At 41.0% G+C, this 60,948-nt stretch overlaps 3 pseudogenes, besides 2 other annotated features; 2 read left to right on the top strand and 1 right to left on the bottom strand.

Moving 5' to 3' along the window:
* Positions 4,029-5,458, top strand: ATP5F1AP10 (ATP synthase F1 subunit alpha pseudogene 10; annotated as a pseudogene).
* Positions 7,180-7,738, top strand: SDR42E1P4 (short chain dehydrogenase/reductase family 42E, member 1 pseudogene 4; annotated as a pseudogene).
* Positions 27,059-28,667, bottom strand: FKBP4P8 (FKBP prolyl isomerase 4 pseudogene 8; annotated as a pseudogene).
* Positions 54,020-54,567: an enhancer, noted in NCBI's record as "NANOG hESC enhancer chr9:66108832-66109379 (GRCh37/hg19 assembly coordinates)". NCBI's record gives its function as "activates a minimal SCP1, AML or CMV promoter by ChIP-STARR-seq in naive H9 embryonic stem cells {active_cell/tissue: H9 hESC(naive)}" and the evidence as "EXISTENCE:reporter gene assay evidence [ECO:0000049][PMID:30033119]".
* Positions 56,726-57,226: an enhancer, noted in NCBI's record as "H3K4me1 hESC enhancer chr9:66111538-66112038 (GRCh37/hg19 assembly coordinates)". NCBI's record gives its function as "activates a minimal SCP1, AML or CMV promoter by ChIP-STARR-seq in naive H9 embryonic stem cells {active_cell/tissue: H9 hESC(naive)}" and the evidence as "EXISTENCE:reporter gene assay evidence [ECO:0000049][PMID:30033119]".

Raw genomic sequence — 60,948 nt, forward strand, 5'->3', positions numbered from 1 at the left:
TTGAGCCACTGCGCATGGCCTAGATTCTGCATTTGACTATATGTTTACCTTTACCAGAGAGCCTTATACTTTTGTATGCTTTCAAGTTGGTATCTAGCTTTCTTTTATTTCAACTGAAAGGACTACCGTTAGTAATTCTAGCAAGGTAGGTTAATGGTGATGAACTTCTTCAGCTTTTGCTTATCTGGGAAGATCTTTATTTCTCCTTCAGTTTTGAAGGGCAGATTTGCTGTCTATTCTTAGTTGGCAGTTTTCTTTCTCTTTCAGCCCTTTGAATATACTACCCCATTCCCTTTCAGTCTGGAATGTTCCTGCTGATGAGTTTGCTGATAATCTTATGAGAGTTCTCTTGTATATAAGTCACCTTTCTCTTGCTGCTTTCAAGATTGTCTGTCTTGGACTTTTGACTGATTATAATGTGTCATTGTGTTGGATCTTTAGGTTCATCTTAGACAGAGTCCTTCAAGCTGCTGAAATTTGGTTGTCCATTTCGTTTTTCAGATTTGGGAAGTTTTCAGCCATTTCTTCAAATAAGCTCTCTGCCACAGGCTACTCTTCGTTGTGCAATCTGTGGACCCAGTTGTCATCTGCCACCACTGTCTAGTTATCTTTTGACTGCCACAAGTGGACTCCAAAAAATCTCCAAAAGAAATTGTTACCATAACAAGATGGCCAACTAGACACAGCCAGGAAGCACTGCTCCCACTGAGAGACACCAAAATATTGAGTACACCAATGTATTTTGAGCCCATCTTCAGAGAGAAAATGCTGAGAGTCATTACAGAGGTGATGCAGACAACAAGGCTGAAGAGGGAGGAAGCTGGAAACCCTGCACAGGATACTTGCATGACAGGGCTAGTTCCCAGACCTGAATGCCTCCTGGGGAAGGGATAAGTGAAGGGATGGAGGGACAGGCCACTCTCACTGTGGACCTCTGGGATCCTAGGTACATAGAACTTCACATTCTCCATGGACATTTGAGCTGGCAGGGGGATCTTCAAAGAGAGTTGGCAGACAGGGCTTCACCGGCATGGAGCCTAGGAGCTTTTGTGCATGTGGAGCTGTGGCAGAGCATGGCCTAGACACCCATCCCCCAGGGCTCCCCACCTCCCTACAGGCAGCTCTAGCCTCAGCTGATTGCTGGCCCAAGAGAGAGTGTGGCTGGCTTCCCTGTGGGACTGGGAAACTTCCAGGGCCCCTGCCTGGCCACCCTGCAGGAGGTGTGCACAGAGTAGCCTCTGCTGCCAAGCCTGGGTGCTTTGCTTCACCTGAGTACCTTCCTGGTGGCCTGGGAGCACTTTGGATCCCCCAGAACAGCTGGGGCCCAATCTCAAGGGTCTGGAGGATGAAGCTGAAAGCCAGTCCTAGCTCCCCAAAACTACACAAATACATGGAAATTGAACAGCTTGCTCCAGAATAACTCCTTGGTGAACAATAAAATTAAGGAAGAAATAAAAAAATTCTTTGAAATAAATGAAAATAGGGACACAGCTTACCAAAATCTCTGGAACACAGCTAGAACAGTATTAAGAGGAAAGTTTATAGCACTAAGAACCTTCAGCAAGAAATTAGAAAGGTCTCAAATTAACAATGTACCTTTGCAACTAGAGGAACTAGAAAAAAACAAGCCAACCCCAAAGCAAGCAGAAGATAATAAATATCTAAAATTAGAGAAGAACTGAATGAAATTTAGACACAAAAATCCATAGAAAAGATCAATGAAACAAAGTGTTTTTTCTTCAAAAGAATAAACAAGATCAATAAACCACTAGCTATATTAACAAAGAAAAAAAGAGAAGATCTAAATAAGTACAATCAGAAATGACAAAGAAGACATTGCAACTGATCCCACAAAAATACAAAAGATCCTCAGAGACTATTATGAACAGCTCTATGTACACAAATTAAGAAAACCTAGAGAAAATGGATAAATTCCTGGAAACACACAAATTCCCAATATTGAACCAGAAAGAAAATGAAAACTTGAACAGACCAATAAGTTCCAAAATTATATCAGTATTAAAGAAACTGCCAACCCCAAAAGAAAAAAAAGAAAAAGAAAAAGAAAAGCCCTGGACCAGATGGATTCACAGACAAATTCTCTCAGACATAAAAAGAAGAACTGGTACCAATCATATTGAAACTATTCAAAAAAATCGAAAAGGAAGGGTACCTCTCTAACTTATCCTATGAAGCCAGAATCAGTCTGATACCAAAATCTGGCAGAGACACAACAAAAAAAGAAAACTTCAGGCCAATATACCTAACGAACATAGGTGCGAAAATTCTCAACAAAATACTAGCAAACTGAATCCAGCAGCACATCAAAAAGTTAATTTACTACAATAAGGCAGGCTTTACTCCTGGGATTCAAGGCTGGTTGAACATATGCAAATCAATAAATGTGATCCACCACAGTAACAGAATTAAAAGCAAAACCCATATGATCATCTCAGTAGATGCAAAAAAAGCTTTCAATAAAATCCAACATCCCTTCATGATAAAAGCCCTCAACAAACTAGGCATCTAAGGTACATACCTCAAAATAGTAAGAGCCATCTACACCAAACCCACAGCCAACAGCATACTGACTGTGCAAAAGCCAGAAGCATTCCCCCTAAGAACAAAAACAAGACAATGATGCCTACTCTCACTGCTGCTATTCAATGTAGTACTAACAGTCCTAGCCAGAGCAATTAGGCAAGAGGAAGAAATAAAAGACATCCGCGGCTGGGTGTGGTGGCTCACACCTGTAATCCCAGCACTTTGGGAGGCCGAGGCGGGCAGATCACGAGGTCAGGAGATCGAGACCATCCTGGCTAACACAGTGAAACCCTGTCTCTACTAAAAATACAAAAACAAAAACAACAAACAAACAAACAAACAAAGACATCCGCATGGGAAAAAGAAGAGGTCAAATTATCTCTCTTCACTGACAGTGTGATTCTCTCTTTTTTTGAAACTGAGTCTCCCTCTGTTGCCCAGGCTGGAGTGCAGTAGCACCATCTCAGCTCACTGCAGCCTCTGCCTCCTGGGTTCAAGTGATTCACCTGCCTCAGCCTCCAGAGTAGCTAGGATTACAGGTATTCACCACCACGCCCGGCTAATTTTTGTATTTTTTAGTAGAGATGGGGTTTCACCCTGTTGGCCAGGCTGGTCTTGAACTCCTGACCTCAAGTGATCTGCCTGCCTCAGCCTCCCAAAGTGCTGAGATTACAGGTGTAAGCCACCATGCTTGGCCACTGATAATATGATTCTATATCTAGAAAACCCTAAAGACTCTGCCAAAAGGCCCGTCAAACTGCTAAATGACTTCAGTAATGTTTCAGGGTACAAAAATAATGTACAAAAATCAATAGCATTTCTATATATATCTGAGTACCTCAGCCTCGAAATACATTTTTAAACTATTTTTTTCCTTTCCTTCCTAATCTCAGAATGTAGCCTTATAGTGTAAGACTCTTTGTTATGCCCTTTCCCTACAGGCATATCTGTGTACAGTGCTTGCTCATCTAACTATGTGCTTGCTTAGAAATTCCAGGAGCCAATTTTGAAACAAACCAGGCAGAGAGACCAAGCCGCAGATCTTCCCACTCAAGGGGAGTTACGCCCAAGTCCGGATGATGCAAATCAGATCTCTAGATGGGAGATTACTTGAGATAACTATGGGAACAAGACATGCAGATATGCACTCCCTTTTCACTACTCATGTCTATATCCCACACCTTTTTCCTTCTTAAACCCCTTCACTCGGCCCAGAAGGCTGAGATGGCTCTTTTGAGGCTTATGCCCAGACATTCTCCCATCTGCTAGCATTTGACCAATAAAAGTTGCTTTCCTTTCACCACACCTCAGTTCTCATGCTTTGACTTCTGAGAGGAGAGCAGCTGGACTTGAGCTGGTTACATATACACCAATAATGTTCAAGCTGAGAGCCAAATCAAGAACACAATCCCATTTACAATAGCCACACACAAAAATGAAATACCTAGGAATACAGCTAACCAAGAAGGTTAAAGATCTCTACAAACCTGACAATGTTGGTGTTGTCGTGTTTGGAAATGTTTAACTAATTAAGGAAGGAGCTAGAATGAAGAGGACAAGAGCCATTGTGGACATTCCAGTTGGTGAGGAGCTGTTGGGTCATGTGGTTGATGCCCTTCGTAATGCCATTGATGGAAAGGGTCCATTTGGTTCCAAGAACCATAGGTGAGTTGGTCTGAAAGCCCCTGGAATCATTCCTCAAATTTCAGTGCAGGAACCAATGCAGACTGGCATTAAGGCTGTAAATAGCTTGGTGCCAATTGGCCATGGTCAGTGTGAGCTGATTATTGGTAATGGACAGACTGGAAAAATCTCAATTGCTATTGACACAATCATTAACCAGAAATGTTTCAATGATGGATCTGATGAAAAGAAGAAGCTGTACTGTGTCTATGTTGTTATTGGTCAAAAGAGATCCACTGTTGCCCAGTTGGTGAAGAGACTTACGATGCAGATGCCATGAATTACACCATCGTGGTGTCAGCTACGGCCTCAGATGCTGCCCCACTTCAGTAACTGGCTCCTTACACTGGCTGTTCCATGGGAGAGTATTTTAGAGACAATGGCAAACATGCTTTGACCATCTATGACAACTTATCCAAACAGGCTGTTGCTTACCATCAGATGTTTCTGTTGCTCTGCCAACCCCCTGGTTGTGAGGCCTATCCTGGTGTTGTGTTCTACCTATGCTCCCAGTTGCTGGAGAGAGCAGCCCAGATGAACAATGCTTTTGGTGGTGGCTCCTTGACTGCTTTGCCAGTCATAGAAACAGACTGGTGATGTGTCTGCTTACATTCCAATGAATGTCATTTCTATCACGAACGGACAGATCTTCTTGGAAACAGAATTGTTCTACAAAGGTATCCACCCTGCCATTAATGTCGGTCTGTCTGTGTCTCGTGTCAGATCTGCTGCCCAAACCAGGGCTATGAAGCAGGTGGCAGGTACCATGAAGCTGGAAGTGGCTCAGTATCATGAGGTCACCACTTTTGCCCAGTTCAGTTCTGACCTCGATGCTGCCACTCAACAACTTTTGAGTTGTGGTGTGTGTCTAACTGAGTTGCTGAAGCAAAGACAGTATACTCCCATGGCTATTGAAGAACAAGTGGCTGTTATCCATGTGGGTATTAGGGGCTATCTTGATAAACGGGAGCCCAGCAAGATTACAAAGTTTGAGAATGCTTTCTTGTCTCATGTCAGCTGACACCAAGCCCTGTTGGGCACTACCAGGGCTGATGGAAAGATCTCAGAAGAATCAGATGCTGAATTTGAAGCTTAAACGCCTGTGGATTTACATCAAATACCAGTTCAGTTTTGTCATTGTTTATTCTAGTAGATTAGTTTCATTTGTGAAAGGGTTACTCTCATACTCCTTATGTACAGAAATCACATGAAAAGTAAAGGTTCCATAATGTGAAAAAGAAAAAAGATCTCTACAAGGGGAACTGCCAACCACTGCTGGAAGAAATCACAGATGACACAAATAAATAAAAAAAAATTCCATGCTGATGGATTGGAAGAATCAATATTGTTAAAATGACCATGCTGCCCAAAGCAGTTTAAAGATTTAATGCTATAACTACCAATGTCATTTTTCACAGAACTAGAAAAAACTATTCTAAAATTCATATAGAACCAAAAAACAGCCCGAATAGCTAAAGCAATCCTAAGCAAAAAGAACAAAGCTGGAGGCATCACACTACCCAACTTCAAACTATACTATAAGGCTACAGTAAGCAAAACAGCTTGGTCCTGGTACAAAAAAAGACAGATGAATGGAACAGAATAGATAATCCAGAAGCAGTTCTGCACACCTATAGCCATCTGCTCTTTGACAAAGCCCACAAAAAAATGGGAAAAGGGTCCCCTATTCAATAAATAGTGCTGAAATAACTAGCTAGCCATATGCAGAACAATGAAACTGGACCCCTACCTTTTATCGTATACAAAAATTAACTCAAAATGAATTCAAGATTTAAATGTATGACCTCAAACTATAAGAATCCTGGAAGAAAATCTAGGAAAAACAGTATTCTGGACATCAGCCTTGGCAAAGAATTTTTGGCTAAGTCCCCAAAAGCAATTGCAACAAAACCAAAAACTGACATGTGGGACCCAATTAGACTAAAAAGCTCCTGCTCATCGAAAGAAACTGTCAGTAAACAGACAACCTACATAATAGGAGAAAATATTTGCAAAGTATGCATCTAACAAAGGTCTAATATCCAGAACCTATGAGGAGCTCAAACAAATCAAGAAAAAACAAACAAATAACCCCATTAAAAAATGGGCAAAGGACATGGACAGATACTTCTCAAAAGAAGGCATACAAGTGGCCAACAAACATATGAAAAAATGTCCAACATCACTATCATCAGAGCAATGCAAATCAAAACTACAATAAGATACCACCTCACCCCAGTCAGAATGGCTATTATGAAAAGGTCAAAAAACAACAGATGCTGGTGAGGCTGTGTGTGCATAAAAGGGAATGCTTATAAACTGTTGAGGGGAATGTAAACTGGTTCAGCCACTGTGGAAAGCAATTGAAGATTTCTCAAAGAACTTAGAACTACCATTTAACCTACCAATCCCATTATTGGGCATATACCCAAGGGAAAATAAATCATTCTACCAAAAAGACACATACACTTGTATGTTCATAACAGCATTATTCGCAATAGCAAAGACATGGAATTAACCTGGGTGCTTATCAACGGTAGATTGAATTTTAAAAATGTAGTAGTAGTACATATACACCACAGAATACTACACAGCTATAGAAAAGAATGAAATCATGTCCTTTTCAGAAACATGGATGCAACTGGAGGCCATAACCCTAAGTAAATTGTTATAATATAGGAATGGAAAACCAAATACAGCTTGTTCTCACTTGTAAGTGGGAGCTAAACACTGAGTACACATTGACATAAATATGGTAACACTAGGCACTGTGAACTACTGGAAGGGGCAGGAGGGAGGGGAGATGGGTTGAAAAACTGCCTGTTAGGTAATATGCTCACTACCTGGGTGATGGAATCCATATCCTAAACATCAGCATTATTCCACATACCTGTGTAAAAACTTGCAGCTATGTCCCCTGAATATAAAATAAAATCAAAATTATTTTTTTAAAAAGAAATTGTTGTCATTACAGGAAGTGGTAGATATTTTGGGTTCTGCCTAGGCTGTTTCTGAATCAGAAGGGAGTCCATATGATTCTGTTTGACATAAGTATCCCTGCTCAAACCATTCTGGAAGGAATCAACTTTATACATGGAGACATCTGTCATCTCTCTGAGGTAGAGAAAGCCTTCCAGGATATAAATGTTACCTGTGTGTTCCATATTGTCTTTTATGTTATGTCAGGGTGGAAACAATTGAATCAAAAACTGCTTGAAGAAGTCAATGTGGGGGACACAGGCAATGTCCTCCAGGCTTGCAGGAGGATAGGAGTAATAAAATTAGTTTACACTAGTGCTTTTAATGCATATTTGGAAGTGAAATGGTCAGAAATGAAGATGAATCTGTCTTTCTTAGCTCTTCACCTCTAAAGCAATCACTACTCTCAGACAAAATTGACTATGGACAAAAAGATAGTGGAAGTAAATGGTGTTTTTCCTCCCCTACATCCCTAACATCCTGAATCCCTTCCCTTAAGTCTGTGACCACTGGGATACTTGGTCCCAGTAAGATAGCTTTCCTCCACTATGATTCCTCATCTACATGTTCAGTGTCATCAGAAGAATGATGTCCTTTTCCAGATAGCTGAATTACACAGCATTTAAATTTATCTTATTTCATTTTTTATGAGAAGTTATAATATTGGAATAAAAAGCAGAAACAAGGAAAGAGATTTTCTGAAGTATACATTTTATATGAGCCAAGGAATTAGTACCTGGAAAACTAAACTGTAATATTTAAAATTAGTTTATATATGGAGATAATTATGTTTCTTGCTAAAATGCCTATCACCCTACTGATTCTCAATTTGAAATAAGCATTATAACTTTTACATGTCTGAATATGAAATTTTACAAATTGGACAGGAGAGGCCAGAGAATTAGCTTGCTCTTTTTCCACCATGTAGGAATAAAATAAGAAATCAGCAGTCTGCAATCAGCAGTTACTGGAACTCAACCATGCTGATGCCTTGATCTTGGACTTGCCAGCCACCAGAACTATGAGAAATAAATATTTCTTGTTTAAGCCACGCAGTTTATGATAATTTATTATATCAGCCTAAACTGATTAAGACAAAAATGCTAAGAAACAGAAGGACCACATAGTAAAATTCCATAAACTGTTCTGGAATTTTATGTCTACTACTAAGGTCTAGAATCCAGTAGGTCCTCATGGATTGAATATGGCACCAGCAAGGGGGATGTGGACATGAGCCAGATCCTAACACAAAGGATATTTGCCCTCAGACCTCCTTTATGGTTCCTTCCAGGAGTGTGCAGCCCAGAATAAAGGTTTGATGGAGTGACTGGTGCCACAGGTATGAGCAATCGGCTCATAATGGGGGCAACAGTTTGGAATCAGAGAATCATGATTATTCTTGTAAATGATACTTATGGACCAAAGAGGCACATTGGGCTCAGAACATAGCATTTTTTCCCCTAGGTCTGTCAGCCTATATATCTTTTACAGGCCAGGTATGTCAAAAGTCTACATTTGGGAGAGGTCTTAAAATCCATATAATATACATTTTGTACACAATTTCAGAATTTGTAACAGATTATACTCAAGATACTGCATTTTATCTAGTGTGTTTTTACATTATAATTTCACAGGGTAACAGCTTCTCATTTTCAATGCTAGGTTACTTTTATGTGATATTCATGTTTTGTACCAATCTGGTGTTCAGATTTTATATTGCTTGATATGATTTTTTAAGTGCATAATCACTTTCTTAAAGTTTCTGTTTAAAAACTTATGGGAAGCATGACATAATATAAATTATATTAGAGATGGAATACTTAATATCCCCTAAAATACCAAATAACTTAGACCAGTATCCCAGTATTTAAATATATAGTTGATAACTCAAAGTAATTTATCACTGTTTCTCTGTAATCATTTTGATGTCACAGGTTGTTTAAGGCTTAATGATGATTAAGAACATTTAGTGAATTTATGAACACTTTAATGAATTGATTTAACATTTCAGCTGTTTATGTGCAAGGACCCATAAAATTATCAATTTAAATGACTTGAGAATTAAAATATAATAGTTTATTCTTGGAGCATCACTTTTTCTCTCTCCAGTTATTGGTCAGGCTACCAAATGCTTTTTAAAAAATCTAGGTTTTAAATATTTTTATTTATTTATTTATTTTGAGATGGAGTTTCACTCTTGTCACCCAGGCTGGAGTGCAAAGGCATTGTCTCAGCTCACTGCAACCTGCACCTCCCGGGTTCAAATGATTCTCCTGTGTCAGCCTCCTGAGTAGCTGGGATTACAGGTACCCGCCACCATGCCCCACTAATTATTGTATTTTTAGTAGGGGAAGGGTTTCACCATGTTGGCCAGGCCGGTCTCAAACTCCTGACCTCAGGTGATCCGCCCCAGTTGGCCTCCCAAAGTGCTGGGATTACAGGCGTGAACCACCATGCCAGCCTAGATATTTTTACATGAGATTGTGGATGATAATCTCATTTTGGGTAGATTTGTATTCTGGGTAGATTTTTATCAGGGATCCTGATTTAAAAAGAAAAAAATAAATTTTTTTTCTGGTTATGATTAGCATTTTTCATTAATTACCACCTATTTTAGTTAAGGTAGCTCCATTTAATTCATACAACATTTTATTTGTAGTGCATGGTGCAATTAAAACAATAGTTACAATGTCATGAAGGACCTGCGCCAAGAATCACATGACACCACATAGCCATCAGTACCTATGACAATGCTACTTTTAAATTCTCATTTTTTAATGAGAATATTGAGGCTCCAAGATGTTAAGTAACTTTCCCAAGAATACACAGCTAGTAGATTCAGATTTATAAGGCCACAAAGCCTGGGTTCTCAGTTACTACTCTGCTCACTGGAACTTGTGGGAGCAAATTCTGATCAATTTATAAGCTCTTCTTCCCCAAAAGATCTTAGCTTGGAGAAGAAGGAGACCTCTATACTGCAGAGCTAAAGTTTTGAGTAGGTTGTGCTTGACTTCTGAGGCATGTGACATGTGAATAAAACTGGTTTTATGAAGGTAAAATCATCAGCATTTCCATGGAGCATCTTGTGTTTCTCAGGGCATGGGAACCAACCATCTGCAGTAAAAAGTAAATTTTTAACTCATAAGTCAATGGAATTGTTGTGGGTATGGATATCACCATATTATTTGGCAGGTGATTCTTATTGAAATATCATAAAGGGCAAGTATTGTGACAACTTTTCTCCATGATTAATAAAACAAACAGATAATCTTTATAATACTAATCATTGCTGTTTCTTTATAAAATGTTCTTGATTACTTAAAGTACTATTAAATTAAAAATCAGATTTTTGCAACATGTAGAAGGCTCTTTTAAAAAAACTGTAATATTATTCTATATTGTATTTCTCTAGGTATAATATCACATCACCATAATCTGCATGGTCTAATAAAATAGTAAACTGTTTCCCAATAAATAGCTTTCCCACAATATGGAAACATTGGCAATGTTTTGTTTTGTTTTTTTGTTTGTTTTGTTTTGAGATGGAGTCTCGCTCTGTCACCCAGACTGGAGTGCAGTGGCATGATCTCGGCTCACTACTACTTCCGCCTTCTGGGTTCAAGCGATTCTGCTGCCTCCACCTTCTGGGTTCAAGCGATTCTCCTGCCTCAGCCTCCTGATTAGCTGGGACTACAGGCATGTGCCACTACACCAGGCCAATTTTTTTGTATTTTTAGTAGAGATGAGGTTTCACCGTGTTAGCCAGGGTGATCTGGAACTCCTGACCTTGTGATCCGCCTGCCTCAGCCTCCCAAAGTGCTGGGATTACACGCATGAGCCACCACATCCAGCCGGCAATGTTTTTTAACATGTAGTTTAGTCTTCAGACCCTCTCAAATTACTTACTGAATTAAAGTATGCCTTTTATAAGAAACAACATTCAGTAATATAAAAATAAACTCTCATGTCTTCTTTACTTTCCATTTAATTTAAGGTACATTTTGGAGGACATTCTTGTGCTTACTTCATGTAACCTCACTTGCTTTTAGGTGAATTCAAAATTCTGATGTTAATCCCTTGTATTAGGGTTCTCTAGAGGAACAGAAGTAATAGGATATATGTATATACGAAAGGGAATTTATTAAGGAGTATTGACTCAGACGATCACAAGGTAAAATTCCAGGATAGGCTGTCTGCAAGTTGAGGAGCAAGCAAGCCAGTGGTGGTTCCGTCTGAGTCCCCAAACCTCAAAAGTAGGGAAGCTGACAGCGCAGCCTTCAGTCTGTGGCCAAAGGCTCAAGAGCCCCTGGAAAACCACTGGTGTAAGTCCAAGAGTCCAAAAGCTGAAGAACTTGGAGTCTGATGTTCGAGGGCAGGAAGCATCCAGCACAGGAGAAAGATGAAAGCTGGAAGACTCAGTAGTCTGCTCTTCCATCTTCTCCTGCCTCCTCGCTGGCAGCTGATTAGATGGTGCCCACCAGATTGAGGGTGGATCTGCCTCTCCCAGACCACTGACTCAAATGTTAATTTCCTTTGGCAACACCTTCACAGACACACCCAGGAACAATACTTTGCATCCTTCAATCTAATCAAGTTGACACTCAATATTAACCATCTTCTTACTGAGCAGTTAACTCATAATAACACTGCCAAAGAGAACTCTAACAGTTAACAGAAGCATTGTTTGTTGTCCTAAGTCTGTCATAATATTCTGTATAACCTTTGAAGAAACATTTAAATTTTCCTCTTTCAAGTAATGAAATGTGCATTCCTTAAATTGAAAGAACATGAGCCTCCTTGATGCGTTGCATGACATGGTGGGAAAGGTGAGCCCCTGAGTCAGAGGACTCATCCCGGATCCCATTCTCTCACAGGCTTGTGAAAGCAGAAGTCACCTTCCTTCTGACCTTGGCATGTATCCTGCTTCAAGAATGGAACTGGAGGCATATCTATTCTGATTACAAAGAAAATTTAAGTCATTCTCCTATAGAATTTTAATTTCAATCATTGTTTTAGGAATTTGCAAATATATGGCTTGCTTTGTCTTAACTAATAGAAAAAGTGTCCTTTTTCAAAAAGAGAAGTGTTAATGTAATGATAATAGTAATGACTTCACAGAGTGTGTGTTCTGTTCCAAGCACTTTAAGCATATTAACAATTTAATCCTCACAGTAATCCTTGGAGGATGATATCATCCTGATTTTGCAAGTGAGACAACTGAGGCACAGAAAGGCCAAGCCTTATATAGCAGAGCTGGTATTTGAACCCAGGATGTCTGGCTCTTAATGCTGTTAGTTTACATTCTTAACTGTGGGCCAGATGTGTGTAACTGACTATCAAACGTGGTTCTGACACAAAACTCTACATCTAAATTCCAATCTCCATTTTACATTTCTGCTAACCTGATGGGGGAAAAACTTTTATTTTAATATGACCAGGGATCCACATTTTGAAAAATATTGCCAGTGCAGTCCTGACAGCCACTTCTTCATTCTTAAGCACCTGGGAGGAAACTGTTCAGAAGTGGTGTGTTATGAAATGGTAAAATCAGCTCTGCCCTTGCTGATGAATCCAGAATAATTACCAATGACTAAGTCCAGCCTCATGACCACTTTCTTGAGTGACATTGAGTTTGCATCCTAATTTGAAGTTTACAATTCTGGCAAGATATTGGACAGCTGCATGGATAATTTTGTTCACAAATATAGATGCAAAACTCTATGCTGCGTTAAAGCTATTTTAAAGAGCATACTTTAGGACTAGTGTTTATTTCCTTGTGTCTAAATTTCCTGTTTTGCATTTGCTTCAGCTAAGATTGTTTTGGGCTAAACTTATCTTCCTACACAGACCCTTGGTATCATGTAAATCAAAATAATCATAGGCATATTTAATTATATGACATTTGTTGTCTCTACACTAAAGTTTTTCTAACATTCTTAAATTTTGTCTACATAATGAATATATTTTTAACAGAAAAATCTATAGGTTTGATTGCCTGCTTATTTAAATAAAAAGAGAAAGAAGAGGTAGAAGAACTATGAACTCTTTATTGGTTGCCAAGCAATAAAAATACTTTTTTGGGAAAAAACTAAACCCCATTGTTTCCTTGAATGTGCTTGTTCTTTCAGCTCAGTCCTAAGAGTGGATGATTACTGAGCACAGGGCCCTGAGATGAACTGAGGGACTCGCATCTCATTCAAGCCTCACAAAGCAGTGGAAGGATTAACGTTTTCTTCATTTTATAAAGAGCACACTGAGACTAAGAATGGTTGATTAGTTTGCCCAAGTTCTCAAGAGTAGTAAAATTTTGAGCCGTTAATTTAAAACAGACCATCTGGAGGTAGACTAGAGCTGAGAATGATCTCAATTAAAGGAAGGAATTCTGTCACTTTGTGGAGTTTTATGAAGAGATAAGATAGAAACCAACCTACTGAGTATTAAACAAAAGGCTATTTCCCGAAAACATCCTTCCACATTCATTCTTCAATCAGTAAAATTTTACTACCATTAAGGCAGAAAAAGGGTTAGACACAATTCCTTCCTTCAAGAAGTTTAGAGGTTAATGGGGACACTACAATATTCGTGACATAACTTAAAAGCTACATAAAAACAGTATAGAAAGGTAAAGATTTCTCTGTGAAAGAGGTATAAAAAAGAAAATATTTTCCTCATGGTAAGCTTGAAGTTTCTTCCTCCCTGGGAGGCTTAAAAGAGTCTTCGTGATGGAGATCTAGAATCCATCTTTAGTTGGTTAGTGTGTGCACATATGAGAGGGAAGGCCATGCTGGGCCTGATCCAAGAATGAGGCTGGAAATGGGTGTACTTTTAAGAAAATGAATAAATAAATAAATGATCTTGTTTGCCTAGGAGCCTGCAAGGGACTAATGGAAGCTGTGAATAGAAAGACCCTTTGGAACCAATTTGGAGATGTCCTTGAAAACGAGGGGAGTATAGAATTTTCTCCAAAAGAAGATAAGAAACCTTTAAAGGATCGTATCTGCGGAGGGGCAAGATAGTAACAAAATCTTCGAGGAGGGAATAAGCCCTTACTTCACCGCTGTTCACCTTGTTTGAAGGCTTACCTTTCACAGCATGGGCCCCTGCTCCTGGCCCTCCCCATCACCTAGGCAGAGTTTCACTCTTAGCCTCTGTCAAGTGTGATCACCAGCTGACTTATCTATCTCTTCTTTTTTTTTTTTTTTTTTTTTTTTTTTTTTTTGAGACGGAGTCTCACTCTGTCACCCAGGCTGGAGTGCAGTGGCGCGATCTCGGCTCACTGCAAGCTCCATCTCCCAGGTTCATGCCATTCTCCTGCCTCAGCCTCCCGAGTAGCTGGGACTACAGGCGCCCACCACCATGCCCAGCTAATTTTTTGTATTTTTAATAGAGACAGGGTTTCACCGTGTTAGCCAGGATGGTCTTGATCTCCTGACCTCATGATCCACCCACCTTGGCCTCCCAAAGTTCTGGGATTACAGGCGTGAGCCACCGTGCCTGGCCATCTATCTCTTCTTATCAGTGATTGGGCAGTCTTGATACTGAGCTTCCCAGCTGTGGACCCACAACTAAATTAATGTAAGACCCAAAGATCTGAAACGCCCTTTAAGATGCCACCCTTGAGAATAAAGAATGTTAGATACCAGCAGAGGTTTATGCAAGAAGAAGATGGAGTGGTGGAGAAAAACTGGGAGTAAGAAAATTAAAGGAAGAGAAAATAATAAAAAAGAACAGTGATCATTTGTATTAAATAATGAGAGTGAAAATAGGGCTAACAGTATTTTACAGGTGCAGTGGATCACAGGTTGTTGACATGTAACCAACAAGAATTGGACGATATGGCTGCAACCCTTTGTCTGCAAAAGCTCACATGTATTGGCTAGTAATGTTCAAGTAATTAAGAGGACATTAATCAGTTAAATATCTACCCACACATGTTTTCTCTAAAAAAATTCAAGTCTCCATTTTTTTTCTGTCTAATACTTCTGACTTCAAGGATAGAGTCAAGAGAACTGGGACCAGGAATTGCAACTATTGCAATGAGGCAAATCCCCACAATGTCCCAGGTCAGAGAGTCAAGAGAGAGGCAGCTAAACAATGGGACTGTACCCACCTATGACATGACCTTTTAAAACAGCTCTTTTTTTGTGCTTCTTTAGATGGATAGAAGTGAACTTATATCTATGCTTTGATTTTTGCAAAATTCTTAGTCTGTAAAAGATATAGTTGTGACTAGGAGACTAACTCTCATTTGCCTCAGTCCTAAATTCAGTGTGTTCAGTATAACATTGAGGAAATAAAAATCATAATAATGATTTCAAAAGTGACATATTAACTCCATATTTTTGAAAGAAAGTGTGGTCAGGCTCTGTGCTAAAAGAAATTCTACCTACTGATGTTGCAAAAGCATGTCATAAGATGATCTTTATAATGAAAACTAGATTTCTGTGAATGTGCAATGACTTTTGGGTCCTTTTCTTTCCATATTCAAATCTTATTTCACTTCTGTGAGATTTCCCCTTATTTATGGGTTTCTTTAATCATATGCATATATTTTTTATGTTGAAATCTAGTAAAGGTATAAGCTTTTGTTTCATTTTTAGCATGGACCTAAGAAGCTCTTCCATCATAATCTATGGCTTTCATTATTGATTCTGTTTATAGACAGGATATAAATATAATATGAAAATCAAAAACAAGTTTTAAACAAAAATTGTTTTTAAAATTAGATTTTTCTCTTCAACTTAAATATTTTACCCTTCCAAAGGGCGAGGGAAGGAGGAAAGATGAAATTAGCAGAATTAATGTAGAAATAAAATGTTTGGAGCAGAGCTTGGGCTTTTTCCCATAGAGTGAATACTAAATTTTATCAGTATAATGATCCATCACAGTTTAAAGAAGCAACACATTTTCCAATTACAATGATAACTTTTAACATATCCAACATTTTAACATCTCTGTATCTTCTAATACATTAGATTTGAAAAATTCTGTAGTGATTGCTTGTCTCAGCATTTTGCAAACATCATCCTTGCTGTACCAAAACAGAGTTCGCCAATTTTGGAAAGATGTGTGAGTGGCTGAACCTCTTCTGGGACTGGACAATGGACAGCAACTACTATACGTGCAAGTAGTTGTTCTCTGGTGGGCTGAAACAGTTACTCACATCACTTCCCATGCTCTGAGGTTCAGATGAGGAGCCCTGGTAGAGAAAGGCAGCTCTAGATCTTTGTAAGAAGGTAATAAGACACCAAACTGTGCCCTTCAATGGAAAGTATTAATATAATACATCTCTCCAAGGAAGGGCTGACAATGGGAGTTGAAAGCCACCAGACAGCAAGTGCAGGGTGCAAACTCTGTGGCTCTCAAAATGAGTGGGAAGGTAGTTACACAAAGTTGGTGCCCCCATACTTGTCTGGAGGCCTAGCTGAGGAACCAATCCTAGCATGCTCCTCCCATCATCATGGCCACTCTAGGAACCAGCCCTAGCCACAGCCCTACTAGGCAAGAGTTGTCATGCTTCTTTTACAAACTTCGAGTAGATTTAAAGTTTTCCTTTTGTCTTCTTCACCAGAGAAAGAAAAAGTTTACTTTTGGACAGGTTGCATTAAAGCACTTTAGATATTCTCTTTTCTCTGGTGGAAGCCCGTATCTTAGGAGACATGGGGAGCCTGCTGCTGGCTCACCTGTCACAGAACTGGATCGTGAAGATTTCATCTGGTTTTTCCCAGGTGGGCATTTTAAATTTCTGCTTCAAAGTCTGTCTTTGTACTTTTAATAAATAAGACATTTGTACTGATGGAATCTGCAAGACAGGCTTGAAGGAAAAAATAAGTGTCTCAAAGTGAAAGTCTGTTTCTTTTTACGTGAACAGTCATGTAAAAAATGTATTAAAAATAGCCTTTTTGACTTGGAGATCTATTATGTTCAGTAGCTAAACTATAACACAGAAGACCACATGGAGCACATACATGAAATATTGTTGAGGTGGCCATTTGGAGTCCTGGGTTCTAGTAAGGACTCCACTTCAATTGGCCGCATGATCCAAGGACAGGCATATCACTTCTCCAGGACTTAGGGTCTTCATCTCTAAAGTGAAGGCTGAACATAACAGGTACCCTTAAAGCTGCAAAGCATCACACAACATTTCACACCTGTTTACCCTCTCATTCTCTTAGATAACACTTTTTCTCTCTTTTCTCTTTCCTCGAAATGCCAGTGTCTCTTCTCCCAGTCTCATTCTTAGCTCCCTACTTCACCAGAAAACTGAAGCAATCAAAAAAGAATGTCCATGAGCTTCCAACATCACATTGGCTTATGGCTGTGATCTGAATGTGTCTCCTCCATAATTCAGGTATTGAAACTTAATGGCCAATGTGACAGTATTAAAAGATGGGCCTTTAAGGCCATGCGGGCTCCTCCCTCATCAAGGGGATAAAGGTCTTTCTAACAGAGGCTTCACACAGCATCTGGCTCTCTTGCCGTGCTACCTTCTGCCAGGTGAGAATGCAGCGAAAAGGACCGCACCAGATGCCAAAAGGACCTCACTGTCTCCTTGATCCTGAATTTGTCAGCCTCTAGAACTGTGAGAAAATAAACTTCTTTTCTTTTCTTTTTTTTTTTTTTTGAGACAGAGTTTCACTCTTGTTGCTCAGGCTGGAATGCAATGACATAATCTCGGCTCACTGTAACCTCCACCTCCCAAGTTCAAGGGATTCTCCTGCTTCAGCCTCCCAAGTAGTGGGCATTACAGGTGTGCGCCACCTCGCCTAGCTAATTTTGTATTTTTAGTAGAGACAGGGTTTCACCATGTTGGTTAGGCTGGTCTCAAACTCCTGACCTCAAGTGATCCACGGCCTTGGCCTCCCAATGTGCTGGGATTACAGGCATGAGTCACTGCACCCAGCCAATTTCTTTTTTTACACATTACTCAGGCTGTGGTATTCTGTTATAATAGCACGAATAGACTGAGACCAAAATTGATACCAGGAGAATGGAGTGTTGCTACAACAAATACCTGAAAATGTAGAAGCAGCTTTGGAACTGAGTAATGGGTAGAGGCTGGAACCGTTTTAAAGGGAATGCTGAAAAAGCCTGTATGGCCCAACATGGCACATTAAGGGTGATTCTGGTGAGGGCTCAGAACAAAAGGAGAGCTGTAGGGAAAGCCTGAACCTTCTTAGTTTATCTTAGACAAGTTCTTATATTATCTCAGTGGTTGTGACCAGAATACTGGTAGAAATATGGACAGTGAGGGCCTTTATTATGGTATCTTAAAGAGAAATCAGAAACACCTTACTGGAAACTGGAAGAAAGGCCATCATGGTTACAAAGTAGCCAAGAAGTTGGCTGAATTATGTTCCTGCCTCAGTATTTTGTGGGAGGTAGAACTTAAGAGTGATGAACTAGGATACTTGATGGAAGAAATCTCTAAGCAGCAAAATGTTGAAGGAATTGCACGGCTTCTCTTAACTGCTCATAGCAAAATGCAAAAAGAGAGAAATGACTTAAAGATGGAATTTATAATCAAAAGGGAAGCTCTCACATGTAAAGAATGTAAAGATTTGAAAAATTCTCAGCCTGGCCATGTAAATAATAAAAAAGCATGTTTAGTAGAGAAAACCAAGGGTGTGCCCAATTGACAGTCTGATAAGCAGATTAGTGTGAATAGCAGGAAGCCAGGAACAATTTATCAAGATAATGGGAAAATGACCGCGAAGACATTTCAGAGATCTTTGAGGCCGCCACATTCTTCACAGGCAGAGTGCTAGGGCCTTGGGGGCAGAACAGGTTTGAGGGAGGGGCCCAGGGTGCCCATGGGAACTTGAGGCTTACCATCCAGGGCAGCCTCAAATCTCTGCTCCCTGCATTCTGGCACAGTGCTCCTTGGCTGTCCCAGCTATGGCTCAAGCAGGCCCAGGTGTGGCTCAAGTCACTGCTTCAGGAGGTACAGGCCATAGCACTTGGCAGCATCCATGTAGTGCGAACTCTGCAAGTGCACAGAGTTCAGGAGCTTTGAAGGCTTAGCTTCCTCCCCTAGGTTTCAGAGAATGCCTCAGAGTGTCTCCACCAGAGGTATGCACAGTGGAGCTGTGTGAGTGGGGCCACCTCAGAGAGTACTCACTAACACAAAATCTAGTGGAACTATGGGGGTAGGGCCATGCTGGAGACCTCCACATTTTAGAGTCACCAGCATGCAATGCCAGAGTGAAAGAGCTGCAGGCAGGAGACTCCAACCCATGAGGGCTGTGGTGTGGGCTGTGCCCAGCAAAGCTATGGGGCTGTGGCCTTTGGAGCCTTGGGGATCCAACCCCTGCCCCAGTCTGCCTTGAAGGTAAAACATGAGTCAAATAAAATTATTCTCAAGCCTTAAGATCTAATGTTGTTTGCCCTTTTGGGTTTTGGATTTACTCAGAACTTGTTACCCCTTTCTTTTAACCAATTTCTGCCTTTCAGGATGGGAATGTCTATCCCACACCTATACCACCATTGTGTTTTTGGAAGCTAATAACTTATTCGACTTTGCAGCCTCATTGCTGGAGGGAAATTTGCTTCAGGATGAATTGTTCCTTGAGTCTCACTCATACCTGATTTACATAAACCTCTGGACTTTAGACTTTTGAGTTGTTGTTGGAATGAATGAAAACTTCTGGGGCTATTGGGATGGAATTAATAATGTATTTTGCACATGAGAAGGATATGAATTTTGAGTGGCCAGAGAAGAATGCTATGATTTGAATGTATTTCTGCCAAAATTAATATGTTGAAACTTAATGAAGAATGTGATCATATTGAGAGGTGAGGCCTTTAAGAGGAATTAGGCCATGAGGATTCCTCCTCCATGAATAGGATTAAGGACTGTCTTAGTCCATTTTATGCTGTTACACAGAATACCACAGACTGGGTAATTTATAATAAACAGAAATTTATTGGTTCACTATTCTGGAGCTGGAAAGTCCAAGATCAAGGGGCTGACTCCTGCCTAGGGCCTTCATGTGTGTCCTTTCATCGTGAAGGGCATAAAAAAGGGGTGAGAGAGAAAAAAGCAGGCCAAATAGGTCCTTTTATAGGGAGCCCATTCCCACAATAGCAGCATTAATCCATTTATGAAGGCAGAGCCCTCATAGTGTAATCACCTCTTAATACTATTTTAATGATAATTAAGTTTCTAACACATGATTTTTGGGAGGACACATTCAAACTGCAGCAAAGCCCTTAAAAAAGAGGCTAAATGCAGCATTTGGCTCTCTTGCCCTTCTGCCTTCTGTCATGTGCACAGGCAGCAAGAAGGGCCTCACCAGATATCAAATTCTGGCATCTTGATTTCGGGCTTCACAGCTTTTATACCTGTGAAAAAATTAATCACGCAATCTGTGGTCATCTGTCACAGCAGCACAAAATGAACAAAGACACTTACCCACCAGTACCTACACCCACAGAGTCTGCCTTCTCACCTTTTAACTTAGACTAACTACCCTTACTCATATACGAAGCTCATACTTCACCTATTCAAAAATAGAAGTCGCAAGATTAGCTCACCTCTGGCCTTTGGATTTTTCCTTGGAAAATTCTATTAACATCCAGTCATGCTATATTCCCTATCCTTAAGGGCATGACAACAATAGAACACAAACAAAAAGAAACTTTTCTTGGCTTTACTTTCTCTGCCAGCTCCTGTCCCATTTCTATTCTCTTTTGCAACACAATTCCTTGAAGGAGTTATCCACACTCTTTTAAAATATTTTTCTCTGTTATTCTTGTAAACACAGTCCAATCAGATTTTTCAGCACTTCCCCTACACTGCTCTTGTCAAAGTGTCCAACAAATCTCACATTGCTAAAATCAGTGGTCAACTCTCAATTCTCACATTACTCACACTATCTGCAGCATCTGATATAATTGATTACGACTCCTCCTTGTTAATTTTTTTTCTTGTTTCAGTCAGTCTTTTGGCATGAGTTCCATCCATATGCCACTGACTTCCAAATGTGGCTCTCTAGCCAACACCTCTCTCCCAAACTGCAAACTAAAATTCCAAAAGGCTTATTTGACTCTTTTTAGATGTCTTAGAGATATCTCAAACTTACCAATGTTCAAACCTGAACTCCTGATCTTTGCATTCAAAACTTTGTTTACCTGTAAACTTCCTAATCTCATCTGGTGGAAACTCCATTCTCACACTTGCTTACACCAAATATTTAAGAGTCAGGCTCATTTGGTGGTCTCTTATGAGCTCACACTTGCAGTTTCACTCCTATGGAGCTCAGCCAGGGCTAGAACTTCCATTATGGTTTAAATCATATGGCTGGTAGTTGTGCTGACTATTGGCTGACTCTGGGGCTCTGTTCTCCTCCGTCAGTCTAGCTTAGCTTTCTATCAGCATGGCAGCTGCATTCCAAGACATAAAAAATGGAAGGTGTGGGGATTCTTGAAGTTTTGTCTTTGGAGTTGCACATTGTCATTTCTACCACATGATATTGGTTAAAGCAACTCATAAGATTAGTCCAGATTTAAGGGGAGGTAAGATAGAGTCTATGTCTTGATGGAAAAGTGGAAAAGTCATATTGCAAAAGGTCATGTAAGATAGAATGGAGTGTTGCAGTCATCTTTGGAAACAATCGACCGTATAGGACATCTTCAAATTACAAAATAAGCTACTTGCCCTAGAATGTGCCCTCTTTCCCCTTCTGTTACAAGCACATGACCCAGCTGTGATTAGGCAGATATGGACCATACCCTGGGGCATGGAACAGCAAAAAGTTGAAAGAAACCTGTACTCGGATAATCATGCAAAGCTGAGTTGCTCATCCCATGACTGTTAGGTAAAGACAAAAAACTTTCTTCCATCTCCCTTTCTACCCGTTCCCTTTCACCCTCACCCCTTGTATCTTTGATGTTCCCTAAACTGGCCAGGCACTCTCCAGCCTTAGTCCTTTTAATTGTTCTGTCCACCTGAAACATTCTTTCCACAAATATCTACAGAGCTTGCTTCTTCACTTCATGCAAGGGTTTATTTAAATATCACCCACTTAATAAAGTATTTTTGACCACACTTTTTAAAATAAAAATCCATGACTAATGAAGACTGACACACATTTAGTCCTTTGAACAATACCTAGATAAAAATGTCTGTGGAGTGAAAAGAATAAATGCTGACTTTGCTGTTTACTGGTTTTCTTCAGGAAAGTCTCATTATTTCTCAGACTACTTCATCAGAAAATGGAGATAACAATGGCTTTCTGGCCGGGCGCGGTGGCTCACGCCTGTAATCCCAGCACTTTGGGAGGCCGAGGCGGGCGGATCACGAGGTCAGGAGATCGAGACCATCCCGGCTAAAACGGTGAAACCCCGTCTCTACTAAAAATACAAAAAATTAGCCGGGCGTAGTGGCGCGCGCCTGTAGTCCCAGCTACTTGGGAGGCTGAGGCAGGAGAATGGCGTGAACCCGGGAGGCGGAGCTTGCAGTGAGCCGAGATCCCGCCACTACACTCCAGCCTGGGCGACAGAGCGAGACTCCGTCTCAAAAAAAAAAAAAAAAAAAAACAATGGCTTTCTTTTACGGTCATTGTGAAACTTAGATGGCCCCGTGTTTGAGAAGTCCTCCTTATGAGGTCGCCCTCATGATTGCTCTTCACTTGAGTTCAGGCTCCCGCTCTTTGTCACTCCCCTTTGTGGAGACAGACAGACTTTCTGGAGCTGACTAACCTCTCACTACCCAACCCACATCTGGCTACAGGGGAAAGAACACTGTCACAGGAACTAGGCTGGTTGTACCATCCCCACAAGAGTGTATTCAGATTCTTCTTGAGAAGAGTCTAGAATTGCACCAGAACTCTGATCCCCAGCCCAAAAGCTTGCATCAATGTGGTATTTTTATAAACATGTACATAGTGAAATGACTACCATAATCAAGCTAATTAGCATATCCATCACCTCACATATTTACCTTCCTTTTTTATTGTATGAGAACTCTTAGGATCTATTCTCTTAGCAAATTCCAAGTATACAATACAGTATTATTAACAATAGTCACCATGCTATACATTAGATCTCCAGGACTTATTTCTCTTGCATAACTGAAATTGGACCCTTTACTCAACGTCTCCCAATTTCCCCTACCCCCAACCCCTGGCAAACATTATTCTACGCTCTGCTACCTGGATATTTTGTCTCTCTATGTACATTTTAGATTGCATAAAATAATTTGCTGTTGTAATGAATGGCATTGCACTGGATCCACAAATCAAGTTAGAAAGACATCTTGACAACATTGAGTCTCTCTATCCATGTATATGGAATAGCTCTCCATGTATTTAGTTCTTTGATTTCTTTCCTCAGCTTTATAGCTTTCCTCATATAGATCTTATACAAATTTGGTAGATGTATACCTATGTTTTTAATTTCTAGGGGTGCTAATGTAAATGATATTCTGTTTTTAATTTCAAATTCCACTTGTTTATTGCTGATGTATAGGAAAGTGATTGATTTTTTGATATTAGCTGTGCTCTTATTTTTATTTCCCTCATTTTCCTTGTTTTGAATTTACTTTGTTCTTCTTTCTTATTTCTTGAGTAGGAACTTAGAGTATTGACTTGAGGACACAAATGATGCTGAATAGCCAAAACAATATTTAGCAAAAAGAACGAAGCTGGAGGCATTATACTCCCTGATTTCAGAACATGTTATAAAGTGATATTAATTAAAACCACATAGGTACTCCTATAAAAACAGACACATTGACCAATGGAACAGGATAGAAAGCCCAGAAATAAACCCAGCCATTTGATTTTTGACAAAGGTTCCTAGAACACACAGTGGGGAAAGCACAGCCTTCTCAATAAATGCTGTGGGAAAAACTGAGTATCCGCATGTAGAAGAATGAAATGAGATCCTTATATCATACCATATACAAAAATTAACTCTAAATTGATGAAAGACTTAAATATAAGACTTGAAACTGGAAAACTATTACATGAAAACAGAGAAAATGCTCCAAGATATGGGTTTGATCAGCAATTTTTTGGATATAACCCTGAAAGCATAGGGAACAAAAGCAAAAATAAACAAATGGGATGACATCAAGATTAACTAACTTAATTATATTATTTGATGAATAGAAGTCATTAATTTATAGAAGTTCAATTTAATAAACTTTAAAAATATTTGGTGTCTTTTTGGTCCTGTTTAAGAAATCTTTGCCTATCTCAAGGTCATGGAAGATATTTTGTACTTTTTTGTTATAGAATTTGTATTGTTTTTACTGTCCAAGCTTCCACATTGTGGCCTATGATCCATCCTGAATAAATGTTGCTAAAAATTAAACTTTGACTTAGCTTACTATAAATGATATTTATATTTATGTATTACATAATTTATTTACATATTCTCATATGTATTACATATGAGAATTATTTTACTATAAACACTATAATTAAGGCAGAATAGATATTTTAGATACATATTCCTGAAGATGCCACTTCCATTCAACGGACAAAAAGATAGTCTTTTCCATAAAATTTACTAGGTCAGTTAGATATCTGTAGGTGTGGTGGGTAATTTTGTCTTTAAACTTGGCTGGGCCACAGTGCCCAGATATTTGGTCAAACATTATTCTGAATGTTTCTGTCAAGATTTTTTCGTTTGGATAAGAACAATACATAAATCAGTGGACTTAGGGTTTGCACATTACCCTCCATAGTGTGGAAGGGCCTTCTCCAATCAGTTGAAAGACTTAATAGAGCAAAGACTGGCCGGGCACGGTGGCTCACGCCTGTAATCCCAGCACTTTGGGAGGCTGAGGTGGGCAGATCAAGAGGCCAGGAGATAGAGACCATCCTGGCTAACACGGTGAAACCCCATCTCTACTAAAAATACAAAAAATTAGCCGGGCGTGGTGGCAGGCGCCTGTTGTCCCAGCTACTCAGGAGGCTGAGGCAGAAGAATGGTGTGAACCTGGGAGGTGGAGCTTGCAGTGAGCTGAGATGCCACTGCACTCCAGCCTGGGCGACAGAGCAAGACTCTGTCTCAAAAAATAATAATAATAATAATAATAATAATAGAGCAAAGACTGACACTTCCTGAGCAAGGAGGAATTCTGCTAGTAGACTGCCTTTGGAGTCAAACTGCAACTCTTCCCTGGGTCTCGAGCCTGCTGGCCTAACCTGTAGATTTTGGATTAACCAAGCCCTTACAATTGTGTAAGCCAATTTTAAAAAATAAATCTCTTGATATAGATAGGTAGATAGATACATAGACGGACAGATAGACATTCTGCTGTTCTGCTGGTTCTCTTTTCCTGGAGAACCCTGACTAATACAATGGGGAAAAACATGTATCTTGACCTGCACTTCACCATGCACAAAAATTAATTTAAAATGAATCATAGTATCCTGCTCATTTTTAATTCTTCAGATAAAAATTTACCTACTATATCTTTAGAATAAACTTTTAATTAAAGTTAATTAAAATTAACTTTTAATTTTATTTTTATGTTTTTTTCTCTCCCTTGTGAAACAGTAGTATACTTGAAAACAGGAGAATTTTTTTTTATGTTACCAACGCAGTGCCTGGTAACAAATTTTTAGAGGCTACTATGTGTCAGGCTCTGTGATAAGCATTTTAAGCACTTTACTTCCGTAAGTCCTCGGAATAATCATACCCTCTTATATAAGTATTATTATGACCACCAAATCACAGATAAGAAAACAAGCATTAGAGAGAAATTAAGTCCAACTGATTCTAAATGCAGGAAGCTTGTACACTAGGTCTCCCTACATGGCTCCTCAATAAATAAATTAATTAAGAAATAAGAAGGGGCTGAGCACAGTGGCTCAAGCCTGTAATCCCAGCACTTTGGGAGGCCTAGGCAGGCAGATCACGAGGTCAGGAGATCGAGACCATCCTGACTAACATGGTGAAACCCCGTGTCTACTAAAAACACAAAAAAATTAGCCGGGCGTGGTGGCGGGTGCCTGTAGTCCCAGCTACTCGGGAGGCTGAGGCAGGAGAATGGCATGAACCCGGGAGGCGGAGCTTGCAGTGAGCCGAGATCTTGCCACTGCACTCCAGGCTGGGCGATAGAGCAAGACTCCGTCTCAAAAAAAAAAAAAAAAGAAAGAAGATGGGCTTAAAGTTTCATAAAATAGGCCGGGCGCGGTGGCTCACGCCTGTAATCCCAGCACTTTGGGAGGCCGAGGTGGGTGGATCATGAGGTCAGGAGATCGAGACCATCCTGGCTAACAAGGTGAAACCCCGTCTCTACTAAAAATACAAAAAAATTAGCCGGGCGCGGTGGCGGGCGCCTGTAGTCCCAGCTACTGGGGAGGCTGAGGCAGGAGAATGGCATGAACCCGGGAAGCGGAGCTTGCAGTGAGCCGAGATTGCGCCACTGCAGTCCGCAGTCCGGCCTGGGCGACAGAGCGAGACTCCGTCTCAAAAAAAAAAAAAAAAAAAAAAAACAACTCCTAGGGGAAATAAGAGGGATGCTGGGAGGGCTTTTTATTTGAGTGCCACTGTGGTCTTACTGATTTGAGTGCCCACTTGTTTCGGAATTTAGGGTGTGGGAGTGACCAAGGAGCACAGTGACTAGAGGGAACTAGAAACAAAATAGACATTGTTCACTTTGGTTGCTAAATTTAATATGTCCCTATTGCACTTTTTGTTTTGGGAAATTTTTCCAACATTAAGAAAAGCCCTTTTAAAGAAGAGTGTTAAAACATTGGTTACATGAGAACCAAGGAGGATTCACCTTACAAGGTGAAATTATGTGTTTTATTCAATTTTCACACTACTATAAAGAAATACCTGAGACTGTGTAATTTATAAATGAAAGAGGAGTTTTTTGTTTTGTTTTGTTTTCACTCAAAATTCTTCAGTTTTTACAAAACTAACAGGGTGGAGTGGGGAGGCTGGGGGGCAGGCAGCCTCAGGAGTAGGGCTGGTGAGAAGCGCTATGCTTCTGTCTCCACCTGAGACTGGCTCCCGCCGTGTTGCTCTTGCACTCCGCCTTCATCTCTGTGTCAGTGGGATGGTCTCCTGAGCAAGCCTCTGCCTTGGCCTTGTTCTCCTCCTCAGCCAGCCTCTCAAACATTTTGGCATAGAACTTCTCCCAGGCAAGCTGCCTGTGGATCCGCTGCTGACCCACAGCCAGCTGGGCCCTGGCGGCTTTGTCGTTGGGGTAGAGCTGCAGGACCTTCTGGAAGTCAGCCCATGCCAGTTCAAAGTCATTCACCGCCAGGTGGGCCTCTCCCCGGCGGAAGGGGCCCTTCTCGTTGTTGCTGCCCAGTTCTAGGGCATTGTTACAACTTTCAATGGCAGCAGAGAAGGCCTGTAGTTTCAGCTGACACATGGCCAGGTCGAGGTGAGAGGCCAGTCGAAGGGCCTGTGCCTTCTGTGCTTCCTCATTGGAAAAACTAGACTCATATTCCAGCCAGGACACAATCTTCTTACACTGTAGTAAAGCTTGCTTGTATTTGCCTTCCTTGAAGTACACACTGCCCTGCTCTTTCACTATGGTGTTCTGTTCCAGCTTCTCTTCTGAAATCATCTCCCAAGATTCCTTGGCCTTTTCAAAACTCTTGAGATGTAATTCATATTTCAGCTCGGCATTTGGTGGGATTTGGAACTTTTCCTTCCCAACACTGCCAAAAGCATAGCTGGGCTTGAGGTACACAGTGGAATGTTCTCCTTTCTCCAAGTGCTGAATGGCCCTCTCCAGATCATAAGGCAGATCCAGGTTCTCCCCCTCGCTAACCTCAAAGCGGAGCGCCCGTTGGTCAAAGAGCTGGTCCTTGCAGCACCCTTCCAGCGCAACCTCCACCATAGCGCCCTCATCGGGCTTGACATAGCCTTCACCGCGAGTCCCTATTCTGCGGATGATTCCCCCATCTTCCTCTTCCGTCAGATCTTCTTCCTTAAACAATTCCACCTCAAACACAAGCGTGGCGTTATGGGGGGATCGTTGGAGGACTGTCTGCTGAACCCTAGGCATATCCTGGTTTGCAGGTGATGTGGCCCACCTCCCCCACCTTCATGGTTGCTACGGCAATGTCCCAAGCCTTGATGACCTCCCCTTTTCCCAGGTCAAAGGAGAATTTGTCCTTGCGATCCACGCTGGAGTCAAACTTTGTGCCCTCTAACAGCCAGCCAGTGTAGTGGACAAAGACTAGGTCCCCAGTCATGGGCATCTCTGTACCTGTGCCCTCTCTCTTGATGACCTTCAGCACTCCTTCATCCTGTTTGGGGCTGACGTCCACTTCCTTCTTGGGCAGCGGCGCTGGCTGCGCCGCACTCTCGGTCGCCTTCATCTCCTTGGCTGTCATCTCTGCGTGGCGCGAAATTTTTCCGGGAGATGGCGCAGGCGCGAGTGCACTCTGGGCCGCAGGCGGGGGCGCTACCTGCAGGGCATGCGGCAGGCCGGACACTACGGCGCTGACTGCTGACCGCGCGGAGGCTGGAGCACCTCTCAGGAAACAGGTTTAATTGACACAGTTCCACGTGGCTGGGGAGGGCTCAGGAAACTTACAACCATGGCGGAAGGCAAAGGAGAAGCAAGTATCTTCTTCACAAGGCAGCAGGAAAAAGAAAACAGGCGAAACTTCCTCTTACAAAAAAACCATCAGATCTCATGAGAACTCACTCACCAGCACCAGCACAGCATCGGGGAAACTGTCCCTGTGATCCGACCACCCCCCACCAGGTCCCTCCTCGGATGTGTGGGGATTACAATTCGAGATGAGATTTGGATGGGGACAGAGAGCCAAACCATATCAGTATGTCTATTCAGAAAAATGTTTATACATATATATATATATATATATATATTTTTTTTTTTTTTTTCAGAGTGTTACTCTGTCACCCAGGCTGGAGTGCAGTAGCGCGATCTTGGCTCACTGCAACCTCTGTCTCCCGGGTTCAAGCGATTCTCCTGCCTCAGCCTCCCGAGTGGCTGGGATTACAGGCGCCCACCACCACGCCCAGCTACATATACATATATGTATTTTTAGCAGAGACCGGGTTTCACCATGTTGGCCAGGCTGGTCTTGAACTCCTAACCTCAGGTGATCCGCCCGCTGGTGTAAGCCACTGAGCCTGGCCAGAAAAATGTTATTTATATTCTAATGGTACCAACTTCAATACCCTTTATCACTCTGAACCACAGTTTTTTAATTTAATAAGGAAAATTGGGTAGAAAAATGTATTAAAATATATATTAATCTATCAAATACTACACAAAGACAAGTCTTTAAATGGGTTAGGCAATATACTGAAGTTGAACACCAGTAAAACGTTGAGTAACCCCTCCATAGAATTCCCATAGAAATCTCTTCCTTACCATAAACCTAAGATCATTGCTCTCTCTCACTACCACAGGGATGTGATTTTAGCATTTGTATCCAATTTGCGGGTAGCCTAAGCCATCAGTGAGATATTTGGCATTCTGTATCTAAGCCTGTTCCCTCACCACCACACTTCTTCATTTCTCTTGGTTCTAGTCTATCTGTAGAAAACACTGAAAAGTGACAAGATGTCTATTTCAAAATTATACACTCATTGCTCACTAAATATTAGCTCTTCAATCACCTGGAGGTACCTGGTATCAGTCTCTCCCGCCTCTCTATGTAGAAGAGGGAGGGGTATTCTGACTGTTGGGTGGTTGTATATTCTCTCAGTTTTCAAAAGTGTCTACTAATTAAATGCCATTGGACATGTGCTCCTACTTCCTGTGGGGGATGAGACACAGTGTGACACAAAAGACAAAATGTCCTTTCTGTATGTTATTATGTCACTTTGTTCATATTCTGTGACCCTACACATTTATAATGTCACCTTTACCTTTCATTATGTTCATACGTGCACACTATATTCTGAGACCCCTCATTTCATTGTTGATTTGTCGATTTCTGAACAAACAGCAGTTTTAATTATTTTAACTTCAGACTTTTCAGTAGGAAAAGTCATATCTGATTTTTATTTTGCTTGAAAATGCTTCTTACTCATATTCTCCTCAGGATGAAATTCCCCTCATCCTGATACTCAGTAACCGCATTCATTCCATCCATTCCACCTGACTTTCTCCCCATCTATTAGCTCCTGCTGTATTCGTTTCTCATCTTATCAAGCTTAGGAAGAATATCGTCCATTATTTACCATTTCCTCTCTTCTATCATTAGTCAAAACTGTGTTTCTCCAAGTGTGGTCCATGAAACTACTGCCTCTGAATTACCAGGGGTACTTGCTAAAATGCATATTCCTAGGCCCCATTCAATCTGGAATGAATGAAGCTTGAAATCTGCAAATGGAATATGCGCCTCTGAAGTACATTATCGTTTGATAGCTGCTTCCCTAGCCTCTCTGCCCATCGCATGGCATCACTCTCACAAACCCTGACTCAGGATGAACCTGCCTTTCTGCCTTCTTATGGCCTTTAACTAACGGGTGAGTGGTGTGACTGAACGAGCATTCACCACAATCCACTTCAACAGGCTTCAAACACCACTGATAATCCTGATACAGAAGTCAGCATCTGCCACACATTCTCCCTATCAGCAGTGACCCAAGTGTTCAGTCCCAGCCAGTACCTCACTTCACTTATATTGAGTTTCCTTTAATGGGCCACTGTTGCTCTTTTCTCCCAATACTTGTGAGTCTGAGACACCCTAGTTTATCAAACATGTTCTAAATGGCACTGAAGCTCAAAGAGAAATGGTCTGGATGCCACTTCCCTTCTGCACAAATGGCTCTTTTATATCTCTATAAATTTGCAAAAGAAAAATAGATACTTCTAGAAGCAGGAGCAACCTCACTTATCAGACCATTGATAAGACAAACATAGTTACAACCATCCCCTGAACCATGCGTTGGGCACTTGCCTTATACCTGTTATCATGAGAGGGACTGTCCAAGTGGTTCATGCCAGAGAAAAAGAGAGTTTTCCCAATGTAAATGAACTTAACCTCTAAGGATTTAATACTTCTAGTAATTTCAAAATGATTTTAAAAAATTAAACTTCTTCTTTGCTCCTTAAATTTCCCTGTACCTCACACTGTAAATGAGTGCACAAGAAAGATTAAAAAAAAGATGGCACTAAAATTTTAGCTGTTATTTGGGAATGATGAAAATAGGAGTGATTTTTAAATTATTATTTTTACAAAGTAACATTTATTAATTTTGTAATTAGAAGGAAGAAAGATAATATTTATTTCACAAATATGCTCCAACTTGAAAATGCTTTGAAGATGAGGGGTGAGGTCAGCAGCCTGCTGTGTCAGTAAGGTACTTTAGCCTTGGGTCCTGTACACACTTACAACAGCAGGAAAATCTGGTGCTTTGGGAAAAGGTGTCCACAGGGGCTAAGGCACAAAATAAGAGGGCTGCATATGGACTGTGTGAAGTAATAAATTCCTGAAGGCCTGCTTATTCTATGTATTTAAAATTTAAAATTACCCATTCCAAGCATGGAAAAGACAGTTTAGGGTCTTTATAACCAAAGAGGATAAGAATGATCTGTTCTCCTTAATGGAACCCCAGAGACTAGAATTTAACTATTTCCTGGCTCCATTCCACTTCTACCACCCCAATTTGAGTCTAGAACTCAAAGTACAATTCATCCTAGATTCTATGCACATGTACAAATCATCACATTTGTTTTATCTAGAAGTGTAATGGTAACTTAGTGTTGCAAGAAAAGCCCTATGTCTATTCAGAAAATGTTATTTATATTCTAATGGTACCAACCCCTCCCTTGACTTGGCTCTGTAACCATTCTGGTAAAAAGGAAGAATTATGGTAAATAGGAGGGATTACAGGTTGAAGATGGACAATCACTCAAAACTTGAAAAGAAAAAGTCACTCCACTGCCTAAAGCACTTCAATGATTGCCCATTGCATTCAGAATAAAATTCAAGTTGCTTATCCTGACCTATGAAGCCCTAAACCCTTCCATTCCTCTGCCTTTCACAGTTTATCTTATGCCAGTCTCTCTCTGTGCCATCCTCATGGACATGAATAGTCTTCTTTGGTCTGAAGATTATTCTTGGTTGCTTTATATACTGCTTAATAATAAGAAGAAATTTGCCCCCTTTGAATTCCAAATAAGATAAAAGAAGTGGCTGGATGTTATCACAAGTACAACATTTCTGTTTGGGAAGTATGGAATACTTCTCAGCCATAAAAAAGAATGAAATTATACTTTTTGCAGCAATATGGATGGAACTGGAGGCCATTATCTTAAGTGATATAACTCAGAAACAGAAATTCAAAGACTGCATGTTCTCACTTATAAGTGAGAGATAAGTAATATGTACCTATGGACATGAAAAGTGGAATAGACATTGAAGACTCATTGGAGATTTTGGAGACTCCAGTAGACACTGGAAGGGTGAGAGGGAAGTGAGGGATGAGAAATTACCTGAAAGGTACACTGTACACTATTTGGGTGATGGGTACACTAAATGCTGAGGTTTCACCAGCACACAATATATCCATGTAACAAAACTGCACTTGTACCCCCTGAGTCTATTTTTAAAAGTGATTAAAATCTGTATGTTCTCCCCAACCAGCATTTGCCAGAACAGTGGTCCCCATGCGCCTGCAGGGACTTGACCAACTATTAGGGCAGAGGCCTGCTACTTATCTACTTCCATGGTGAAGAAAACCACAACAGCTTTGGTGACCAAGAATGTGGAATCCTTTGAGGAACCTCTGCTAGGGTCCAACCTGCAGACCCTGACCCAGCGATGGATGAATGAAGTACACTGACACACAGATATTCTGCTTTGCCAGTCCAGCTGAGTGTCTGAGCCACCTACAGACTCCCTGGAGAGTACTGTAAACAGTTGCAACTCCTCGATCAGTCAGTGAGACTTGCATTTATTTAGTAAAGATTAATTGACAAAGGTCATAGGAAAACACCATTAGAGGGTAACTGACATTGTGGACTTCCTGAGTAGAAAGCAATTAAGCACCCAGGGTACATCAAAGGTTAGTCTTAGGAAAACAAGTTAGTTAGATAAACTACTCTACATTATTTTGTATTTGTGCCTTAAGCTCTCTAGCTCCTGCAAAGAGACTCTGGCTGCCTTCAGCCAGACAATCAGAAGCTATGCAAACTCTCAGGCTTTCCAAGAGAGTTTGTGGCTATTACTATAACTATCATTAATATTTTTCCAATTGGCCTGATTGAACCCCCACAAACCTCAACTTCAGCAGAGAGCTGGAAGCAGGGTAAGGAACTGCAGTTGCCTTTGCAATTCATTGAGAATAAAGAGAAACTAAAGGGACTTCAAACTCATTTGAATAACCTTAGTCTCTTTGTGTCATAGAATATTCTTAAAATACTTTCAAGGTAAATCATGATATGACTCACAGAGGGAAAAGATCTGTCATTTTGGAGACCTTAAAATACTTGATTTTTAAAAACGTGTGCATTTTACTTACCCTTGTGATATAAAGTGCTAAGATTTCACAGGGGTTGTGTAAAAATGTGCATTTTATATTCAGAGAAAAGGCTGCAAGCACAGAGATGTCACTTCAGGGATTCAGTTTCTAGTTGTTATCTTATTGTCAATCCTTTCAGCTTGGTCATCTCTATATCCCCACACACCAGCTCATTAAAGTAAGATATTTGCTATGTTTTATGTATAATATAGAGAAAAGCAGACATCACTTTCCACAACTCATATGTTTCTGAAGTGATATGTACTCTTTGTAAGACTCAGAAATCATCCCTCTCTGCTTACCTAATCAAAAAGTAGAAAATCAAATATTTCTGGTATGATGCTGCTTTTCACCATTTTAAATGTGACTAGAAAAGGCTTGCATGCACCTTACTGTAGAAATAAAGGTAGACTACCCACATGAGAACAGGTGATTAATTCAAAGTTTGGGAGTGGGAAAGCTTTAGAGTGAGCAAAAAATGGGAGGGAAAGCGTGGGGGAAGGCTTCAAGTATGCTCTGATTGCATGTAGTTGGCAAGGGGAAGTTGGAAGTAGGTTAACTAGAAGCAGAGTATCTTATGTGGTTGGTTTGGGGAACATATTTTGCTTTATTTGGTTGGTTCTAAGTTGGAAACAAGGCAAAATAGGGAAGCTAACAGTCATTAATGATATCCTGACCACTTGGGACCAATTACTGCCAATGATGCGGTTTGGCTTCCTGGACTGGTGGCTTCAGAGATTGTGAATCAGAATTCTATTGTCATATCATCTGACCACTACTCATTTGAATATTTATCCTCTCAGCCCCCCATTATGGTCATTCTCTTACTTACGAGAGATTGACCAATTCAGGGGCAGCTAGAAACCCACATCTTCACCACTATGATATTGCCGAGTGGTCTCCATTGCAAACTATATTGTGAGGTCTTGACTTTTTGTTGTTGTGTCACCACTGAGAGGTGAGGCCAGTTGGACTTCCTGGGTCCAGTGGGGACTTGGGGAACTTCCCTGTCTTACAAGAGGATTGTATAAAGCACCAATCAGCACTCTGTAAAATGCACCAGTCAGCAGATTCTAAAAGTAGCCAATTGCCTGGAGGATTGAAAAAAGGGCATTCTGATAGGACAGGAACAGAATATGGGAGGGGCCAATAAGGGAATAAAAGCTGGCCACCCCAGCCAGCAGTGGCAACCTGCTCCCCTTTCCATGCTGTGGAAGCTTTCCTCTTCACAATAAACCTTGCTAGTGCTCAGTTTGGGTCTGTGCCATCTTTAAGAGCTGTAACAGTCACAGCGAAGGTCTGTGGCTTTATTCTTGAAGTCAGCGAGACCATGAACCCACCAGTAGGAACCAACTCCGGACACAGTATGGCAATGATCTCTGGTGAGAACAGCTGCCCAGTAGAATGTAAGACTTGGCAGAGGATGTGATGGACCTGCATCATGGCAGGTATGACCAAAGTGTTGCACGCTTTGTAGTTCCGTGTGCAGGGTGGAATGGCGCCCAGCGGCTTTTTCCCCCCTGTTGCTTGGCGAGTGAGAGGGAGGTTACAGTGTTACAGAATTCCTTCAGTGCCGCTTCACCAGCTGGAAATCTCTGTGGCTGCACTGACTTCTGTTCCGGCCCTTGCTCAGGCCTGCCGGGTTGCTCTGCCCACTTGGCCCAGCAGGCTGCGCTTGGCTCACATTACTGGCCCAGATCCTGTGGTCAGTGTGGCTGCGTGCTCAGCTCATAGCTGGACTGGGCATGCTGCAATTGGCTTCCATATTGGGCGCTGGTATCTAGATGAAGGGGAGGTGGTGGCGCCAGAATACTTGGAGATGACAGCAACTGCAAAGCCCCAAAGGGTGTTACAGCTTTTGCTTGGGGAGTCCTGAGGTCTGAGCCCCCTGGAAATGTTACAGTTCTCTCTGGTTCCTGCTGCCTGCAGCCCAGTGAACAGGGGTGCCTTACATCTCCTTTGTTACTGTCACCCGCAGCTTGGGGAGTTCCCACAACCAACAAGAATAAGGTGTGTGGACAGCAGAGAGTGAGAAAGGCAGAGAAGAATTTTATTGAGCGGCAGAAAAGCTCTCAACACAAGAGGGGACCTGAAGTGGGTAGACTTCTGTGTGAAAGGGGGCCTGAAAGCCGGCAGCCATCTGTGTGGCTGAGTATAGGATTTTTAAGGGCTCAGAATGGGGGAGTGCATGCTGATTGGGCCGGGGGAGGTCTTGGAAAAAGCACCATTTATTGGTTAAAAGGCATAGAGGATGTTCTCACTCCGGTTGTGGACTCTACCTAGAACTGGCAGTTGGGTTTTCAGGGGTCAGGCTGTCTTTGGCTTAAAGGTCGGGTTTCAAAAACAAAAATAATCACTAGTCCCTATAAAATGTTACAGAAGCAGAAATTCTAATTTTCCAACCCAGACCAAGAGAACATATAGGCCACAGACCTTGAAGATCTGCCTTAGAATGGCAATTATCTTTTTTCCATAAGGAAATGTGAGATGTAGAGCCTGTTTTACTTTGCCTGTTTCGTTGATTCAAATATAGTGAGAAGTATTAGCAATAACACAGAGCTACCATGAGTAGCCAACAAGAAATCTAGAGAAATGTGGTTATTATTACTTGTACCAATGAATTGAGGCTGATTTATATTTCGTATAGGGAAGAGACAATGTCATTAACTTCTGCCAGAGTTATTGGTGATAAAATTATTGGTGATGGTTTTCTTACAGTTTTTTTCTATTTGTACAATTCTCACTCTGATTATTCACACAGTGAGTCAGTAAGTCCCCCAGGTAGACTGCCTGAATAATCAAGGGTGGCCACATTTGGAAGCTCCAGTCTGAGGTGGAATTTCCAGACTTCCGTTTGGAAACTGGGGTTGACCCACTGATATTTTATAATGGCCTATCTGAATCCTTAGGAACTTCTCCTTTGAAGATTTACAGAAGACAATAACTTTAGGCCGGGCTCGGTGGCTCACGCTTGTAATCCCAGCACTTTGGGAGGCTGAGGCAGGCGGATCACGAGGTCAGGAGATGGAGACCATCCTGGCTAACACAGTGAAACCCCATCTCTACTAAAAAAAAAAAAAAAAAAAAAAAAAAGGCCAGGCGTGGCAGCGGGCGCATGTAGTCCCAGCTACTCAGGAGGCTGAGGCAGGAGAATGGCGTGAACCCAGGAGGCGGAACTTGTAGTGAGCTGAGATGGCGCCACTGCACTCCAGCCTGGGCGACAGAGCAAGAATCCATCTCAAAAAACAAAAACCAACCAACCAAACAAACAAACAAAAACATTAACTTTAGTTAAGGCTTTTTTTTTTGGCATAAAGTTCTGTTAGAATTTTTTCTTTAGTTTTTCTATTACCTTCTTTCTTTGTATGGGCCTCAACCTTAAAATAGCCAACTCTAGAAAGTAGAGTGCCTTAACTTATTCATTTTCATGGGGTTTCCAGCAGAGATGATGAATTTCTTTTTTTCCCCAAAGCATCCCAAATTCATGTAGTACTCTAAAAGCATACCTGCTCTATGTTTACTACATGGTCTTCAGCTAATTGACAAGCTCTAGTAAGTGTAATAAATTCCATTATATGGGTTGATTTTACCTCAGATAGAAAATATATTCTAAAGTAGAGCTTAAATTAGTGATAATTTTCAATATCAGTTTTGAGGTATGATCCATCAATGAATAACATTGAATCAGAGTTCACAATGAGAGTCAGTCTCTCATCAATCTGAGTGAGGTACAGAAACTCCCCTAACTGACTTATAACCATCATGAGGTTCCCTTCTTCTGGCAGGGGGAGAAGAGTGGCAGTTTAAGGAATTGCATCAGTGAATAGTAAAGCGAGAGAGAGGGAGTAAAACTCTCATAAGAAGTTGATCAGCTGGTTGGAAAGTATTGCATGCTCTTTGTCAGTGGTTATGTCTACACTGGCCAGGGAATCATGATGTGAGGTGGGGAGCCTAGAAATAGTTTAAAAGAAGCATCAACAAATGTTGCAGTGGAAGCTGTTGCCTTAAGACAAGGGCTATAAGCCTTTGCAGCTGGGTCAAGGGTAAGGCTATGGAAAATGATGAATTTTTGATGGTTTCCATGACATTGAGTTAAAAACAAAAAAGCTTGTACAAGTTGTCCACGCACAATTAGACAAAATGGCATATTGTAGTCAGGGGTGCCTAATTATGAAAGGGAGTGCCTAACTACCACAGGAAGAGGCTACTGAAGAGCCTTCTTGAGTTACAGAATTTATATTTGGGCCCCCACAAAAGACAGTTTCTCACTAAGGACTCGGCCAATTCATAAAAAGAGATTGCAAGCTCAGAAAAATTTCGCAGCCATTGTCTACAATATCCAGTTAAATCTAGAAATCCTCTCAATTGTCATTTTGCGAGGCATCGAGGTGAAGTTTCGATAGTGTTCTGCCTACCAATAGAGACAAAATAATTTCACCCTCTTAAGATAACTTATGCCCTAAATACTAGCCTGTCTTTTGACAAAATTATAATTTATCTTTTGAAACATTATGTTCTTTTTCTGCTATGGCTGAGAGCAAGTATTTACTTGCTCTCACCTTCTCACCAGCTTCCTCGTTCTCTGAAGAAAGCAGTGGAGATCATCTGATCCTGCATATATTGCATCAAAACCGAATCACAAGTGAAATTTAGATCTTTAAGTCTTGATTGAGGACTTGTGGAAAGTAAGAGGGGGCTTTAGTGAGCCCCTGGGGTATGACTATCCGGGTATATTTGTTGTCCTCTCCAGATGAAGGCAAAGTCGTTGCCTGTTCTGGTTTGGAAGCACACTGAAAAATGCACAGTAAAGATTCAATATGGTGAAGCAAGTGGTTTTGGGCAGAATTGATGACAGGATAGGTACTACTAGGAAGCAAAGCAAAACAATTTTGTTGATCTTTCCTGAGGTCATGAAAAAAGTGTACCAGCAGAACAAGTGTGGTGTATGGGCTATTGCAGCGTATGAGAAAGTCTTTGGTTATAAGGTCGTCAACTACAGTTTTGAAGCCTTCCTTTGCTTCTGGTTTTTCAAGGAATATCAGGGAAGTTTGACCATGGTTTACTAGGATACTTCTGAACTTGACTAGGTTCTGCTCCAGTAATTTCCCATATAAATGGATTTTTTTAGTTTGTAGAGTGTTAGGTAGAGTGTTGAGGTCTTTATCTGGAGCGTATGTCAAATATAATGAAGGAGACAAACGTATATCCAGAGACGACATATAGAGGAACCCTCAGGAGACTCTGCTGTGCATTTATTGTTTTTCTGAGACAGAGTGTTGCTCTGTTACCCGGGCTGGAGTGCAGAGGTGTGATCTTGGCTCACTGCAACCTCTGCATCCCGGGTTCAGGTGATCCTCCCATTTTAGCCTCCCAAGTAGCTGGGATTACAAGCATGTGCCACCACACCAGCTAATTTTCGTATTTCTTTTTTTTTTTTTTTTAGTAGCGGCAGGGTTTCACCGTGTTATCCAGGCTGGTCTTGAACTCCTGTACTCAAGTGGTCCACCCACCTCAGCCTCCCAAAGTGCTAGGATTACAGGCGTGAGCCACCATGCCCAGCTGGTGCACTTACTATTATAATTCTATTTGAAAATTAAGTTACTCCCCATTAAATTTGCAAGAGTGTTATAATAGAGCAGGGAGAAATGTTTTTAAGTCAAGTACCCAAAGGTTGTAGTTACAGTAGGAGATAGAAGGAATCTGTGGGTTATTTGAGATACCTGCTACTTGCTTCCTATGAGGAAAATGTTGAGCAAAATTGCCAGGGTTTAATGTAGAAAGAGTTAGTGCCTGGCTGGGCATGGTGGCTCACACCTGTAATCCCAGCACTTTGGGGGGCCAAGGCAGGCAGATCACCTGAGGTCAGGAGTTCTAGAGCAGCCTGACCAACATGGCAAAACCCCATCTCTACTAAAAATACAAAAAAAAAAAAAAAAAAAAAGCAGGGTATCATGATGCATGCCTGTAGTCCCAGTTACTCAGGAGGCTGAGGCAGGAGAATCGCTTGAACCCAGGAAGCGGTTGCAGTGAACCGAGATTGTGCCAATGCACTGCAGCCTCAGTGACAGAGTAAGACTCTGTCTCAAAACAAAAAAAGAAAGAAAGAAAAGAAAGAGTAGCGCCCATATTGCCAGGAATTGCTGAGGTTGGCCACCTATATTTATGGTTAATTCACCTTGAATGTTAAATTTTAAATCAGGATATTGGGTACCTTCATTGATCTAAATTAAGGGGTCTTTTGGTCTTATTTTTACTGGAAAATCATTTTTCAGGTGTCCCTTCTGTTTTCAATATCTGCAGGTGTCCTCTTCTATGGGTCGTCCACTCAACTGTTTGATCTGCAGGGCCGTAAGGTTATTCTGGATCCTGTCTTGTTATTGTCCTAGGGCTCTGCAAAAATGTCAGCCAGGTGTTGAAGTTCAGGTAAAGTGGCTATTTCCCATTCTAATTTTGATCTAATTATTGTCTCCAATTTCAGGTTTAATTCCATTAACAAAGTAGGTAAAAGAGCCATTATTACACTTACACTTCTTTAACACTCAAATGTTGTTGAAAGGGGTTTTCTAGTTTATTCTGAAAATCTCCTATAATTTCTTCTTTTCTTTATTTACATGATTAAATTGTGGTCCATTTTATTTTTACTAGAAATGTTTCAAGTAAGGCTTTTAGGATACATTGCCCTACTTTTTGAGCCTCTTTTTGGCCCTCAGGCTTATTGTGGAAAGAAAGATGCTGTAGATCTCTGTCCTGGTGAATCCAACTGGCTTTTGCCATCAGGATTTAATGTCTGAGGATCTACAAACATAAATACAAGTTGATATAGCTCAGGTAACCCTGAGTTGTGTACAACTAAAAGAATTTAGAATTCTGAACTCCTTTGGGAAATGCTTAGTCATAGCTTTTAATTCAGCTCGTGTTCAAGGTTTAAATTCTACTGCTGCTTGCGTATTTGGGTCATTGAAGAGATGGAACTTTAGAGGTAAATGACATTCCGGGATCTTAGGAGAGTCACTGGGAGAAGGTAGGGGGTCTGGAAGAAGAGGGAGGAGTCAATGAGGTGTGAAAGGAGGATGGGGGGATGAGGAAGAGTTGCAGAGCTGAAGTCAACTGGAGGAGAAGCCGGGGGAAGATTTGCTGGGCAAATGAGTTAGTTTGTTGTTAAGTTTGTCATACTGTTCATTAGCTCTGGCCAAAAAATATTTTAGCAGAGTAATGTCTGAATCAGAATTTCATTTGAAAACTTGTGTACCAATCAAAAACTGCTGCCCATTGCCCCTGAGAAATATTCTCTCTTTTCTAAGGTGTTTTTCAAATGAACAATTTTGTTCAAGTCCAATGTTCTCCAGATTAGCCACTGAAGGCCTAAATTATCCTTGGTATAGAGATGGGTGCAAGTGCTAGGATCGTAGCAAGGGTACGTATAAGAAATGGGAGGTTTTTCTGGAGGAAAAAAAGGAAAAGAGGATTTACACTCAGAAAATTCCATGGGAGCTGGCAATGGTCAGTTGAAAGTAATATTTGTGCACTTTATGTCTTAGGCCCCCAACCTGATAGTTGGCAACCTCCAAATGCAGACTTGACAACTTGTGCCCACAGGCAAATGGAAAACCAGAATATTCCCTCTGCATCAAATCCAACCTCTCAGGGCCAAAAAAAAAAAAAAAAAAAAAAAAAGATGAAGAACCTTATCCCATTTTATTGGTGACTGACAGGAAAGTTTAGGAAAGTTTGTCCAGATGGATGCTGGTTTGGTAAGAATTGCAGCTCATCAGTTGTGGAGCAAGCTGAGACACTCTTAGAGGAGCAAAGCCTGTGTTCTGCACTGATTCTCCTTCTGATAACAGACAACACTTTAGACATATCTCATAAAACAGAAGCACAAAAGAGAACAAAAAGGAATGAAAAGAAATGGCAGTATTTTTCCAAGGGTGCCAAACAAATGGGAATTGGTAGCAAAAGCTGAGTACCAAGCTGATAGTCAATAACCAAGGATCTCAATACAAAGAGAACAGAGTTGAAGCCCAACTCTGTTCTCTCACAGACACTGTGTCAACACAGACTTGACAGGCCTCAAGAAGCAAGGCACAAGAGGCCTCCATAGATAGCACACTTGATCAGGGTCCAAAGTCCATAGTGATGAGCAGTTAAGAATGTGTCTCAGTGGAGCTTCTAGGAAAATTACAGAAATACAGACCAGGCATGGTGGCTCATGCCTATAAACCCAGCACTTTGGGAGGCTGAGGCAGGTGGATCACCTGAGGTCAGGAGTTCGAGACCAGCCTGGCCAACATGGTGAAACCCTGTCTCTACAAAAAATACAAAAATTAGACAGGTGTGGTAGCACATGCCTGTAGTTTCAGCTACTTGGGAGGCTGAGGCAGGAGAATCTCTTGAACCTGGGAGGCAGAGATTGCAGTGAGCCCATATCGTGCTGCTGCACTCCAGTCTGGGCGACAGGGCAAGATTCAGTCTCAAAAAAATTAAAAAATTAAAAAAAAAAACAGAAAATTACAGAAATAAAGGAGACAACTTAATGAGAACAGAAGCTATTTATTTCTTGCTTGCTAGAGAAAGGGAGGCAGTCACTATCATTTATGTTTGACAGAGACTCAGGCTGGGAGAATGGGAAAGCTTTATAGTGAAAAGGGGCAAGGCTTTGGGGTAGGAGGCTATGGGCATGGAGAGGCGCAGGTAGGCTAAAGAGAAGCAAGGCATCTGATGGGATAGGTTTGGAGAGAGTATTTGGCTTTCTTTAATTAGTACTAAACTAGAAGCAGGGGCAATCTTAGAGAAGTTGGCAGTCATTGACCAACCTCTGATTGTTTTCGGCAAATTGCTACTGAATTTGTGGCTTGCATTCCTGAACTGGCTGCTGCAGAGATTGTGGTTTGCCTTCCCAAGCTGGTTGCTGCAGTGGTTGTGGGTCAGAGTTCCATTGTCGTACGTGGTTTGGCCACTGTCTGTTTTAATATTCAGTCTCTATTACTAAAAGGTATACAAATGGCTAGGCTTCTCACTTCAGTTCTTCATGTACAAGCTCCTTTTAGAGGTTTCTGCACTAAACTATTGTAAAAAAAAAAAAGAAAAAAAAAGGCCAACTCCATTTATCCAATGTCAACCTTGACGTTAAGAATGATGAATGTGGCAGCTGTTTCCTTCTGTTATTGATCTTTTTACTGACCCTTCCCATTGTGCTTTGTCAATGACTGAGTATCTTCCCTGGACCGCTCTTATCTGAAGTCGTCCTCATCTCTCAGGGATTTTCAGCACCATCTGTCAGCCAGGCACTGTGACTCTGTCGTCAGTGACCATTTTTATTGACTTTTGTCTCTTTCTGGCCTTTCCATGGTGCCTTGGCCTTAAATGTCCTACTAATTAGCTCAGTGGTGATTACAGTGCTGGTTTTGAGAGCACCCTGTTGTTTTTTTCTTATCTAGGAGAATTTTTTTTCTCTCTTTATCTGGAAATATTACTTTGCTGGCTATGCTGACTTAGGTCATTGACATCAGATCAGTGTTCTAAATCTGATCCTAGTAATCCCATCTACAATCTTCCCACACAAGCCAAGGGAAGAGACACACTTGATTAAAAACCTTGCACTCTCTTTCCTATTTGGCTATTTTTTCTCCTCTTGGAGAAAGAGTTTCCCCAAAATACTATATGAAGTGTTATTTTGTAAGCCTACTTAACTTAGTTTTATATACTGTGCACAAACTTTACATATAATTTGAATAGGCTCAGTTTTTTGTTACTTTTTTTTAGTTTTTCACTGAATTTTATATGACAGACTAAGCTAAATAATTTGTTATAGTTAGAAGACTGTTTTCTCATTTACATACCAAAATCTACCAAAATGAATTTATTACACTTAAGAATTTTTGTTAATTACCATTACCACTTCTGTAAAATAAAATAAATCTGTAAGAATTTTATGAGCAAAGCTTTTTCAAGTCTACTATTTAGTTTAGCAATTATTCTAAATATCAATCTCAAAATTAGAGTAAGGGATTTCCCGTTTTAGGAAAAGATATCAATAATTATATAGTAAAAATTTAAAATTAAGATACAGACATTTATTCCGTGTTGGATCCCAAATATCTCATTAGAGAATTATCTTCTCTCATTGTCTGCTATTTTCTAAAATACAGGAAGATATAAAGTATAAATCTGATTTTTTTTCTACCAGAAGTTAAAGAACATAGAATATATTTGGTATGATTAATTGGGAGTTTGTATTTCCTCTGCAATCTAGAAATATTATTATTTTAAATATCTGCAATATTATTTATTTTAAAAGTTTTTAGTTTGAAAAGACATTTCTGAAAGCCCCAAATCTGTGAGCATGTGCTACTACAAAATTTTTAATTGTAAGCAATTGAGAGAGAAAAGTCCTCGAATTTGGCCAAGCGCGGTGGCTCACGCCTGTAATCCCAGCACTTTGGGAGGCTGAGGTGAGCGGATCACGAGGTCAGGAGATCGAGACCATCCTGGCTAACAGGATGAAACTCCGTCTCTACTGAAAATACAAAAAATTGGCCAGGTGTGGTGGTGGGCACCTGTAGTCCCACTACTCAGGAGGCTGAGGCAGGAGAATGGCATGAGCCCGGTAGGCAGAGCTTGCAGTGAGCCGAGATCGCGCCACCGCACTCCAGCCTAGGTGACAGAGCGAGACTCCATCTCAAAAATGAATAAATAAATAAATAAATAAATAAAAGTCCTTGAATTTATGCAAATGACATAGCAATCACTTCAACTCTTAAATAATCTAACCATCATGAGATAAGAGAACGGATTTTTTTCTACTCGTTTGTATCTTGTCTTTTTGAAAGAGACTACTTGTTAATAATATGCTTCTGACAAAACAAAAACTAAGGAAAGTGTATGATACAGGCCTGAGTCTCTTTCCTCAAGTTCACGTTTTAAAAATAAAGCATAATCAGGGATAATGTAGCCTCTACTTGTAAAGGAAGGCTGGCTTTATGTATTAATGAAATAGGCAGCTTCTTACACAATGTGATTTCAACAGAGCCAGGAAGTATGTCTTATCTCTAAATAACTCCCTAAATAACTCCTTCTAACACCAATATCTGAAATGTTGTGACTGATTTCTTTCTGTCCTGCCCTGAAGTTCTTTCCTGACTGCAAAGAACAGCACATTTTGAATGTTTCAAACTGTCATACATGTTCTCTCCAGAAGAGTGGAGTGATGCCCCACCAGACATTCTAAGTCACAGGATAACGTGACATATTTCATGATTGTCAGTTTTACCATGTGGCAAGTAGTTAAAAAGACGAAGTTTATAGTTCCAAGAACACAAACTATGTTATGGAATAGGACGAAACACAAGGAGTAAAGTAGTCCCTTGTTTTTGCTTTAGGTTACTCACCTTGCTATCCGTAATTGTATTCACTGAGGTATTGAGGAACACATTAACGTTGGTTTCAGATTTGTTGACTTTAAGTTCTACATCTGAAGTATGTTGGCACTTTGACCTTGCATAATTCAAAGTCATGTCTCTGCACCACTGTTTCATTCTATATAAAGTGATTGACAATAATAGTTTTCCCACCAAAGTTGGACTTCCATTTCTGTCAATTGGCCAAACTGGGTTTCCTAAAAAGCCTTGTAGCTCTACAAAATATCAGGAAATTATATCAAGTCTACTTTTAAGTAAATGTGAAGCTCTCAAGGAAGCCCTGATGGCAATCCAGAAATAGATAAAAGCAGTACAGGAGCTAGAGTTGCCTGGGGAACAGAAACTGACCTGGGTTACCCAGAGTTTGGGGTATTAACAACTACTCAGGGGAAAGTAAAAGTAGGCCTTGGACACATAAAATGTTGGGAAGGCTGAGCCAGACTTCTTGCATATAGCAGAGTCACAATAGGCTAAGAACATGAATTTAGGAAGGAAAGCAAAAAAATCTACAAGCAGTATGAAAAAAAAAATCTCCAACACCTTGATACATTTTAATGAATCATCAGATGACAAAGAAAAATACAAATTCTTGAAAGTGCCAGAGACAAATCAGAGATTCCTAGAGTGAAAAGAATGTCCACCTTTTAATGGGGTTGTTTGTTTTTTTATTGTAAATTTGTTTAAGTTCCCTGTAGATGTTGGATATTAGACCTTTGTCAGATGGATAGATTGCAAAATTTTTCTCCCATTCTGTAGCTTGTCTGTTCACTCTGATGACAGTTTCTTTTGCTGTACAGAAGCTCTTTAGTTTAATTAGATCCCATTTGTCAATTTTTGCTTTTGTTGCAATTGCTTTTGGCATCTTCATCATGAAATATTTGCCCATACCTGTGTCCTGAATGGTATTGACTAGGTTTTCTTTTAGGATTTTTATAATTTTGGGTTATACATTTAAGTCTTTAACCCATCTTGTGTTGATTTTTCTATATGGTCCATTTTCTGCATATGGCTAGCCAGAGTTCTCCCAACACCATTTATTAAATAGGGAATCCTTTCCCCATTGCTTGTTTTTGTCAGGTTTGTTGAAGATTAGATGGCTATAAGTCTGTGGTCTTAGTTCTGGGTTATCGTTTCTGTTCCCTTGGTCTATGTGTCTGTTCTTGTACCAGTACCATGCTGTTTTGGTTACTGTAGCCTTATAGTATAGTTTGAAGTCAGGTAGTGTGATGCCTCCAGCTTTGTGTTTTTCATTCAGGATTGTTGTGGCTATTTGGGCTTTTTTTTTTTTTTTTGGTTCTATGTGAATTTTAAAATAGTTTTTTTTAATTCTGTGAAGAATATCAATGATAGTTTAATGGGAATAACATTGAATCTATAAATTGTTTTAGACAGTATGGCCATTTTCATGATATTGTTTTTTTCTTATCCATGGGCATGAAATGTTTTTTCATTTTTTGGTGTCATCTCTGATTTCTTTGAGCAATGTTTTGTAGTTCTCTTTGTAGAGGTCTTTCAGCTCCCTGATTAGCTGTATTCCTAGGTATTTTATTCTTTTGTGGCAATTGTGAATGGGAGTTCATTCGTGATTTGGCTCTTGGCTTGCCTGTTGTTGGTGTATAGGAATGCTAGTAATTTTTGCACATCGATTTTGTATCCTGAGACGTCGCTGAAGTTGCTTGTCAGCTTAAGAAGCTTTTGGGCTGAGATGATGGCATTTTCTAGATATAGGATTATGTCATCTGCAAACAGAAATAGTTTCCCAAGAAGGGAGTTAAAACAGGAACATCTCACAGCCATTACAGAAATTGAAGCAGTATTTATGTATCTCAATTAAAACCAAACCACCATAAACGTATTTCTTTGAAAAATATCTTTTTTTTTTTTTGAGATGGAGTCTGGCTCTGTCGCCCAGGCTGGAGTGTAGTGGCGCCTTCTTGGCTTACTGCAAGCTCCGCCTCCTGGGTTCATGCCATTCTCCTGCCTCAGCCTCCCGAGTAGCTGGGACTACAGGCGCCCACCACCATGCCCGGCTAATTTTTTGTATTTTTAGTAGAGCCAGGGTTTCACCGTATTAGCCAGGATGGTCTCAATCTCCTGACCTCGTGATCCGCCCACCTCGGCCTCCTGAAGTGCTGGGATTACAGGCGTGAGCCACTGTGCCTGGCCGAAAAATATCATTTTTAATGCCTGCTAAAATATTCCACTATATGGATATACCAAAACTTACTACGTGACTTAGTAATTAAATGTATTTATATTCTGTCTTGAGTTTGCCTCCCATGTTTCAAATATACTAGTCTTCTCAGTTACATTGTCAAGGCCATTATTTATATTTTGATGGTATTCTCAGCACCAGCTGTTGTGATCATTGAAATGTATTCTTGACCTTAGATGCTCACTGCACACTTGACAGATTGGGAACTGAGTAGAGGTGCTTGTTAGTATCTGCATCTCAGTGGCTGGGGACAGCTGGACTCAGCTTGTGTGACTCATGCAAAGTCAGATGATCAGTCATAGAGGGAACTTGGAACTTAAAAGTGTAAACTGAAACTTACGCTTTTAAAAATTATTCTATCTCACATAGTGAGAAATCTTTATGACTCTTTAGTCTACAAAAGGGATCAGTGAACAGTTTCTGTAAGGTGACAGATGATATGGTATAGAGTAGTTCCCCCATCCATGGTTTCACTTTCTGTGGTTTCAGTTAAATGTGGTCAACTGTGGTCTGAAAATATTAAATGGAAAATTCTAGAAATAAATAATATATAAGTTTAGATTATATGTTGTTTTGAGTAGTGTCCCTCCTAGAACATGAATCACCACTTTGTCTAGCATATCCATGCCTTATACGCTACCTGCCCGTTAGTCACTTAGTAGCCTTCTGAGTTATCAGATTGACTGTTGAGGTATCACAGTGTTGTGTTTAAGGAGCCCTCATTTTACTTAATAATGGCACCAAAGCACAAGAATAGTGATGCTGGCTTATTGTTAGAATTGTTCTATGTTATTAGTAGCTATTGTTGTTAATCTCTTACCGTGCCTAATTTATAAACTTTATTATAAATATATATGTAAAGGAAACACAATATGTATGGTGTCCTGTACTACTGAAGATTTCAGGTGTCCACTGAGGATCTTGGAAGGAATCCCCTGTGGATAAGGTTGCACCACTGTAAATATGTTCAGCTTTGAGGGCAACATAGTCTCTGTCACAACTGCTCTACCTGCAACAGCGCCAGACAAATCTGGCTAAACTTTAATCCAACAAAGTTATGAGTTGGTCTGAGCCCTCAGGCTGAAGGTCATGTAAACTGAGCATGCCCAGATGAACCAAGTATGCAACCACAAGGGGAACAGAAGTGCCCAGACCAAGGAGAAGACCAAGGAGCAGGGACTGAATTAAGAAGCAGACGCAGTATGGAAGGATCCAGGATCCAATCAAATTGAGCTCTGGCATCAGCCCATTGTGGAATCGAATCAGATCATGCCTCCTGGCATCATCTCATTGCAGAATTCAATCAGATCACACCTCATTAGCCTATGCTTATAAAACCCGACCCAAACGTCAGCTGGGGGTGATATATTGGAGCACTTCCTCCTGTCTCCTTGCCAGTCCACTTGCAATGAAGCTTTTTTTTCCTCAAAAGCCAGTGCCATGGTCTTGGCCTCCATGTACATTAGGCAGCAAGCCCATTGTTTGCTCAGTAACACCCTACCTTTGCATCCCTTTGTATCGTGAAAACAGCCACAGAGACAATGTAAATGACTTTTATCTCATTTAAATGAATTGTCAACCTCAGCTAAATTACTACTTATCATATAAACAGAAAATGTAAATAAACTGATTATTTCTTTCCATCCATGTTTTTACTGTCTTCATGTATAGCATGTGTAGGATTTTGAAGTTAACTGTTTCTGAAAACTTACTTGCAAATTTTTCAACACTGCAAAAATTGCTTAAAATAATGAAGCCAAGAAAATTAAGCCAGGTTAAAAACATAAAAGAAGAAAAGGAAGGAGGGCAGGCAGGTAGGCATTTGTTAAAAGCTTCTTTCCCTCAGCATACTATTATTTGCGATTCAGCTGTCTTGTTGTGTTTATCAGTAAGTTGATTCTTGGCCAGGCACAGTGGCTTCACGCCTGTAATCCCAGCTCTTTGGGAGGCCCAGGCACGTGGATCACTTGAGGTCAGCAGTTTGAGACCATCCTGGCCAACATGGTGAAACCCTGTCTCTACTAAAAATACAAAAATTAGCCGGGTGTGGTGGCGGGCACCTGTAATCCCAGCTACTCCGGAGGCTGAGGCAGGAGAATCGCTTGAACCCGGAGGTGGAGCTTGCAGTGAGCCGAGATCTCACCACTTGCACTTCAGCTTGGGCAACAGAGTGAGACTCCTTCAAAAAAAAAACAAAAAAAAAGTTGATTCTTTTTATTGTGAGTACTGTTCCATTGTATACCATTTGTTAGCCCATTTTCTTATTGATGGACAGCTGGGATGTTTAGATGTTAGAAATAAAGATGCCTTGAACTATCATAAGTTTTCATGTGAACCTATGTTTTTTAGTTCTCGTGGGATTAGAACTGCTGGGACAGAGGATCAGTGAAACCTTAATTTTTTTTTTTTCTTTTTGAGATGGAGTCTCTGTCACCCAGGCTGGAGTGCAGTGGCGCGATCTCGGCTCACTGCAAGCTCCGCCTCCCGGGTTCACGCCATTCTCCTGCCTCAGCCTCCCAAGTAGCTGGAACTACAGGCGCCCGCAACCACACCCAGCTAATTTTTTGTATTTTTAGTAGAGATGGGGTTTCACTGTGTTAGCCAGGATGGTCTCGATCTCCTGACCTCGTGATCCACCCACCTCGGCCTCCCAAAGTGCTGGGATTACAGGCATGAGCCACCACCCCCGGCCGAAACCTTAATTTTATGAAATGTTTTTTATGTTCCAGACCTTAACTGATGAGCTTTTAAAACTAACTTCTAAATTTGAAATGTATATTTAATTATGGAATACGCTTTAATATAATCTTTTGGGATAATCACCTAATATTTTGCCTTGAGATTTTTAATATAAATAACAATAAAATAAATAACTAATAGTAAATGAATACCTTCTCAATCTTCCTAACCTTGGAATGTGGGGACAGGATGTGAAAATATCTTAGAGTTTTGAGATCTTTACACGGTTCCCTCAAGGCTTTTAAAAAGAGTATTTAATTGCTGGTAGTGGTAGCTGACGCCTGTAATCCCAGCATTTTGGGAGGCCGAGGCGGGTGGATCACCTGAGGTCAGAAGTTCAAGACCAGCCTGGTCAACACGGTGAAACCCCGTCTCTACTAAATATACAAAAATTAGCCAGGCGTGGTGGCAGGCGCCTGCAATCCCAGCTACTCAGGAGGCTGAGGCAGAATTGCTTGAACCCGGGAGGCACAGGTTGCAGTGAGCTGAGATTGTGCCATTGTGCTCCAGCCTGGGCAACAAGAGCGAAATTTCATTCCAAAAAAGAGTATTTAATTGTGTTGATTTTAATGATTACTGAAATTTTGGCTGTTTTTTTGAAACTATTTCTTGTTTCCTTTCTCTTTCCCTTGTAAATAAGCTGTAAGAGAAAACTGCTTAATCACAAAACGTAACATAAGGCTTTCATGTCAGTGTCCAATAGGAATGAATTTTTTATGGTGACAAGGTAGGGTTATAATCCAGATCTCTGGTAGGCACATCCATAAGGTGCAAGGTGTATAGAAAATAGCATCAGTTTTTTTGGCTGGGTGCAGTGGCTCACGCCTGTAATCCTAGGATTTGGGGAGGCTGAGGACTGTGGATCACCTGAGGTGAAGAGTTTGAGACCAGCAGATATAGTGTTCTTGTTCTCAAAGCCGAGGTGGGTGGATCACCTGAGGTCAGGAGTTCAAGACCAGCTTGGCCAACATGGCAAAACCCCGTCTCTACTAAAAATACAAAAATTAGCCAGGCGTGGTGGCAGGTGCCTGTAGTCCCAGTTACTCAGGAGGCTGAGGCAGGAGAATGGCGTGAACCCGGGAGGCGGAGCTTGCAGTGAGCCGACTGCACTTCAGCCTGGGCACAGAGTAAGATTCCATCTCAAAAAAAAAAAAAAAAAAAGAGTCTAGGATCCAGAGAAGTAAACTGTATTAATGATGTGGTCATATGCATGCCAGAGCTTATTTGGAAATGCACAGAATTGATTCCAAGATGTTTTAATAATGCAATCTGGGGTTTGCATCTCAAAGTAATGATCCATCAAGGATGGTCTTTAGAGCTATTTTCTAACTCACATGCTTAGTGGAGACTCACATCAAAATGCCCTGTTAATAGCAATCAGTAGCTGGTAAACTGAAGCCTGATTCAATTTGTGTCATTTCCCTGCAAATTCGTACTCCATTTCTGTGCTATCACCTGAAGACCACCCACCCAAAGCTATTAGTATACAATATGATGTGTAAGAGAGCTCCATGACTTCTCTGTGGAATAAATTATTTCACCGTATTTTTAAAACTATTTTTCATGTTTATACTCAGAGTAAATGAGCAATGTTACAACTATTCTTCTCTGTAAATTGTCACACCTTAAGTTCCTTAGGATGGCTCAACTCTTTCACTCTTCCAGCATGGGAAATAATTGTTTAATAAAAATAAAACATAACAATGGATTCATGATCCAAAGAAGACAAAATAGAAGATTTTTTGTTTTCTATTTCTCTTGACTCCTCAGCTAATTGTACCACCACTAAACCTTTCTTTATCTCCCCCACCTCACAGGCTTAATCTCTAATGCTGCTCAACATTTTATATCTATGTGGAAACTACCATTTAACTAAATTTTGTTTGATGTGGAAAAAAAATCATTCTTTCAATATTTGATAATTTTGGATAGCTAAGCACTTTTGTTAGATTTTTATGTTCTTCAAGAGAAATAAAATAGAGGCAGTGGAAAGGATTACTTAGTCCCCAGGGGTTGAATACTCACCCGAGGACTCAGTGCATTTGATTCCTGATACTCATTTAAGACCCCTTTTCATGCTTACTTACTAGGACTTCTTAAATTTGTCTTCTTCCAGGTGAAATAATTCAAAACAACTCAAGAATGGAACTACTGATTCATTAATAAAGAACAGAAAATAAACAAGGGCAAAACTTGAGAACATAAATACACAAAAACACAAAGACTCACTTAATTTTTATCTCAGATAAAAAAGGAAAGTAGTTTGCTGAATTTGCCTTTCTACTAAGAAGTCTTCGCTTTCACTTGGTTGGGAGGGTACTTAACATGAAGAAGCAGGAATTCCTGGAAAACAGGCCCCTTCTACCCTAACGTGTTTTCTGTGGGGTCGTTCAGTTATTGTCCCTAAGCAGAGGTAACTGGGAAATAGCCTTGGGCTGTAATTTTCCCATTTTACCTTAAGCAATATCATAACTAGCAACGTGTGACACCCAGGAGGTTTGTTTTCTAGATAACACTCTCTTTACGATATAAGGGCTCTTTGAGAGAGTTAATATAATAAATCCTCAGAGTAAAGTCTAGGATACTCTTTAGAAATTAAATATTACTTGAAACATATGAAAGCCATTCAGCAGGTGACAGAGCTATTTACAAATAGATTAAACATCTTTCAAGTAAATTATTATTTCATTAATGTTGTTAGTGTTTATGCACTAAAACATAGCCCAAAATAACATATTTTATCCTCATATTGTAACACAATTTATGTTACACTTGAACAAAAATCCCTCAGTGTGCAGCTGATTTTAAATCCATCATCAGTTCTACTAGTCAAAAGTGGAGAATCTTTTTGCATTTGTACCTCTGGTAGCCAAAGTAATGTATCTTCTCTCCATGTTTCTTTATCCATCCATTCATTAATGTGCTGTTTTCACATTGCTTCGTTTTGAAATTGTCCATGGCCCAGCTGAACCAAGCAGAAAGATTTCCCAGGCTGGTTGCATTGTATTTCACCTTCTGTTGTCATTTCCTTTGGTCTCGTAAGAATAAAATCCTTTGGTCTCATAAGAATAAAATGAGTTTTTTTTTCCTTCGAGCATGTAGAATATTTTTGGTTATTGTTCAAAAGTGAAGCCACAAATCAAAAAATGTTTTTCTTCTTTGTTTATTTGCTCCTCTAGCAATGTATATTTCATATATGTGAGTGCTTATGTCTAAATTTCAGGTCTACATTCAGCACAGCATCTTCATGGACAGCTAATGAGATTGCAGATGGTAAAGCAGAACATGTGTGGTCATGGGATGAAACTACTCCAAATATCTTATTAAACCCTGACACTCCCCTCTCTCACAGGCCTCCTTTGCATAAACATTTTATATTACATTTTTATAAAGACATAAATAAATGAATACCTCCACTGTAATTTTTCTTAAAATTTAGCATGATTATCTCCTTTGAAGAATAGAATGGTCCTTTAATCAACCAATTAAAATTGTATAACCCACCGGAAGAATTCATATATTATGTTTAATAATTAGTCACAAACCATATGTCTGGGACTATTTAATATTGACTTTAGCTCCATGTATATTATTTCCATCTACTTTTTTATTTTAGTAGGTTAACAGTATGAGTATGAATATATGAATTTCTAAATGGAAAGAGATGTACTTTATTAAGCTTTGGATTGTCAAGGAGAGCAATGGTTAAATATGACTAAGGTCCATTTATATTTAACTCTGCTATTTTTTTCTGGAATTGACAGTATAGGTGAATGCATGCTCATATTGTACTTTCTCCTTTGAAATAATGAAGAAGCCAGACAAAAGGATTATTGCTCGCAGAAGAGAATAGAAAAAAGCAAGAGAACCAGGGAAAGAAGGACCCAATCCACTTTCTCTAAAATTATTCTTGTTTGAGACAATGACTGATTTCATGAGTATCTTCTTACCTCTCTCTGTCTTTTTATGGCATATTTTAAGGTTGATTTTTGAACTGCCTTTATATATGTTTTCTAAGGTTTCAATGAAGGTAAATATGCCTTTGCAAACTATTTCTCAGGCTATGAACCATGAGTGTGTGGGTCAGTGAGTGGCAATGATGACATGCCACACTTGTGGAGAAATAAATGATGAAAGGTTAAATGCTTTTTGCCTTAGATCAGGAAGAAGAGGTTGTTCACTTGTTTAGAATGAACTCTCTGAGTTTCTTTATCTGCTCAGCTTGTAGCCATTGTTTCTGCAGCCACCAGAGACCCAGACAGAAGCGCAGCAGCAGGAGATCCACCTGCATGGGTCAGATTGCAGATGTGGCTTCAATGACATGACCACAGTGTGAAAGTTCCCTGGGGGGCACACAGCATGCTTAGAAAACACACACACACACACGGAGGTCAATGCCTTTATTGGGTCCAGGGCATTATATAAACAGGGAGCTTTAAATTGATGGGCTTAAAGCAAGCAGGCACTAGTGCTAGGAAGTCACATTGTGACTGAAAAGTGTCTAAATGGTCTGTTTAGAGGAATCAGCAGGAAAGCTGGGAGCCCAGCCTGCTACGAGACAGAGATGCCTCCAAGTTTTTATTTCTGGTCACCATCTGGAGCCATTTGGGGGGTATAGTACAGGAAACTGCATCAAGGGTGACTGAACCCTGCTTCTGGTTTGAGAAAGTTAAACACATATTTGAAAATGGATGCTAAGGCAACATAAAACTTTAAGCACTCACTGCAGCACATTTACCTCTTTTATTTACCATTGTATTGGAGGTTCTAGCCAAGATAAGATAATTAAACAAAGAATAAAGTAAAGGCATTCAGATTGGAAAGGAAGAGGTAAAATTAGCTCTACTTGCAGATGACATTACCTTTATATAGAAAACCCCAACAATGCCACTAAAAAAAATTATTGGAACTAATAAACAAGTTCAGCCTGACGGCAAGGTACAAGATCAATATACAAAAATTGTAGGGGCCCGGCCCTGCACAGCGCCCTGGGGAAGCTGGTTTGAAAGCTCTGGAGCGACCCCAGTGCCGGGTAAAGGACAAGATTTGCCCAGACGGAAGGGAACTTGGGGAGAGGTGGCCGTAAGAGTGTGGGATGAAAATGTTTCGGGCAGAGCGGTCGGAACACAGCTGAGGAAAACATGGTGGGAGGAGTCATTAATATGAATGAGTGGCAGGGACAGGGCGTCCTTGCAGCGCCCTCGGTGTTGGAAGGGAAGACCATGCAGCGCGATGGGGATCAGGGCGGCGGGCCGCAGCCGGGGTGGGGTTGGGCGCCGGTCAGGGTGCCTTGAAGCAGATTCTGTCCTCAGGAGCTGCAGTTCTTCCTCCTCCGCCCTCACCGGCGGGCGACCTTAGGCAGGGAGTGAAATGCAACGGGAGCCCTGGAGGGAGGGTGAAGCCGCGCGTGCAGGAGGAACCTCCTATTGGCGAGTTCAGGTCCCCCAGCTGCGGAGGTGGGGGACCCTGTGTGGCAGCCTGCTGAGCGGCTGCGTGCTCCGCCCTTGGAGGGGGGAAGCTGTAGCCCCCCTCCTCTTTTTCAGCCAAGAAACCGCTAGTTACCCCCTTATGCAACCAAGACTGTAATAACCCTGTCACCTTTCACGGCCCTCCGGGTCTGCGCCCATCCTCTGAGTATTCACTTTTCCACCCCGAGGCCTGTTTTCCTCACCTGTTGTCGCTCTGGCAGAACCTAGGCCCCTCGGAGACCAGCCAGCATCTATCTGCCCGCTGTTCCCACCCACCACACTCCCTCCCCAGTTCTATCCCAGCTCCTTAGACGGTTGGAGTTCAAACCTCAGACCATGACAGCACACAGGCCTGGACTCCGGTATGGCCCTGGACAAGTTCCTTAATCTCTCTGAGCCTCAGCTTTCTTCCACGTGAAGCAGCGGTAACATTGTTATTAGGAGCCTCCCGGCCCCAGCACACCGACATACATACAACTGGATATCCATCCTGCCTGTGAGGAGTCGTCTTTACTTTGGGTTGTTTCTTGTCCACAGAGGTCCACACTTTATTTTCCTGGAGGCACCAGCGGAGTCACTGATGCACCCCTGCATCCAGCATGTTTAAGGGAGACAGTCTGGGGAGGGCAGGAAGAGCCTAGAGGGTCCCCTAGTGATTAGGGCTGTGATGGGGATGTTACTGGAAAAGGGTCCCTATCCAGACCCCAAGAGAGGGTTCTTGGACCTCCTGCAAGAAGGAATTTGGGGCAAGTCCATAAAGTGAAAGCAAGCTTATTAAGAAAATAAAGGAATGAAAGAATGGTTACTCCATAGGCAGAGCAGCGGCATGAGCTGCTCGACTGACTATACTTACAGTTATTTCTTGATCATATGCTAAACAAAGGGTGGATTATTCATGAGTTTTCCGGGAAAGGGGTGGGCAATTCCTGCAACTGAGGGTTCCTACCCTTTTTAGACCCTAGAGGGTAACTTCCTGATGTTGCCATGGCATTTGTAGACTGTCCTGGCACTGGCAGGACTGTCATTTAGCATGGAAATGCATTATAATTAGCATATAATGAGCAGTGAGGATGACCAGAGGTCACTTTCGTCACCGTCTTGGTTTTGGCTGGCTCCTTTACTGCATCCTGTTTTATCAGCAAGGTCTTTGTGACCTGTATCTTGTGCGGACTTTCTATCTCATCCTGACTTAGAATGCCTAAGCTAGTGGGAATGCAGCCTCACAGGTCTCAGCCTTATTTTACCCAGCCCCTATTCAAGATGGAATCGCTCTGGTTCGATCACCTCTGACAGGGGCAGTGTACATTCACATCTTGGCCTTTGCTGCCTCATCCTTCCAGATCTTTCAGATGCTTGCCCTCTGGCATTCTAGGATAGGAAGACTGCTTCCAAAGTGACGCAGGATTTTTCTCGGACACTTTTCCAACTGCAGACTTCTGGCTGGCGATGCCCCTGCCCATGCCTAGCTCTGCCCCAGGCAGGAGGTGCCCTGCCCACTTGGGCTTGCACTCTGGTGGGGATCCTGCAGCCACCGAGACTGCATGCTCAGCCCCAGTAGGAGGGGGTGTGTGATCAAGTGAGTGCCTCATCTTGCCAGCAACTCCAAGTGCTGGCACAGGAGCGGGCTCCCTTTGGGGCCTGCAGCTTCATCAGGCCTGTTGGAAGTGACTCCGGGGGTGAACTCTGGCATGCAGATGAAGGGAACTTGGTGGCGCCCAAACAGGAAAGCACTCGACTCTGAAGCCCCAGAGGGGATGTTACAGCCATGCTAACAGCTCTTTTAGTCCCACCGTCAGCAGCCTGACAAACGGGCATGTTAACAATGAATGGGGGGTGTGTTAACAACTCTGTCAGTCCTGTTGCCTGCTCCTGCCAGAGGCTCCCTGGCTGGCCTGGCCCTGCACTGCCTCTCATGGCAAGGGGCTGCCACTGGGCACAGATAGTGGGGGAGGGGTGGAGGGCTATGGTGTTACTGCCTTCTTCGTACCCTTTGCTGACAATGGAAAGGTGAAAAGGGCGGAGAAGAGTTTTATGAAGCAATGAAACAGCTCTCAGCGGAGAGGGGATGCGAGGGTGGTCCCTGACCTGAAGTCAGGTGGTCTCTCTCCCAGCGTGGCTGGGTCCGGGGCTTTTATGGGCTCAGAAGTGGGGACTGCATGCTGATTGGTTTACGAGTATACAAAAAAGGCTAAAACAAAGGAACCATTCAAAGGTGGCATGACAGTGTAGAAAACCACTTAGGGAAGGGTAGATATATATAAAGTAAGTGAAGTGTGGGGATCAGTCAGAGGAAAGTGCACCAACAGGAAGAGATGTTCTCAGCTCGGTCCATGGATTTATCCAAGACTTGTAGCTTAGCTTTTGGGCTTTAAACTGCCTTTGGTTTGAAAGTTGGATTTCATTGGGGACATGCCACTATCTGCCTAGGGGCTTGTCTGACTCCTGCCACTATTAAAAGTACTAAATCAGTGCATCTAGCCTGAGGGCTGCCCCTCATCCACCCAGCAGAGGTTTTTGTTTTGTTTTGTTTTTCTTTTGTTTTAATTAAAATTTTAATTAAAAGGGACTAATATAGAGGGTTTTTAAAAAATTACCATATGTGTTGAGTATTTATGCTATGCCAAGCACTTTGCATATATTTTCTCATTTAATCCTCTAAATAGCAAGGTTGATTGCCTTATCTCCATCCTATAGATGAGAAAGCTGAGACTGAGAGAAATTAAGAAACCCACATGAGGTCATGTTGTATGTAAGTTAGTTTTTGCTGCATCATAAACCACCCGTTTATGATTTCAAACAGGTAATACTTGCTTCTCAATAACTGGATGGGGGCTGGATGGCTAAGGGGCCTCATATTTTAGGGACAGGAGGAGCTCATCGTCAGCTGGGTGATGGGAATGCGACCACAAGTCTCATTATCCAGGAGAGCTTGAACATAGGGGTTGAGTTTCAAAAGCAGCATAAGGGCAGCAACACAAGAACTTCCCATGTCTCACTTATGTCATATTTGCTATTCTCCCATTGGCCAAAGCAGGTCACAAGGGCATGGCCAGCCGGTATGGAAGGGGACAACCAAAGGGGTAGACACAGGGAGTGAGAATTGCTGCCATTTTCCCCAACAAAGAATCTACCATCCATAGCTTCTAAGTGTACAACTGGAAATCAAAACTAAGTTTGTCTTACTTGAAAGTTCAAAACTGTCTTGGAGCTACTGCCCGGGGTCTAGGAATCCAGAACATTCCACACATTGCCTAAGTCAACAACCTGTTGCGCACACACACCAGCAACTGTTTTACAAAAGTATGTGGATCTGGTTGTCATTGATAAAATGCAAATTAATTTAGATGTATTATTCCATTCATAGTATAATTTTGTTGTATTTTCAAATCAACAGATATTTACGTCATTTCAAAGCAGCTCTTCACAAATTATTCATTAGTTACAAAAGGAAGTCACTTCACAGTGGAAAAATCTGGCAGGCGCCACCTTAATCAAGTAACCAAAATGAACATCCTCAGTAATAGGACAAATTGCAATCGTGTGCCTCCTGATAGTCTAGCAAGAAGAACACAGCATCACTTCTATGATGCTCCTGCCAATAATACATAACTGGAATCTAATCCTAAAGCAACAAATTCAAATTAAGGAAAATTCTACAAAATAATTGGCCTGTAATAGAAGTGTAAAGTCATGAAAGTTAAGGAAAGACTGAAGAACTGTTCCAGACTGAAGATGAAAGAGACGTGAGAAATAAGTGCAGTGGTGATTCTGAACTGGATCCTGACTTGGCAAAACTTGAATAGGTCTGTTGGTTGGATGGTAGAAATCTATTAATGTTGATTTCCTGATTTTGCTAGCTATATTACAATTTTATTGCATTCAGTCCTTGTTTATAGAAGACATACAGTATGTAGGGGTTATAGGGAGTCAGGTCAGGAATTTTCAAGTCATTTAGCAAAACAAAAGTTCTTTGTACTTTAATTCCAAGACTTCTATGAATTTGAGATTATTTTTAAAATACTTAAAAAAAACTCCTTTAAAGTCTCTCAACATGCTGTCCTATTAATAATAGATTTCTAAATTTGTTTTTATTTTTATCAAGGTTTTGTGTGCCCATAGTTTGAAGTATTAAATCTTTTTTTATTTATTAAAATATTTTTTAATGTCCATTCAGAGGTAATGAAGTGTTAGTTTTTTTTTTGTGTTTTTTTTTTTTTTTTGAGACAGAGTCTCGCTCTGTCACCCAGGCTGGAATGCAATGGTGCAATCTCGGCTCACTGCATCCTCTGTCTCCCAGGTTCAAGCAATTCTCCTGCCTCAGCAACCCGAGTAGCTGTGATTACAGGCGCCCGCCATCGTGCCCAGCTAATTTTTGTATTTTTAGTAGAGACAGGGTTTCACCATGTTAGTCAGGCTGGTCTTGAACCCCTGACCTCAGGTGATCCACCCGCTTTGGCCTCCCAAAGTGCTGGGATTACAGGTGTGAGCCACTTTGCCTGGCTTGAAGTGTTAGTTTTGTCTTTTTTTTTTTTAAAGAAAAGTAGTTCCCTTATCTCCACTTTCCCCCTTTCCTGCACCTCAGAGGCAACTGCTTTCAGCTGATTACTTTGACAGGTATGACCCTATTTCCACATAATTGCTTATGTCATTATTTTTTTCTTTTTGAGGTAGGGTCTTGCTCTGTTGCCCAGGAGTGCAGTGGCGCGCTTGTAGCTCACTACAACCTTGAACTCCTGGGCTCAAATGATCCTCTGGCCTCAGTCTCCTGATAAGCTGGGACTACAGGTACATGCTACCATGCCTGGCTAATTTATTTTCACAGAGACAAGGTCTCACTATGTTGCTTGGGCTGACCTCTAACTTCTAGGCTCAAGTGATCCTCCCGCCTCGGCCTCCCAAAGTGTTGGAATACAGGTGTTGAAATCAAGTTTAGCCTAAAGCTGCCTCCTTATATATTTAAGTTTGGCCTAAAAGTTTGTCTGTATATTGTGACAAGTGGAGGTGTAAACAGACTACACTTGTGCCAATCACTGAGTTTTGGCCAATCAAATGTAGCCAACTGTTCAAACCATGTTCAGATAAGGCAAATGCCAAGCTGCAGCCAAACCCAGCTGTTTCTGTACCTCACTTCCATTTTCTGTCCATAAACCTTCCACCGCGTGACTGTGCTGGAGTGTCCGAGCCTACTCTGCCTGGGAAGGCTGCCCGATTCTTGAACTGTTTGTTGCTCAATTAAACTCCTTTAAATTTAAAAAAAAAATTGTATTTCTCTACTCTAGCAATGAACACTTCAAATTAAGACAATTCCATTGATAATCGCATCAAAAAAGAAAATGCTTAGAAATTAATTATTCAAAAAGAGCAAAAGTTATACCCTAAAACTACAAAACATACTTGAAAGAAGGTAAAAAAAAAAAAAAGGAGTAAATAAATGACAAGACACTAATGTTCAGAGATTGGGAGACATTAT

This window comes from Homo sapiens, chromosome 9 (genome assembly GCF_000001405.40).
Source record: "Homo sapiens chromosome 9, GRCh38.p14 Primary Assembly".
Classification (NCBI taxonomy): Eukaryota; Metazoa; Chordata; class Mammalia; order Primates; family Hominidae; genus Homo; species Homo sapiens.